General features: G+C 39.4%; 5 protein-coding genes and 2 long non-coding RNA genes across 17 annotated transcripts in view; 4 read left to right on the top strand and 3 right to left on the bottom strand.

Moving 5' to 3' along the window:
- The first annotated feature begins 7349 nt into the window (after positions 1 to 7349).
- On the top strand, positions 7350 to 8423 carry LOC111568208 (odorant receptor 131-2-like). Its single transcript, XM_055012427.1, has one exon. It carries the CDS (start codon positions 7521 to 7523, stop codon positions 8421 to 8423), a length of 903 nt encoding a protein of 300 aa, XP_054868402.1. The 5' UTR covers positions 7350 to 7520.
- A 6159-nt stretch (positions 8424 to 14582) lies between these two features.
- Positions 14583 to 15527, top strand: LOC111567828 (odorant receptor 131-2-like). The gene has a single exon (XM_055012304.1). The coding sequence runs from the start codon at positions 14583 to 14585 to the stop codon at positions 15525 to 15527; it is 945 nt and encodes a 314-aa protein (XP_054868279.1).
- A 2196-nt stretch (positions 15528 to 17723) lies between these two features.
- Positions 17724 to 18187, top strand: LOC129349246 (uncharacterized). The gene is made up of 2 exons (XR_008602169.1): positions 17724 to 17853; positions 17968 to 18187. It is a non-coding gene; the product is annotated as an uncharacterized LOC129349246 (long non-coding RNA).
- Positions 18188 to 24310: 6123 nt separating this feature from the next.
- On the bottom strand, positions 24311 to 26704 carry LOC111568103 (diablo IAP-binding mitochondrial protein-like). 2 transcript variants are annotated; one of them, XM_023269588.3, is made up of 6 exons: positions 26393 to 26704; positions 26177 to 26288; positions 25898 to 26023; positions 25530 to 25640; positions 25304 to 25400; positions 24311 to 24890 (listed from the first exon to the last, which is right to left on the bottom strand). In XM_023269588.3, exons 1-6 carry the CDS (start codon positions 26527 to 26529, stop codon positions 24685 to 24687), a joined length of 789 nt encoding a protein of 262 aa, XP_023125356.1. In that variant the 5' UTR covers positions 26530 to 26704; the 3' UTR covers positions 24311 to 24684. The 2 variants fall into 2 exon arrangements, with proteins under 2 accessions (XP_023125356.1, XP_023125362.1); XM_023269594.3 differs by having other exon boundaries at positions 26177 to 26285.
- Positions 26705 to 34813: 8109 nt separating this feature from the next.
- Positions 34814 to 36272, top strand: or95a1 (odorant receptor, family 95, subfamily A, member 1). The gene has a single exon (XM_023269174.3). The coding sequence runs from the start codon at positions 35018 to 35020 to the stop codon at positions 35981 to 35983; it is 966 nt and encodes a 321-aa protein (XP_023124942.2). The 5' UTR covers positions 34814 to 35017; the 3' UTR covers positions 35984 to 36272.
- Positions 36273 to 39424: 3152 nt separating this feature from the next.
- LOC129349334 (uncharacterized) lies at positions 39425 to 48371 on the bottom strand. Its single transcript, XR_008602317.1, has 3 exons — positions 43313 to 48371; positions 42491 to 42645; positions 39425 to 41948 (listed from the first exon to the last, which is right to left on the bottom strand). It is a non-coding gene; the product is annotated as an uncharacterized LOC129349334 (long non-coding RNA).
- A 7359-nt stretch (positions 48372 to 55730) lies between these two features.
- Positions 55731 to 60948, bottom strand: part of fat3a (FAT atypical cadherin 3a) — a 251252-nt gene continuing 246034 nt past the window's right edge. For all 10 annotated transcript variants that reach the window (XM_055012369.1, XM_035947739.2, XM_035947744.2 and 7 more), the window contains one exon: positions 55731 to 59560. In XM_055012369.1, coding sequence (XP_054868344.1) covers positions 58929 to 59560 — 632 coding nt within the window. In that variant the 3' untranslated portion in view covers positions 55731 to 58928. The remainder of the gene's footprint in view (positions 59561 to 60948) is intronic.

The raw sequence follows: 60948 nt of genomic DNA, 5'->3' as shown, positions 1-60948 counted from the left end.
GAACAAAAGCACAAACCACCAGGGCCACATTCCTTTTTGTCAGATTTACGATACCGGTGGTGCTGTTCTCTGCATTTTCCAACATTCACACACAATTGTACATAAGATTCTTTAACACCGTTTAACAAGTTGGTTCCTTCAGGCTACATTCACAACAACAACAGCGCTGCTTTCTCAGTCGTCAAGTGAGGCCTCTGCACTGGGGTCTTAATGCAAAGGACTCTGGGAAAACAACACATAGTCATCTAGTGCAGAGCAAAGTGAAAACACTCATTAAAATTTGTTTTTGAAAACACGTGCAACTGAAATCTAATATTCTTAATACTAAAAAAAACCAACACTTTAATAGGTGGCACACACACACACACACACACACACACACACACACATATATATATATGTAGGTTTTATTATATGTTATTACTGACACCAAGTATCTTATCATTTTGCATATTTCATATATTAACTGTGAGCTGATGGTTTGTTGCAGTTTGACAAAACCATCTGGAAGGCAAGGGTCCCTGATGCATATGTATAATTTATTGCAATAAATAACTAAGGCGGAAACTCGCTCATAGTGAATTTACTTGATGTAGAATTTCCACAACAATGCCACCAGTTAAATTATACATCTTGTTGCACATTTCTCAAATGTCAGAGATGATTTTGGCGGAGTTGAAAGTAGAAACATCTGCACACACAAATAGCTCCTTTTAAAGAGCTTTATTTGCTGTAATGGTTCTAGCACAAGGTTCTTCCTCAGACTTCTGCCAAACACAAAGAGAAGCCATCTTAAACATTAAAAATCTGTAGTACAAACATGTGACATATCCCACCTGTTGTATAAAAAAATGACTTGATTTTAGCGCTATATTGATATTAATGATTATTCAGTGCTTTACATGCCAAAGCAGCAGGTTTAACAATGGTTTGGGGAGTGATTTCTCTTTGCCTACACATTGCCAAGCCTTTTGTAAATCTACTGTGGCCTTTTTTCCTTTTCTTTGAAATACAGACACAAAATCCCCCCCAAACAGCATTAGGACAAGTATTTCTCAGTGCTTTCTAGCACAATTTTTTGTCCAGCTGGGACGCCTTGGCTGTATCACTTGTTGTCTGTCATCTTTGCTTCAGTCAGTAAAATTAGAGATTCTTGCTTTTTGAACCTGTTTTGTTGTTTTACAGTATTTGACCCAGTTAGGGGGCTTTATGTCAAGATTTCTAAGAGGTAGTTTGCTTTTCATAGAAAGTTCAGAGCGAGGAAACATGGAGGAAAACAACGGTTGTAGTTACATGGTATGTGACCAATAGAACATCAGAAATCCACAAGTTTAGGTGTTTTAACAGATGTCAAACCTGCTGCTGTTTGCTGCCACAAACACAGAAATATCACATAAATACACTGTGTTATTCTATCTAATGCGATAGATGAGCAACTACACTCATTAGGTTATAGGAAAGAACAATATGTTACATGATGGTTTGTTCTGATGGCGTTATTCCATCAAAAACAAGTAGAAGAGTATAAAATGATTACATTTCATTGTACATGTGTTTGCCATAGTTTTGATTCTCGAAGAGAAATCAATAGTTTTCCAACTGAAAGTTTTGTTTTGACCTGTTGCATCACTCACCGGCAATCAGAGCAGAAATCAACAGGAGACAGTATAAATAATTAATGAACCAATTAACCATCTCTTTAATGAGTTTCATAGGAGTTTATCAGCCATAAGAGAATAGTGATGATCGGCTCGTTAGCATCACTGTCCTGTTTGGAGTCTAAAAGAACACAGAGAAAAACAAACCACGATAACAGAATGACACCATCAGTGCAATGATCCCTCTTGAGATCTTTGTGTTAACTTGTGCTGCATAAACCAGACAACAAACTAAAGTTTAACTGCACAACAAACTACCTAAGAGATACATAAGTTTCATCAATATAAGATAATATAGCTAAACTGGGAGCTTGAGTGCTTTTTGAAGGGAGATTTTGGACTGACATGTTAGAAAGCATCTCCATCACCATCCTCAAAACAGCACACAAGGAAATATCAGTTGGAAGAATGTTGCTCATCCTTCCAGTGGATTCAAGCCATAATTCAAAGTAAAACAACATATCTGTCCCATTAGAAACTATTAGACATCAATTAACACCAGCAGCGGGCTGCACAGTGGCGTAGTGGTTAGCACTTTCGCCTGGCAGCGAGAAGATCCCTGGTTCGCGTCCCGGCTTTCCCGGGATCTTTCTGCATGGAGTTTGCATGTTCTCCCTGTGCATGCGTGGGTTTTCTCCGGGTTCTCCGGCTTCCTCCCACAGTCCAAAAATATGCTGAGGTTAATTGATCATTCTAAATTGCCCGTAGGTGTGAATGTGAGAGTGATTGTTTGTCTTTGTATGTAGCCCTGTGACAGACTGGCGATCTGTCTAGGGTGTCCCCTGCCTTCGCCCGAGTCAGCTGGGATAGACTCCAGCCCCCCCATGACCCTAGTGAGGATTAAGCGGTGTATAGATAATGGATGGATGGATAATAACACCAGCAGCAGGTACTGTTTGGTTGTTTGTCTGATCAAACTGTGAGGTCCCAGTATATAAATTTCTTGCTTGACCAAAATGCATGACACTTGCAACCAAATTTGGAAACGTCGTTACCATGGCCAAGAGAAAAGGTGGAAGAGCTACTCTTTCAGAGTCTGAGATTCAAGCACAGGCCATTCCTCTCTGAAATGCAGGAAAATGTCATGGCCCCCTCCTCAGTCCCTGCCTCAGCTCCCACCTGATCCCCTCCTCCTCACCTCGTCTACCCTGCCAGATGGTTGCTTCAGCTCTAAGCAGTTAGTTTGGCCTCAGCACAATATTGCTCGTGTTCACCTGCAAACCGTGTTCTAAGCTTTGTCTCCTGTGCCTGCAGTCTCCGCTGGCCGTGCTGCCCGGGTTCCCAGTAACTCCTGTCAACCAGAAAACCAGAACCTACTCTCTCCTCTGGAGGAGGAGGCGTCTCTGTCCCTGCCTGCCTCTGCATGTCCCCGCTGCCCAGCCTCTGGATCTCCTGGACCGCCACAACCACTCTCCATCGCTCGCCGATGCCAGCGGACAACAAGCCTGGACCGCTGGTCTCCGGTAGCCTGCCCGTCCCCTCCCAGCCCGTAGTGAGTTCCTTAGTTAGATTATTCCTGGCTTCGGTTACACTTTGATTTCGCTCTTAGTTTCATTCACTCACTCCCCTTTAGTTCTTCCAGTTGCACATAATTTGTATTAAAAAGAACTCAGTTTTTTCCACCTGATCCAGCCGTGAGTCTGTGTGTTCTCTGCCTGGGTTCACCATTACGTTCTGACAAAAAAACTCATCAGCAGGTCGTTCAAGCTCTTGGCAGAAATATCTGCTGGGTGCAGAAATTGGTGTAAAGGTAAACAAAGACTCAGGAGGTCCATTTGGCCAAACTGCAGGAGCCAAGGATCTGATGATAAAGGCCAAGGGTAGAAGACACCAGTCATGCTGGCGACTCAGTCAGAGGCTGAAAAATCTTGGAGAAGATGTTTCTAAGAGCACTGTGCATCGTTATTTAACAGAAACATTGGGTCTGAAAGCTTGCTAGAGGCAATGTACCTCGTGACTCACCAAATTGCAAAAACAGAAGAGACTGGATTTCGCAAAGAAGTACCAAACTCTGACTCCAAAAGGCTAGGGGAACTGGATTTTCTCTGATGAATGCCCTCTCTACTTGTTTCTGACATCCCACAGTCAAAACAACAGTTTCTATACAGATGATAATGAAAAAGTACCATCTTCTAAGCAACTGAAATTCAGTACCCATAGTATGGGTAACACTGATGAACACATTTGCACATACACTTTTTGCACGTTTTTGTATATCTTACATTTGTCCACCTCAGTGTGGTTGCGAGTGATGAGTGGCTTCTGAAAACAGTGGCGAGAGACACACTTTTTTAAGAATCTAAGAGCACTGGTACCTTGTTTACTGGAGCATATGATGATAAAGCCTTTGAATCCTTTGAATACAGTACATAAATAACATTATTCACACAGACTCATTGCAAATTGTTTGATGGTGTGTGATTTTTCCTGTTCGACTGCATCACCGTGACTGAATGCAAAAAATAAACTCACCAATAAGGCTGCTAGTTTCCTTGGAGCCTTCAAATTTGTCTTCCAAATGTCCTTGCATTTTTACTTGAAAAATATTACTATTTTCAATTATTTACCCCATTTGGATTATTTGTGTTATATCTGACAGAGAAGGCAGGCATTTAGTGATCATTTGTCACTGGTCATGAGATCTGACTGAATCTGCTTCAGTTCCTATTTGCACAGTTAATGCAAGGCCAGAGTCTATGGGAAAAAGCAGGAACTGCACCCAAATTTTTAATATTTTGCACCCTCAATTGACTTTTAAATGATAAATATGATGTCATTTAATCACAGGTGGTGTTTGTTAACTCTTGCTACAATATGCTATCGTATGGTTGCTTTAATCATCTTGCAAAACCGTGTAAAACAATGGTCAAAACTGAAGAGGTTTGCTGCATCGTGTTAGTCTGTCCAAAGCTGGCCAACTTCAGTGTACTAGCATTTGCTTATTGCTTACATAGATCTTTAAAAATTGTGGTTGAGTCCAGAACATAACAACACAGCCTCTACAGTTGCATATGATAAAGCAGATCCAGAAGATAACAGTAATATTAAAGCTGCAAGCAGCGTTGAACGGGTTGTTGCATCCTTGCGGGTTGGCGAATCCAAGCATGTCCACCAGGTGGTGCTGCACCCGATAGTGTATTTTGGCCAATGGATGCGATGAGTGTTGGACTTTGATCACATATGTAAAGTTTCAGGCAGATTGCAGCATGTACCAACTAGTTATGTAGCACATCCTGTCCATCCACCAGGTGGTGCTATGACTGTGACTGTATATTGTTCTATGGATGTTATCAGGACCAGACTCTGATCACACATGTAAAGTTTCAGGCAGATTGGAGCATGCAGAGGATAGTTACACAGCAGTTGATGTTTAATGGCAAAGCATCAAAATTCAGAAGGCTGCCATGGCCACGCCCTCATAACTTTTGATCACAAATACCTGTTGTACATACTGGTAACATCTGAGGTCTCTTGGAGTTACCCCCTAGGAGGAGTTCAAGATGGCGGACTTCCTGTTGGGTTTAGGGCATGGCTCCAAGAGGCTTTTTTGTGCGTCCTGCTGTGCTCTATATGCCTGCCAAATTTTGTTGATGTAGATGAAGCGTGTTGCGGGGGCTATTCATTAAAAATGCTGCAGGGGGCGCTATATCACATCCAGTGCTGAGATACATATAGTGTTCTTCCTTGGGTCGATGGCGATGTATGTGGTAATTTTGGTGAGCTGTCGAGCATTCGTAACCTGTCAAAAAGTACTTTGTCATGTCAACAACTTGTTGCCATGGCAACAGGATTGTATCAAAAGTCAAAATCTTTACACTATGTCACTGTCATAGGGTGAAGCCTCCGCTGACCAATTTTCAGAATGATATGACAAAGCTTAGGGCAATGGGACGGGGAAATGTAATGCCTAAATGTCCTGTTGTCAATAGGTGGCGCTATGATTATTTCCACATTTCTGAGTGTGGATGTCTTCAGACTCGTCCTGGTGTCCAGCACATGAAGTTTGGGGCAGGTAGGATCTTTTGCAGCTGAGATATGAATGCTTAAATTTTCACGGTGAAACATCAAAATTCGCCACGCCGCCACAGACATGCCTTTTGATGACAAGTCACCATTTTCACTGTGAATCATCATCAACATCTTTAGGCTTATGTCACCACATTTGAGGTAAATCTGACAAATGGGCTGACAACAGTCCATCACAGTGTAAAAAATTTCAAATTTTCTGATACCATAAGGTGGCGCTATGACTGTGAATGAATAACACCATATGGATGTCATCAGGACAGGTCTCTGATCATACTTATGCAGTTTCAGGCAGATTGGAGCATGTACATACGAATCAGACAGCATTTCCTGTTTCATGGCGAAGGATCAAAGTTTCGGGGGCCGCCATGGCCATGTCTTTCAGCTTTTCAGGAACCTTTTTATAGCTTTTGATCAGGAAGGCCTACTGTATGTACTGACCAAATTTCAGGTCTGTTGAACTTACCCCCTAGGAGGAGTTTGTCACCAAAATATCACAGTAATTTATAGTTAACGCAAGATGAGGCACTTTGTGTTGGGTTTAGAGCATGGTTGTCATTGATTTTTTTGTTTTTCCTGATGTGCTGCATATGCCTTCCAAAGTTTGTAGCTGTAGATGAAATGTCCTCCCAGTTGGGCTAATGCCACATTTTAAAATTTTGTAGGGGGTGCTATGGAGTCATTTTGCCACACACCTCCACAAGTCCTACAAAATATAAAATTTTTCACCAGTTGTGGTCCATCTGGAAATTTTCACGCGAATTGGAGCATGTTTAGGCCCTCAAAAACACGATTCATTTGGCGGTAAAATAATAATATCTTGCATTCCAATAGGGTCTTCACACCATTCGGTGCTCGGACCCTAATAATAATAAGAAAATCTAGCATTCCAATAGGGTCTTCACACCATTCGGTGCTCGAACCCTAATAAACCCTAGGGTTTCAATAGAGTCCTCCGCACCATCAGTGCTCGGACCTTAATAGTAATTCCTTGCATTACAATAGGGTCTTCGCACCATTCGGTGCTCGGACCCTAATTACCAGCAGCAAAGTGTCACATGACTGCAGTAAAGTAAAACTTGTGTAGGTGTTTCACAATAATATACCGAGCTCCTCTACACACTGGAAAAAGGTGTTTTGTAGCTCATGATTTAAGAATATGTCTGCAAAAGCGATATGTTTTTGTATGTTGTAACACTTTCGAGTGCAATGGCGATGCAGATGTTGCAATTTACAAAGACTTACCTTTGCTATTATCACAGACAGACATACAGTTGAAACAACAGTTTACATACACTTGTAAAGACCATGTATATCATGTATGGCAGCCTTGACTTCCCATGCATTTTGGTTCTTTCGTAAATCTTTCGTAAGTCATCTGAAAATTCAAGTGTATTTACCAGTGAACTTTTGTATGACTGTATATTTGTGTGTGTTTGCACACTGTGGCAGTTTGATCCAGATAAAAGCAGATGTAGACATATATGAAAGTTATTTTTGCTATCTAATTGCATTTCTGTTGCAAACTTTACTGAAAAGACACGTGGTGTATCCCCAGTGTGTAACAGTTGCCCCAATAAAGTATTGACACTCAACTCTCTTTCCGATTGCTGCACAGAAGTAGCAGAAGGCGTTCATGTTTGTGTCACAGTTGTGTTGCTACATGGATGTTTCGGTAAACTCAGTCTCTTGTGTCCTTTCACTTGTTAATGTGTTGCAGATTAATGTCATATGCTGCTAGAGTCTTGTCGCTGTGCTTGTAGTTCTAGATGGATTGTTGAATTGTGGATCTGTGTATGAATTGTCTAAAACACTTGAACATTTGCAGAGAAACAGATGGCGTCCAACAGCTCGCTGTCCGTGAGGAGGATCAACTCTCAGGTCATTTTTGTTCAAGTTTTGGTCTCATGTTTTCTTTTCATCAACATCTTTCTGATCACAACTTTTTTAATGAAGGAATACTTCTACACGACTATGCGCTACATCTTATTTGCTACTACACTGCTGTCTGATTGTCTGTTTTTATTACTGACCAACATCCTGCTCATATGCAGCTACTTTGGAATTTTCATGCAGATGTGGTTGTGTATAATTTTGTATTTAGCTTTTTCTTTGTGCACATTTGTCACCCCTTTAACTCTGACAGCAATGACTCTGGAGAGATATGTTGCCATTTGTATGCCTCTGAGACATGCAGAGTTGTGCTCCACACACAAGACTCTGCACTGGATCTACGTCATCCACGGCCTTGGCTTTGTACCTGGCTTTGTTATTCTCTCCATTTTCTTTGCATTAGCGTCCCACAGCCACTTCACCCAGAGAGGGCTCTGCATTGTGCAGGCATTCATTTTGCAAACATGGCAGGGTCATCTGAGATCGGCTATAAGTCAGTTCTATTTCTTGGTCATGTGCATCCTCATTGTTTTCTCTTACACTGAAATAATGAAAGTGGCCAAAGCTGCATCAGGAGAGAACAAAAAGTCAACAAATAAAGGCCTCAGAACTGTGATTCTTCATGCTTGCCAGCTGCTTCTCTGCCTCATCCAGTTTTGGTGCCCATTTATAGAGGCTGCTGTCCTTCAGATTAATATTTTGTTATTTATTAACATCAGGTACTTTAATTATGTGACTTTCTATCTTTCGCCACGATGTCTGAGTCCTGTCATTTATGGCCTCAGGGATGAGATGTTCTTTCGGGCTCTGAAGTATAATGCTCTCTGTGGGCTGCACAAGAGATGAGGTTGCTGCAAAAATAACACTGTACATACGTCTCTGCCTTACACTATATTATACTCTTATTTTAATGCAACTAAAATGAGTCATTTGATCCTTTCACATTAGCAAAAATAATTGTACAGAATCTTTAATGTTTATACAGACATTTGCTGTTCATGAGCATGTGTGTGATTATGTGATGATTATGCTGCTCAGTTCTCTGTGCATTTCCTTTTCATCCCAGCATTGTTTTTAATTAACAGTCCTTGCTGCTCTCATTGCTGTGTGATTGTACAAATATTTAAAACTAATTTCAACAAATATTACTTGTTACAATGAGAAATGAGAATAAAAGCCTCTATACTGTATGTACTGGATGTGTATTATTTATTAATCCATCTTCTTGAACAATGTGTCCTCTCGTGTGAGATTTAAGACAACACTGTTCGTTACTGTGTGCACAGGGGTCACCCTTTGTGACCCAGAATTCCTCGCTGCTGTGCGGCAAATTGCAAAGGTCTTCCTCTTGTGCTCCCCCAGAAATGACTGTGCAGTAAACTGGCTTTTAAACAGCACTTTACTTACAATTATTATACCTTTACCATGCAGTCAAATATATATAATGAAAGCATTTTCTGATACAATATACAGGCAGGAGAGTTAAATCTGTAGAGTTTTGAACTGAAGTTCATTTGTGAAGCACATTTAAAGAGATAGTATTTGTCTGTAAAAGGCTAAACAATAGACATGATATGCAGAAATACGCTAAGAACAGAAAACATAAATAAGATACAACTTCAACAAAGGCAAAGCTAAGCAAGTTGGTATTGAACTGCTGTTTAGATACATCTTAAATCTAATATGAGAGAATTGAAAAATACTTTCTCTCTTTTTCTTTATCTTGGAGTGAGGAACAGTCAGTGAGTCATGCTGGTTGATGTAACTTTGTCATGCAAGTGTGAAAATGCAGAGCTCTATAAGAGACCTGAAAAACTTTAAACAGGATTCTGAATTTGATGTGATGAAATGAAATCACAGCTGCAGTCACAATACACAGTTTCAGTCACACTGAGGGCCTTGAATTCACCATGAGGTTACCTTCTGGGTTTTTAGCGAAATACTTTGACCAGAGGTAGATGGGCAACAACAAGCAGCACAGGTTGTTGAACCGACACAATATGTTTGCATGAGGCTGTTTGCTTTTTTTAAAAGCACACTCAATCTGTTCATTTGTAATGTACTAAAACCTAAAATGCGAAACGATGAAACACATTTTTAGCCTTTTACAGTTGAAGTTGACAATTTTATGAAACACTGTAGAAAAATTTAACGTAAACGTCTCAATGTTTGACAGTTGAACCTTGCAAATGGTTAAACCTGCAGAAGGACTCTGGCACTGAAAGCCAAAGGTTAACATAATATTCTGTTCTTTAGTGAGTTCATTTAGAACTCACTAAATGAACATCACATCAGGACTGGCGAAAAATTTGATATTTTGTGGAACTTGTGCATGTGTGTGCCAAAATGGCTCCATAGCGCCCCCTACAGGGTTGAAAAATTGGTCATTAGACCAACTGGTAGGACGATTAAATCTACAGCTACAAAATTTTGTAAGCATATGCAGCACATCAGGACGCACAAAAAAAGTCAGTGACAGCCATGCTCCATACCCCACAGGAAGTCTGATATCTTGCGTTAACTGTGAAAATTTTGTGATGAACTCCTCCTAGGGGGTAAGTCTTAGAGACCTGAAATTTGGTTGGTACGTACAACAGACATTCCTGATAAAAAATTATGAAAATCTTCCTCCAAAGCTAAAAGGTGTGGCCATGGCGATCCTCTTAACTTTGATCCTTCGCCATGAAACAGGAAATATGTTCTAACTCTCCTGTACATGCTCCTATCTGCCTCAAACCTTACATGTTTGATCAGACACCTGCCCTGATGACATGCATAGAGTAATATTCATTCACAGTCATAACTTTGTGGTATCAGGACATTTGACATTTTTAACACTTTGATAGACTGTTGTCAGCCCGTTTGCCAGATTCCCCTCAAACCTGGTGACATAAGCCTGAACACACTGATGATGAATCACAGAAAAAATGGTGAGTTGTCATCAAAGGCCGTGTCTGTGGCGGAGCGGTGAATTTTGATGTTTTGCCATGAAAATTCAAGTGCTAATATCTCAGCTGTACAAGATCCTATCGGCCCCAAACTTCATGTGCTGAACACCAGGTCCAGTCTGAAGACATCCAAACTCAAAAATTTTGAAGCAGTAATAGCGCCACCAACTGGTAACAGGATGTTTGGGCATTACATTTGCCCATCCCATTGCCCTAAATTTTGTCATATCATTCTGAAAATTGGTCAACTGAGTCTTCACACCATGACCATGCCACAGTGTGAAAATTTTGACCTTTCATAAAACGCTGTTGCCGTGGCAACACAAAGTTGATATGACAAACAATGTGCGTTTGACAGCTTAAGAATGATCAAAACTTCACCAAAATTACCACACACATCACCATTGGTTAAAGGAAAAACACTGTATGCATCTCAGCACTGCATGTGCTATAGCGTCCCCTGCAGTATTTTTAACAAATAGCCCTGCAGCACATTTCACCTACATCCACAAAATTTGGGAGGCATATAGAGCACATCAGGACACACAAAAAAGTCTCTTGGAGCCATTCCCTAAACACAACAGGAAGTCCGCCATTTTGAATTAATTGGACAAATTCTGCAGATTTTTTTCATTTTCGAGAGCAAACTCCTCCCAGGGGTTAACTACTAGACACCTCAAATTTGGCCAATATATACAACGCGGTGTCATGATCAAAAGTTATCAAAAGGTTCCTCAAAAGCCGAAGGGTGTGGCCATGGCGGCCCCTGGAAATTTGATCCTTCGCCATAAAACAGTTACTACTTTTTGACACATTCGGAATGGTCAGAAATTCACCAAAACTGCCACACATATCACAGTTGGCAAAAGGAAGGACACTGTATGCACATAGCGCCCCCTGCAGTATTTTTAACAAAGAGCGCGTTTCACTTACATCCACAATATTTGGTGGATGCGTGTGTAGTATGTCAGGGCGGGAAAAAAAGTCTGAGGTGCCCAAAAGCTAAACCCAACAGGAAGTCCACAATCTTGGATCAATTGTACCATTTTTGGTGATTTTGTTCATATTCAGTGGTTAACTACTTATAGAGGACAACTCCCAAGAGACATCAAATTTGGACAGTATATAAAACAGGTCGTAATGAAGATAAATAATCAAAATCATCTGCATCAGTCAAAGGGTGTGGCCATGGCGACCCCTGGAAATTTGACCCTTCACCATAAAAGAGTAAATAAATCATTTTGACACATGAATCTACATCCACGATATTTGGCATGCATATGTAGCACGTCAGGATGATCAAAAAAGTCTATAGAACCAAAGACCGAAACCCAACAGGAAGTGATTAATTGCGAGATTTTTGATCATTTTGGCCATTTTCAGTGGTTAACTACTCATAGGGGACAACTCCAAGAGACATCGAATTTGGACAGTCTATAGAACCAGTTGTAATGATGATAAATTATCAAAATCATCTGCATCAGTCAAAGGGCGTGGCCATGGCGACCCCCTGAACTTTGATGCTTTGTAACTATCCTCTGCATTCTTCAATCTGCCACAAACTTCACACGTTTAACCACAGTCCTGTCCTGATCACATCCATATGCCAATATCCACTCACAGTGATAGTGCCACCTGCTGGAGAGGAAACATGTTTTACACTTTGATGTGCTATTGCTAGCCGATTGTCCATATTCATGTTCATTATTTTTTCATTCTCTTTACACTGGCTCCCACTTATTTCTGTCCCTTCATATTGGCTCCTAGTGTGTTTCAAAGTTGACAAACTGCTTCCTGTTATGTTTTATCCTCTTTCTATTGGCTAGCAGTATGTTTCAGCCAATTTCAACTGACTCCCAGTATGTTTTAGTCTTCTTATATTGTCTCCCAGTATGTCTCAGTCTCTTTACACTGGCTTCAATATATTTTGTCCTCTTTTTAAGACACCAATTTCAGTGTTAGTATTTTTCTTAGACTTGTCTCTGCCATTTTGCCTCCTTATCAAGCACATTGTGACTCTGAGAAATGCTCTATTTTTGCACATAACACTACTAGAAACTTTGTGCTATTATCCTGAAATTGGTCAGCTACGTCTCGAAACTTTAACTTTTATGTCACACTCCGACATTTGCCAACCTCGACGTGCGCCAAGTCCCAAAGTGCGTGAATGTGTGAGGACCCGTTCAATGCTGCTTGCAGCTTTAATTAAAAATTGGACCTCTGCTGGAAACTATTGTCTAAATTTCATAGCAGTGGAAGTTATATTCAATCAATTCATGCTTCATTTAAAAAATACAGAAAGCACTGATGATATGGAGAATTTTTTACATACACTGAAGCAGCTTTAAAGTTTTAAGGTTTTATCCTCCATGTAGGAATTGAAGCACACTCTATGAGGCCAAACAATTTGGGGTAAAGATCCAAAGTACAGTTTCAGTTTAGAGTTCACTAGAATTCACATCTAATGGAGTGTTGTCACATAAGCTAACATTAAAAGCGCGGCTGACACCATTGAAACAACAATTTAAAATCTAGATCAGACATGCTGCAAAATATATAAAGTGTGGCTCTACAATAAGAAGACTGAGCTTATTTCAGTCAAACCACAGTGTGCTTCCTTTAACTTCACTCTAAACACTTGTCAATGGGCATAAACAACGCCTGACAGTTTCCACCTGTTCTGATAATATAAAACTGAGAATGCAGGATTCATCTTATTAATTAACAGTCAGTCCTTCAGATTGCAGCCCTTGTGATTTACTCATTGGACTGTTTCAAAATGCAACTTTGATTCGAAATCGATTCATTGTGTATTCCACTCTCAGTTCAAACACATTTGACAAAGTGAAATAAACTTAAATGCAATAATCATTCAATATTTGCAGTTCTGTTTTCCTTACCATGGTTTATGACTTGTAGCAGCAGATTCTTCATATCCGCCTTGTTGATGCTCCTCAAGGCCTCTACTGCAGCTGTCTTCACTTATTTATCGAATTCGAGCATTTTTGACCTCAGTCTGACCTGGTCTCGGCTTGTCAACAACTGTGGGCCACTTAGACATAAACAAGACTACAAGTCTATATTTGCACCCTGAGCTCTGCACATTGTCATGATGATTCCTTTGGCACTCCTCAAAACCAAAAACGTAAATCTGAGAAAAAGTGAGGGGAGTCGAAAGATTCATCTACTGAGCACCATGTCAGCTGAGATTCTGAAGCAACCTGATGAAACCAACTGACCAACTAATGTCATCCTTCAAGCCCTGCTGCTACATCATGAGGAACTCTTTTTTTGTTGTTTGGGATAGTTGTTCTGTTAATTCTAATTAGTTGTGCTTTTATTTATGGACTGTTTTTTTTTTCAACCTCCTGCACAAACACAAGAAAATGAAGGAACCTTCTTGACACCATTTTCAAGTTAGAAGATCTGCAGTATCTAAATAAAACACATTCAAAGCTTGCAAGTTCACAAAGACTGATTGTTAGAAGAGAACATCTGCATACACACTTTTCAGAGATAAAGCAAACAACCAGAACATTTTTATTTGAACCAGAGTTCATGCTGATATTTTGGTTTTACTCTGAGCTGTTGTTTCATTGTATGAACTATTCAGTGACAGAAAGCAACTGTGAGTCTGCAAATTCATTAATTCATGAAATATCATCTGATTGGATGGTAATGTTGTACCTTTTACAATAATGGAAAACACCAGGTCTTTGGTAAAAATTGCCCTGTCTCTTCTTAATGGAAAAGTACAGATAAGGAACTCAAAACTAATTAAGATGAGAAAAACTTCTGAATTTCTTCACAGCCTCACTCACAGCTCTAATAATAGATGTCCAATGAGTAGGACGGGCAGAAAGTAACAATGACGATGTCGAGTGAAGCTTCATTTGTTGTTTTTCAAGTCTTTAAAGTCTCAGAGGCTACACAGAGCTCAGTAGAAGTCGTCTGACTTCAGGGCAAGATGGAGGTTTTGGTAAGCTGCTGTACTCTCATCATTTGATCTGGCTTTTGTCAACCTCTCGAAACATTGTGTGTTTCTGTCAAAGTATTTATGGCTAACAACAGTTCAGTGCTTCATGATGACTTCTTTGTGCTGCAGTTTGATGATTATGTCATTATTCTGCAGATTCTAGTGGCAGTTTTCTTTTCCATCAACATGTTACTTTTTGCAACCTTTTTTAAGAAGGAGTGTTTCTACACATCGATGCGTTACATCCTGTTTGCTGTGACGCTGCTCTGTGACAGCGTGCAGCTCGTACTGGGCTACCTTATGCTCATCTTGGTCTTTTATAAGATCCAAATGCAAGTTGGGATTTGTTTCGTATTGTGTTTCACGCTGTCTCTGTATACTACAGTCACACCAGTCACACTGACAGCGATGACGCTGGAGCGTTATGTGGCTATTTGCATTCCCCTGCATCATGCACAGCTGTGCTCCACACACAGCACCGTGCACGTCATCCTCATCATTCATGCCATCGGCTTAATACGCTGCATTGTTTTTTTCTCTGTTTTCTTTGCATCAGTCTCCCTTAGTTTCTACACACAAGGCAAATTATGCTCTATTGAAATGTTCACCATTAATGAATGGCACGATCATATTCGGTCAGCTGTGAGTCAGTTCTACTTCTTGGTCATGTGCATCATTGTTGTTTTCTGCTATGTGAAAATACTGAAAGTGGCCAAAGCTGCATCTGGAGACAACAAAAAGTCAAAACAGAAAGCCCTCGAGACTGTGATTCTTCATGCTTTCCAGCTGTTCCTCTGTCTCATCCAGCTGTGTTGTCCATTGATAGAAAATGTTGTTTATCAAATTGATTTGAGGTTATTTGTGATCATCAGGTTATTTAACTACGTAATGTTTAGTATTGCTCCGAGATGTCTGAGTCCTCTCATTTATGGCCTCAGGGATGAAGCATTTTTTCTCGCACTCAAAAGCTACGCTTTCTTTGGTTTGCTTGAAAGAACTGTGATTAGTAACAGAAATGCACACTGAATGTATTTACTGATGGAATTCATTTCATTAACACATACTGGTAATAACAGTATACACAATGCAGAATCCATGTGATTATACTGTCAAATGTCAGGCAAACTTTGAGGGAACATATAAGATGAACGATGATTTTGTATATTTGCATCATTTCTCAGTTGAAGTGGCTACATTTGTCTGCTCTTTGCTGTCCTGCAGGTCATGTTTTATGTTTTACTGTCTGTGTAGCATTTAAACCCAACAGCAGCTGCTTGCTTACATATTATACATTTATGTCTCATATTTGTTCTCTCTGACATTGTTACTATGATGTTGTTTTGTTAACTTGGAACACAATAAAATATATGAACCTAAAATATGCCTGTTTAGTTGTTTCATTAATGCATTAATTATGTATGTAGTTATGTATTGAATACTGGCAAAAAAGTGTCATTTACTGAGAAGTTTAAACACATTTAAACATTATTTATGTTATTTGATACACTTTATATGTGTCATTTGTGCAAGAACATGTACAATATTAAAATTAAAGGCTGCATTTTTGTAAAGTATGTTTGAGGTTTCCATTGATCAAGTCACATAATGACAGACTGGAATCTGAGTTAACATTCAACAGCATAATGTTAAATAGATATATATTGATGAAATATGATATTATATGACTTTACTAACAAACTTCAAATATGGACAAATAACTGGTAGTATAGATCCTGATACTTCTCTGAGCACACACTTTTTATTGGAAATATTTAGATTTGAAATCCTCATTAACTGGTATTAAATGTGAGTGTACTTGTTTGTCTATATATGTAGCCCTGTGAAAGTCTGGTGACCTGTCCAAGGTGTTCCCTGTCATTGCCCCAAGTCAGCTGGGATAGACTCCAGCACCCCCGCAACCATAATGAGGATTAAGATAGATAAGATAGATAATGAATGGATGGATTAACTGTCATTATCTCCCAGTTCACCGTTACAATGTCCAATCATTTCATTGCTCGAAGGTTGGGGGTCACTTAGAAATGTCCTTATTTTTTTGAAAAAAAAAAGCATTTTTTTCAATGAAGACAGCAGAAAATTAATCAGAAATACAGTCTAGACATTGTTAATGTGGTGAATAACTATTCTAGCTGGAAATGGCTGATTTTTAATGGAATATCTACATTGGGGTACAGAGGAACATTTCCAGCAACCATCACTCCTGTGTTCTAATGCTACATTATGTTAGCTAATGGTGTTGAAAGGCTCACTGATGATTAGAAAACCCTTGTGCAGTTATGTTAGCACATGAATAAAAGTGTGAGTTTTCATGCAAAACATGAAATTGCCTGAGTGACCCCAAGCTTATTTATTTTTATTTATTCCTCTTTATATTTACACAATTATTTCCTTATTTTTTAACAGATTTATTTTTTATTCATCTTGTATTTATTCCTCTTTATATTCACACATTTATTTCTTGATTTTTTAAAAGATTTATATATTAGGGTCCGAGCACCAACAGTGCGTAGGACCCTAATATATAATATATATAGGAATTATTATTATTATTATTTTTATTTTTATTATTATTATTATTATTATTATTATTATTATTATTATTATTATTATTATTATTATTATTATTATTATTATTTGTCTGCCTAAACTGCTGCATTTTTGAGGGCCTAAACATCTTCAAAAAGTCATGAAAATTGGCACACATCAGAACTGGCGAAAAATTTGATATACTATGGGGCTTGTTCATGTATGTGAAAAAAATGGCTTCATAGCTCCCCCTACAAAATTTAAAAATGTGGTATTAGCCCAACTGGGAGGATATTTCATCTACAGCTACAAAATTTGGGAGGCATATGCAGCACAACAGGACGCACAAAAAAGTCAATCACAGCCATACTGTAAACCCAATAGGAAGTCTGTCATCATGCATTAACTGTAAAAAATCTGTGTTGAACTCCTCGGGGGTAAGTCTAAAGTCACATTTCGATAAGCACCTACTCGGCTCACCACGGCTCGTCTCAGTTTAGTTGTTTTTCCATTACATTGAGTACCACCTCATCGTGGGTGGAGTCGTCATCGCACGGCGGACCGAAGGTCCTTTACCGTCATTTGTGTGCGACACAAACGCAACACAACAATGGACATGGAGGCGATGGTTCACCTGCTGCTCGGTCTGTGGCTTTCTGTCAGATTCAGAGTAATAGAGTCAAAGAGTCGGAGAAAGCTGAGAGCGGCGAGTCGAAACACTCAGGAGACACACAGGAGAGTTTAGGAGGCGATACAGCAGCATCAAGCTGAAGACAAGAGGATATGAACTAGACGACATATGAGGGTAAGCTAATGCTAGTTCACTAGCTATCGTATATCAGTCATGTGAACGACCCTGTAATGGCTGCAGTTTATCGCTGTTAGGTATTAAAATATGTATGCTGTGTATGTGTTTCAGATGCTCTCTGATGAGACTTCATGGGATTTACCTGAAGCAGCAGCACATGAGCCTGCAGTGGCACAAGGTGTAGAGGAGGAGGGCAGAGATGTACAGGATGCACTGATGCAGTACGTGTCATGCAAAGTTATTCTTCTTGTTATACTTCTGTTTTTCTGTCCCCGGACCGCTATTGTTTTCTTTAATGCAATTCTGACAATAAACTTTTGTACCTTTTGCAGATGTGTCTATGTTATTGTTTTATTTGTGAAGGTTAGCAAGATTGATTACATGACAAACATTAAAACAGCTGTTTTAAGAATATTCCAGTTTGATAAATCAGTATTGCTTTGGTGTAATTTGGTCAATGGAATTAAGAATCATAAAGTAGTTTGTGTTAAAACATGTTATATCCCATTAAACACAAATACATTATTAGGAAATGCAGAATTGTTTGGTTCAGACTGTTGACTCTTTTCCTACCAGTGTCTTAACAGACAAAATGAAAAGTTATGATGCAAACACATAAGTCATAAAATAGTTTATTAGTCAGCAGCAAAATCTAAACTATTTACAATGTGCAAAGTACAAACGGTGGTGGGCCTGTCCTACAGTGGAGGGCTAAAATTAAAACTATATACAACTAAATCTCAAGTCTCTGGGAGGTGGACTTGCTGGCTGCCCACTGCCTGCACAAGCTGCCCCAGCACTGCCTGCCCCAGCTGCCCCAGCACACCCAGCACTGCCTGCCCCCAGCTGCCCCAGCACACCCAGCACTGCCTGCCCCAGCTGCCCCAGCACACCCAGCACTGCCTGCCCCAGCTGCCCCAGCACACCCAGGAACGACTGGTTGAAGGCAGCATTCTGGGCCATCTCCTCCCGCTGCAAGGCTGCTTCATTCTCTCTTGCCTCACTGAGGAGCAACTGGATGTTCTCATCATGCTGGGCATGACTCCACTCCTCCTCAGCCTGCATCTGCACAAGTACGCTAGGAAGGTCCAATTTTCTGTGGCCCCTTTTCCTCTTGCCTAGACCAAAGACAGAAAAGTGATCAGAATCAGCTTTAATGGCCAAGTAAGTACACAACATACAAGGAATTTGGTTTCGGCTGTTGGTGTCACCCTAGTAATATGAAAGAGAATAATAAAAAATAAAGAAACTATAGAAAGAGGAACAGGGACGAAAAAGAAATAGTTAAATATAACACAATATATACAGAAATTTACAGCTAGAAAGGAATATATGGACACATTAGCAAAATGATAATTGCTATAAACACAGTAGTGCAAAAAGCAGAGAATGCTGTTCATGGTGAAAAAAAAATACTGTACATGTCCATTGGAATACTGACTATTGTACAGGTGTGTAGGAATGGCTCAGCTGTTTATTAGAGTGATGGCAGTGGGGAAGAAACTGTTTTTGTCTGGTGATTTTTGTGTACAGGGATCTGTAGCGCCTGCCAGAGGGGAGTGGGGAAACAGTTTATGTCCAGGATGAGTGGGGTCTCTGATAATGTTTTCTGCAGTCCATACTACAAGCTGTAGTCTGTTTCTGTCCTGCTGTGTGGCTGATCCAGAGATGCACAGGACAGATAGGATGACTGCAGTGTAGAACTGGATCAACAGGTCCTGTGGCAGGCCGTGTCTCCTCAGCTGTTGTAGGAAATACATCCTCTGCTGAGCCTTTTTCAGGATGGAGTGGATGTTTGTCTCCCACTGCAGGTCCTGAGAGATTGTAGTCCCCAGGAGCTTGAAGGACTCCACAGCTATGATGTGATGTGTTTAGCCACCCGTCCATCCATTTTCAATCATGATCATGTCTTTGATACTTTAATAAACTTCTGGAACTCTTCCCTTTAACCAAAGCACAAACAGTACCTCCTCCACCACAACTAAAAACAACGTGGTGTGAACTTCATTTAATCCTGTGCACATTTTGGAGTTGCTAAGAACAGCTGTGTTTTCTTATTTCTATGTATATTTTCATTCAGTTTCACAGCTACCTAGTGACTATAAGAAGAATGGTTGCAATACTACACTGCACCAGAACGTAAATTAATTAGAGTGACTTACTTGTTAAGTCAATGGGAAAAAAAATGCAGCTGCATGTGTTCTGTTCATGTGTCACTGTAGCTACATGTAGCTTTCATCAGGCGTTCCTGAGCTGGCATGCTGCACAGTTTGCATTTACACCTGCCTTAATTCTTGGTCATTGGTCTCGCTGTTCTGATCATGCTTGCAGGCATTTACACCTGCAATAATAATAATAATGTGAAAATCAACCATGCTCTCTGCTTACTGTGTCTCACCAGTAATAAGACGTTGCTGTGACGTGCTGGAGGTGGATGTTGACTGTGTCGGTGTCCGAGCTGGTACTGGTGTCGAAGCTGGTGCTGAAGAGGAGCCGCTGCTGGTGCTGGAGAGGAGGCAGGGGAGCTGGGAGCTCCATGACGGAGGTGGAGTAGGCTTCACATGTGGAAAGGGATTCTGGAACAGAAATAAACACTCACCCTAAGTACATGAAAAACATTGTAACTTGTGAAAAAAATAAACCAGTTAGACCACTAGCTTAGTTCGTCAGATGATGTTGACATGCTGACTAAAGTATTCGCTTCTGAGAGCAAAACGTATGAAACAGCAGCACGAAAAACAAGCAGAGCACGGAGCTAGCGCTGATGGCTAACTAGCTAACACTGATGGCTAACTAGCTAATGCTGATGGCTAACTAGAGAGCGCTGATGGCTAACTAGCTAGCGCTGATGGCTAACTAGCTAGCTCGTCTGCTACAGGAGACAACGACGTTACTTTCTAAATATGTTGGTTTGCTTAAAAGAAGCTTGCCACCAATGGGATAAATGACGTAAAAGTTTCTTGAAGTCACAAAACACTCACCGTTGTCGAACGTCTCCAACAATGGAGCGGCGGAGTCTCCCTCCCGTTGCTCGCCGGTGCGGTGCCAGTAAATAGCGTCCATTAAACCTCTTCCAAAGCCTCCTGGTTGACCCACGCTGGCTGTTGTGGTCGTTGGTGGACCGAAAGTCACTTTTGAGCTTTTTCATCTTCTGCCTACACTGCTTCATTGTCCTGCTGTATCTGTTGGCGGCTATCTGCTCAGAGACCTCCTGTTAAACTTTCTCCGTCCAGCTCCCTCTGTATTCTTTGGTCTGCCACCAAAGACAGAAAAGTCTCGACCTCTTCATTCACCCACGGTCCAGGTCTGGCTGTCATATTATAATTTTGAAGAGCAGAGAGTTCTGTGAAGAGTAATGCACACCGTCGCTGTTTACAGTTTTGTTTTTTTTAATGCCAGGTTTTCTTTTCATGCTGGAGTCGCTCTCGTGTGTCATCACTCCCTGTCCAATCAGTGGCCTGCACTCTGCAGACGTCACATTATTGGCTCATCTCAGCTCGCTTGGAACCTCAGCCGAGAAGGTGCTGAAAATAGTACCTGGTACGAGGTACTAGTCCTCATGGAAAAACAAAGACGAGCCGAGCCGTGCTGCTCTGAGGAGGTCCTAAAGGAAATGCGGCTTAAGAGACCTGAAATTTTGCCAGTACATGCAGCAGGCTTTACTGAGCAAAAGTTATTAAAGTGTTCCTGGATAGTCAAAGGGTGTGGCCGTGGCAGCCTATAGAAGTTTGATCCTTCACCATGAAACAGGAAATGCTGTCTAACTCTCCTGAACATGCTCCAATCTGCCTGAAACTTTACATGTATGATCAGAGTCCTGCCATGATGACATCCATATGATGAAATACATTCACAGTCATATCACCACCTTGTGGTATCAGGAATTTAACATTTTTTACACTTTCATGTACTATAGTCAGCCCGCTGAGCAGATTCATCTCAAATGTGGTGACATAAGCCTGAACACATCGATGATGATTCACAGTGAAAATGGTGACTCGCCATCAAAAGGTGTCTGTGGCGGCGCGGCCAATTTTGATGTTTCACCATGAAAATTTAACGATTTATATCTCAGCTGTACAAGATCATATCTGGCCCAAACTTCACATGCTGGACACCAGGCCCAGTCTGAAGACATCCACACTCATAAATTTAGAAATAGTCATAGCGCCACCTGTTGGTAACAGTAAGTTTAAGGCATTTTATTTTCTGGTGCTATGTCCCCAAATTTTGTGATATAATGCTTAGAATTGGTCAGCCAAGTCTTCACCTCTTGACAATCCCACACTGTGAAGGCTTTGACATTTCATGCAACGCTGTTGCCATAGCAACCAAATATCACCGTGAAAAACAAAGTACTTTTTGACAGGTTAGGAATGCTCAGCAGCTCACCAAAATTACCGCACACATCACAGTCAACCCAAGGAAGGACACTGTATGCATCTCAGCACTGCATGTACTATAGCGCCCCCTGCAGTATTTTTAACAAATAGCCCTGCAGCACATTTCACCTACGTCCACAAAATTTGGGAGGCATATAGAGCACATCAGGATGCACAAAAAAAGCCTCTTGGAGCCATGCCCTAAACCCAACAGGAAGTCCGCTATTTTGGATTAATTGGACAAATCTTGACGATTTTTTCATTTTTGAGAACAAACTCCTCCAAGGGGGTAACACCTAGAGACTTCAAATTTGGCCCGTATATACAACATAACATAATGACCAAAAGTTACCAAAAGGTTCCTCGCAAGCCAATGGTCATGGCCGTGGCGGCCTCCACAATTTTGATCCTTCACCATGAAACATCAACTGCTGTGTAACTATCCTCTGCATGCTCCAATCTGCCTGAAACGTTACATGTGTGATCAGAGTCCAGCTTTGAAGACATCCATAGACCAATATACATTCAGAGTGATAGTGCCACCTGTTGGATGGACAGGAAATGCTGTATAACTAGCCTGTACATGCTCCAATCTCCCTGAAACTTTACAAATATGATCAGAGTCCAGCCCTCATCACAACCATATGCTGAAATACAGTCACAATCATAGCGCCACCTGGTGGATGGACAGGACGTGCTCTATAACTAGCCTGTACATGCTCCAATCTGCCTGAAACTTTACATGTGTGATCAGAGTCCAACCCTCATCACCTCCATTGCCCGAAATACACTCACAGTCGCAGTGCCACCTGGTGGACATGCTTGGATTCGCCTACCAGCAAGGATGCAAGGAGCTGTTCAACGCTGCTTGCAGCTTTAATTTTTTATTTATTCCTCTTTATATTTACACACTTATTTTCTTATGTTTATAACAGATTGAGCTTTAATTATGGCACTCCTGTGATTCCATACCGCATTGTCAATCACAGATGCAGAGAGAGAGTCTTCTTCCTGAAGGGGGTGTGGACAGTAGCTCAGTTGTATTTAAAGCTTAAGACAAAGAAACAGCCTGTTTTTAGCAGGACTAAAGACAGAGGGATATACAGCCATTATGAAATGAACCATGAAGTGAAAGACTCTGGTAAATGCCAGACTTTAATTAATGTACTGAAAAGGGGGGCAGTGTGGGAACAAAGCTGTTGCAGGCAACGTATTTTTCAACTGTGCTTCTAGCTTAGCTTATCTAGCTTATAGTCCCCTGCTTTGCACCCACCAAGGAACAGATGGTTGTGATGGTTGTGTTTAGCAAACAAACATGAAAAGTACAACAGTAACTTCTATCTACTAACTTCTATTTACATATGTGCCTGTTCTTTAACCACCAAGTACTAATGCATCTATTTGTAAAAACTAGCCATCATCAAAAAATATTGCACTCAACCCAAGAAATAGAAACAGAAATATGTTAAACAGTAAAGTAATAATAGTAAAGTAAAACTAATAGTAAAGAGCTGATGACTTACAGATGAAGTCAGTTTGTGGACTGTAAGGCACAGGATTAAGAGGATTGATGCTCTGTGTTTCTCACACATTCCAGTACTTCCTGTTTCTGTTAGCTCACTTTTTTAGTGCTGCTAAACTGCTGCTACTAACAGGTGGTGCTAAAGAACATACTAAGGCATACAATAAACTGATTCCAATGCAATATTCTTCAATCCATAAGAGGCACTTAAAATAAAAATATATTCAAAGTCTTGGTTGCTGGTATATAATATGTTGAAGACATTATATCCTTTGGGTTTGCCACTGGTAAAAGTGAGTATGCAGTCTATTGTCTGTGTATTAAAACACACCTGGCTCTAAATTTGACTCCGTTTCACTCAAATATTTTTTAACCAAACTGTAGATTTTTTTATTATTATTTATTAGATTATTTTGTGATTATTACACATCGTATCAAGCACATTCTTCCATAATCACAATCCTAAAAATTATATCTAGTTGTAATTCAGAAGTCAAATATCCCAGTAACTAATGTGAGAAGGCAACAAACATTGAACCACAACACAAACTGTATATTAAGACAAATAGATTTATTAATTTTTTTGATATTAACACTGAAAACTATTGATACACAGAATAGTTTAATAAAAAATAATGTCTTTGTTACAACAAAACATACACTGTGATCCACGGTGGTGACGTTACACTGTCACACACTGGAAATTCCATAATTTTGCTGACATTGACTAATCAAATAAATAGTCTTAAATAATGACCAATGCAATAGTAAATAATTACAAATTGCTATTTGGTAAATTTTCTTTTTAAAGTAAATTTACTAGTTGTAAACGTAAATATATGAATATCATACAGCCATCAAACATTGCAGAAAGATCAAAGTTGTTGAAGATGAACATGCACTTTTCCAACATCTCTCCTTGTCTTAGTCCTCCCGTAGATAAGCCTCCTGCACCTCGTGCTCGTCGCTGCTCTCCAGGAATGCCGTATATTCAGCCATCCTCTGGATCTCTTCTACTTTCGTCTCGGCCAGTTTCTTATCTGCATCCGAGGAAAGTTTCCGGGCCTTGTCCACCTGCAACTGGGCCACTTGAATGTTCGTCCTCACCGAGATGGATGCCTGCTGGGCTCCTGGAGACACACAGATGTAAACACACATTCTGTCAGATTTTTAAGGCAGTTCAGAGGCTGTAATAAAACAAACTTTAAGTCCCTCTCCGATGATTGATTAAATCCCTAAAAACTCCTGTCTGTTTATTAAAATTATAGATTTACATATTCATTATCCATGAAAACAACCCTTTCCTGCATGAAAATGACTCAAATGTAACTCTACGTCATTGTTTCCTCTAGAGGCCTATAGATGTATGGACTTGGTGCAACTCAAGCATGACTCTGTTCAAACACTGTAAACCTCTTGTATACAACTGTATGAGATCTTCCATAATATGAACAGGGACAGCACATGAATAAGATTTTCATTTCTTGACTCTCCCAACAATCATAAATACAGCAGTATGAAAACAAATTAACATTTCACTGACCAGAAGTGTATGCTGCCTCCGCTGCCATTTCACACAGGCTGACAGCGTTGTTCCAGGTGGACTCGTAACGTTTGCATTCTTCTAGTCTCTCAATAGCCTGTCAGGACAAAAACATAAACTCAATGTAATAAATGCCGCTTTTTGTTGGTTTTCCAAACAGTAAGAGGTAATTTGATGAGTGCATTTAGGTTTTGTTTTCTGTCCAAAGACGAAAACAGACGCTAACCTCAGCTCTCCAGCCGCTGATCACCTGCTGGAGTGAGTCCTGCTCTGCTGGATTCAGTTTTCCCAGCGAGACTAAATATCGTCTTTGGAAAATAATGCGTGAATGCACAGCCTGTTAGCAAACAGAAGGAGGACAGGCAGTTAAAGACAGAACAAGGCAACAATTTTCTAAATATCTGACAGACTGTTCATGAAAAGTGTGACCATTCTTCAGAACGTTTAGAACAGATCTACTTTCAACTCAAACCCAGAGACTTGTACATTGAAAAACCTTTGCCTTTTCATCATCATAGTGGTAAATTTAGTGTAATACTTCAGCTTATAATCTCAAAACATGCATACAGTACTTAACATCAGGTGAAAACGTACCTTTGAATAGTCTGTCAGGGCATTGATCAGAGCCAAGGTGGCCTGGGAGAGGAACGTACTTGAACTGTCTGTAACCACTGAGGCAGCTCTTCTGATCAGAGAGTTGTGTGAGAGGTTTTCCACTTGCTGCAAACGAGGGGAAAAATTAGATTACTTATTTCTTGCTTTTTATTTCTACAAGTACAAAATATGTAGAACAAGAAGAGATGTTTTTCTAAGGATTGAGCTGTGTTGGTGCACGTGCTGTGTTATATTATGTCTGGTAAGAGACTCACAAACCTGTGCAAAAGGAACATCACAAAGCCCACTGTCAGCATTTAAAGACGCGATGCTCATGTGTGAAGTCAATCCGCCCAACGTCTGGACTCCAGGCTTCCTGCCCTCAGAGCTGCTGTAGAGAATCAGGACAGCATATAAGCATGTTTGAATTTTACAAATCTTCAGGTAAATTTCAAAAAGCAGCGTGAAGCTTCATGCTTATTATTCAGAACCTACCTGAGGAAGCGGACGCATGCAGCTCCTCTCCTCAACACACTCCTGCTGGTCTGCAGCAGTGAAACATCGGTTTGGTTTCTGATGAGTCCTCCAGCAGCATGTCTGGCACACACTGAGCACTGACGAACGGCTTGCATTTTGCAGATTATTTAGATGCTGGGGTAACAACAGAACCTATTTGATATGATTTGTAGAATAAATCTTTGACTGCAGATGTTCTGTGAGCTGTCCACTCACTGCTGACTTCTTTTTGTAATATCTAAGCAATAATCCCTGTTAGAAAGCTTTGAGTCTGTTCAACAACTAGATACCAACTGTCCCATCCACTGGGTATTTATAAGGCCTCAGCACAGCTTCATTACGTAAGAGGCATTGATCTGTTGACTCTGCCTGCAAATGTGCGTATTTGGCTTTATCTGCCGAGCGCCACAGATACGTGCAGGTTACAGAACTGATGTGTTGTTTGCAAAACCAGCAATGTTCCATTGTCTGTGTATGTGCATGTAAGTTCATAACATAAACCCATTAAAGAAATTTAGAGAACAAAATGTATTTTCATCTGTACTTTATTTTTAAAAAATCTTTTTTTGTTGGACAGATGTTTTAGGACCCACTTAGGGTGTTTTAAAATTTCCACTTTCATACATAAGAAAATTAAAATATTAGCAAATTATATGCAATCATAGAAACATCAGAATATAATATAATAATGACTGCCTTTTCTGTCATTTGCTATGGCAATAAAGCCAATTTGTGGGACAAAAAGAGAAATTTTGCACAAAATGAAACACATGCAGCTCCATTTAGTTTTTAGTTAAAATTTAGAAAGTCCTGATGATCCATCCATCCATCCATCTTCTACCGCTGATCCGGGTCGGGTCGCGGGGGCAGCAGCTTTAGGAGGGAAGCCCAGACCTCCCTCTCCCCGGCCACATCATCTAGCTCCTCCCGGGGGACCCCAAGGCGTTCCCAGGCCAGCTGGGAGACATAGTCTCTCCAGCGTGTCCTGGGTCTTCCCCGGGGCCTCTTCCCAGTGGGACGTGCCCTAAACACCTCACCAGGGAGGCGTCCAGGAGGCATCCTAATTAGATGCCCGAGCCACCTCATCTGGCTCCTCTCTACGCGGAGGAGCAGCGGCTCTACTCTGAGATCCTCCCGGATGGCCGAGCTTCTCACCCTATCTCTAAGGGAGAGCCCAGCCACCCTGCGGAGGAAACTCATTTCAGCCGCTGAAGTCCTGATGATGTTGTGGAGAATTTTATATCATCAAATACAGAGAACTAACTTTCAGTTTTGAAGGATTTGACTTGTTGCATTGCAAATATTCTAAACCTTAGCAAATCAATATATAGTCATTATGTAATATACAGCATTTGGTTGCAGATCTGTTTTCATCTTTGACTGCATGAAACATCAACTATTGGGGTATGTCTGCTTATACACCAGGTCTTCGGTTCACGACGTTCTTGACCTACGGCATTTTGTGGTTACTTTGCCATCTCTCCTACATTTATTAAGAAAGTCTTGTTCCATCATTTCGATGCATGGCGTTTACGATGTTAAAACAAATTTTGAGTGGGAACTAGTTGGCGAGTGGAGCGGACGAATACTTCGTCATGTGGCATTGTAAGAGGAAGACGGCTTTGTTTACATTCACCGGTTGCACGCCACATACACAGTATGTGAGTTCCGTCGCACCGTAGGAAAGGAATTCCGATGTAAGTTGAGGACCCCCTGTATATTTATGTACGGTTGGGGGTGCAGCTGCAATATGGGAAATGTAGGTGCAGGGTTTTGCTGAAGAACTCTAAACAAACAGATGAGAGTCATTGAGTCTCATTGCTTATTTTGGGGCTGTCTTAAAATAGAGGCATATTCACGTTTTGCATCTACTTAGTATCTTAAAGCTGGACTGTGAGACTTTTACATGTAAAATTAACATCTATTTACAGTCCACACATTGCTGATTAAGCCTACTGATGACAGGTAAACATCTCTGTAGTTTACAGTATACCAGAGTTTTAAATCTGATTTCTGTGGCGATGTTCCTGCAGTGGTGCACCACAGCCATGTTTAGGCCAACCAGCCTTGACTGTTTTCTAAGAGATGAAAAGCAACGGCATCGAGTCGTGAGAGCAGCAACTAGAACCAAAAACCCAGAAAGTGTGAACAGTGTGCAATTACTTTCAGTGCCAGACGGGGGAGAATAAAGTTACACATAGTAAGTTTGAGCATAAATTAACTAAATATATGTTCTATCATGAGGACTTCTCTTTGGATGAATCGCAGTTGTAGGTCGGTCATAGTGGGTCTATGCAGGGCTTCTAAGCCTTGTTCAAACACAACAGCAATAAAAAAATCTAAATCCCAAACTTTACAAAGATACCAAATGTGCACCGTTGAAGGTTTCAAAAATGTTTACGAAATTATGCAAAATACATCTCAAATATTTAACTAAAATAGAATATCAAGTCTGAATCCAAAACAGGACTCCGTGTGGGTTCCTGTTTGAGAAAGTGGCCCTCAAGTGTGAAAACATGAATGAGTTGTTGAAGGTATTAAAGGTTACGTCCCATGAGAACTTGTGTTTTAATATTTTTCACATTGTAAACATGCAGATGAGGCAGAGTTGTAGAAAGTGGATTATGTCAGGCTAATTTTACAATCTTTTTATGGGGTATCTTAAGGAAACTTTTACAATATGACGAATGTTTGTGTTTATTCTTAAAATGTCTCAGAATCAGATGTTGGACAAACAAACATTTGAGCCAATACTGTACCCTTATTAAACCCACCCTCTTTACTTTAATTCTTAATTTTACAGAAAAATAACATGTATTTATCTATCTTTTCTCTGTGTCATTTAATATTTCACTAAATCTTTTGGTGCCAATTGTTTGGTAACAACATTTACTCTGTCTGAAATCCTCCAAATAACTTGTTTGCTGAGGTGGTGTCCACTGCAGTTCAGAGGCAAAAAGTTTGTTTTGGACTCAGATTTTGGTCCAGCCCCCTGATTACTGACGCAGGACTTATGTAAAGAGCTGATGAGCCCCCAAGCTGCTCTCAACTGAGTCAACTTGTTTGTCAAACAAATGAAAGCTTCAGGTTTCACAATTGGACTCAGGAGCTTTGTGTTAATAATCAGCTCGCCTGGTAATTGCCAAGCAGGGGACACAGGAGATGCTCATTGAAACTTCAGAAACATCTCTAGCGGATTTCATCATCTTCTTGAAAAACAAGACCAATGTTACATCTGAAACTTGCAGCTGTGATTACAGACGTCAGTAACTGTGTTGAAACGTTATCAAAAAAACCCACAAAAAAACAACACAGTACATGAAAAACAGTACCAGCTTTGTGTCTGATCAATATTTTTCAAGCTGTTTGTTTGCATTTTGCCCTGCAGTCCAACATTCAAGCAGCTTCATGCACAAACCTGAAATTCTCAACTGTAGTGTTTACTATAAGACGGATTCAGATGGATTTAGAGGGATTCAGGTGAATCTTGGCAAAGCTGTGAGATGCAAAATTTTAAAGGGCAGAAACACAAACCAGTAAATATTTGTTTAGTTTGAATTGTATGATATAAAAAAGTACAATAAAACATTACAAATATAACATTTCTGTTGTGTTTTGCACATTTTCTCCTCCCTGTTAGTGAGAGCAATTTACACATATCATCAGTAAAATAGACATAATTCAAAGTACACATATACTGTCCTGAAAGGCGCTGTTCTAATCCCTCAGTCGATTGTTTACCACCTCTCTGTCTCTCTGATAGCACATGTTCAACAAATCAGAACTCAGCAGCCATTGAAGTACAACGTCCTTTGACCCTGACTTTAACCTTTGGCCTGTCATGTCTGCAGGCCTGAACTTTATCATTACCTTCAGCAACAGTCCATAATAGTCATGTAAATATCAACAGTCTGGTGAAAGTATTTTTGAGCTAACAATCTTTCTGGTGCCAGTTATGATGAACTTTGACAGTGGCTGAGTTAAAACTAAGAGACATACGTCTAGAGGTCTTGATTCCAAATGTAGTAAATACCAGTAGTAAACTAGGACTTTCTTGAGCTGCAGCATCAACTACTTGGATAAGAAATATTTTGCTTTGTAAAAGAGGAATTGTAAACATGCAAACTAGATTAGTCTTTTAAAATGAACAGAATAGAATACTTTACATTTTTATTGCTTAAATTTCATACTTCCATACAGTTCAGAAAAGGCATCAGCTCTCTGGGCAACATCAGGGAGCAGAATGACCACCGACTAAAATATCCTTCATGGTTCATTTTAGGACCTCTGTCAAAATCACGACACGAAAATTGATATTTGGGGCAAAATATCTGACGCTAGCAGTTTGCTAGTTAGACGGCGAGTTGGTTGGAGTGAATGATGTTCAGAGTGTTGGAAAAATGTGCCTTGTATTCATATAACTGCTGTTAATTAAATCAGCTTCAGTTGGTCTGAGAGGTGGCTAAGCACCACAACGCTGAATAATATCACATCTAATGCAGTTTCACTTCTCGAGCTTAGCTGTTGAAAGTGTTTTAAAAAAACTACAGTTCCTTAAATTACCACTTGGGGCTGTCTCCAAAAGTGAGCCAGTCTCCATAGACCCTCGTGTTAAAATGTCCAACTTTACAGCAGAAATAAACATGTTTTCAGTCTGATACAAAATATGCTTTTGGTCTCTACAGCTAGACTGCCTGTTCATCACAGCTGTATATATTTATTTATATAAAAAGTTAAAGTTATCTTGTGTCTGGTCTGCACTGAGGACTGAATGCTTTCTGCTACAATGCTGAAACAATGACATGCTGTTGTAGTTGACTAGTGAGTTTTTACAATACTCATGCTATACACAGTTTTTGTACCTTTTTAGAATGAAAGAACCCCCCAAATTGTACAATCTGTGTGGATTTCTCTTTTCTTCACTTTCTTGATTTTGCAACTTGTGTCGACAGGGAAGCTGTATATAGTTATATGAGTGTTGATGCAAAGAATATGCATAGCTGATTTTCAGTAATCAAGTTACTGAACCTCATGGAATTGTTTCAGCCTGACTAAACAACACAATTGGCTCAGTAGCCACATCAACTAACCAAGGCCTTCAACTCCAAAAGGAAACATTTGGCCTTTGGAAAATTTCAACAGTTCTAAAGATGCTTACTCCTGGTTAAGGATATTTTCTGTCAAACCAAAATGACTGTGCTTCAGTGTTCCACCATTCACTGACTGTTAACATGTAAAAAATGCTCTTTGTTTCTACTTGAGCTTGATGAAGGTCAGGTAGCAAAGATCTTTATACTCACATCACACTAATCTCAGATTTTAAAAAAAAAAAGTCAAATGTACCAGTCAAAAACATCTTTGTAAAACTCTCTTTAATGCAACACTTACCTACATGAGCCAGAACTTGGCCTGGGCAATAAAGCAGAAGACATCTTATCGACAGCAGTAAGAAAAATCTTTGATATAATGATCGATAGGTTCACTTGAATTTGATGAAAACCTCCACAGAAGCACATAAAATTACAAAATTCAGGTATAAGCTATGATCTCCCTTAATAATGGAGCCATGTTGCTATTCGTTGCTCCCACTGTGACTTTTGTGCAGGTCTTCTGAGGTGCATTAGCCTCCTGCCACCTGAACTTTGCAAGATGAGCTTCAAGATTTGAAAACACCAACTTCACCCAAACAATGCAGTCCTGGCTCTCTGCTGCATTGACATCAAGGTGCCAAATTATGTCTGGTAATATTTGGTGCTCAAAAACTCAACACCTTAACTTTAATGTGGTGCAGCAGCTTCGTCCATCTCACTCTGTTTATTGCCCCGGGTACTCCAGGATTTCCATGCTTGCTTTATTTGATGTGTATCAGGGTGAGATGATTCTTTTGTCCTTATTTATCTTATTTATGAATGGAAATGTAATCATTTTTGTACTTTTCATTGTTGTGTTAACAATTTAATTATTATTGTGTAACTTGATAAATAGGCTAAAGCGGTTAAATAAAAAATCATGTTTTTTTCTCCTTGTCTTAATTAAAAACAAGTCATGAAAAATGATCAGTAATTATAAATATCAGCTGAAATTAAACATGTTATTGTGACACATTTATCAGTTGTATAACCTAGCCCCCCTACCCAGGACCTCCTTTTCTAACCCTGCGGTGATGTAACTCTGCAGACATTTGCACTTAAGTCACACTAAATGATTCGACAATAAGGTAAAATTGGCTGAGTGACGTCAAATCATGTTGTGCAACAGCTCACAAACTGCTTCATACGAGATACAACTGGAGTAACTGACCCAGCTCGTCTGCAACCGTCAACTCAGCAGAATCAGCGCTGTGCCAACAATCGATATGAGAGCTTCACTTCCAGCTGGAAGAGGCTCAGCAGAATCACTTCATCAGCAAAACGCAAATCTACAGGAACCTCTGTGGTCGTCTGGTCGGCGCTGGAGGCATTTCTGATGTCCTGAAACTCTAACCGCTGCAGTGGCCTTCAGTAACTAGTTCAGTGTTTCCACGTGTGTTTTTGCATTAATACATGTGAGGCTTTAACATGCAGCCACACTGAGCAAGTTTCCACCAAACTGGGCCACTTTTGATCAAGTGGGATCTGAACAGAAAATGAATGAATGCACTGGTTTAGGCTCATTTAAAATGACAATAACATCACATCTAATGCTGTTTCTCTTCTCAAGCTTAGCTGTTGGAAATGTGAAAAGTGAAAGGTAGCAAGGATTGGTGTAATGTGGTTGCTTCTCCTAGTAGTACATGATAAAAATCTTAAAAAGAAGCAAGAAACTAATGACACATGTAGAATATAGCAGCATAAAATTAAAACACTGGTACAGGTTGCTGGATTACGATCAGGGTTCATCTGTGGCACACGAAATTCCCTACCGATGAGGCTCCTTCCTTGAAGGCTCAATTCACATCTTTGAGCTTAAACCGACGTTGACTGGAGTTCATGATTGTACTAACCCTGGCCATTGATCTATGGATTCTTCTGCCCAGCGTTGCGATTATACAACCATATATTTACTTCAAACTGAATCTGCTTGTACAATCATCCATCCACCTGCAAGTCATGGTTTCACGTAATCCTGGTCAGGAGGCTAAACAGGTGCTACATCTTGCCCAACGGTGACCTGTAGGCCATCGGACAGAAGGAGTGCCTTACATCTCCTTCTGCTGTATTAGTGCAGAGCACTTATACAGCACCGACACCAATACTGTGAATCTTGGAACGTAAATAATAAAATGTCAAACAAAATCAGTGCAGCAGAGATGTGGTTTTACAGACACATGCTGCATATATCTTACATGGACAGAATAACTAATGGAGATGTTTTAAAAACACTAAACACAAATTATACACTACTGAACAAAATTAGGAAACGGCAAGCAACATTTTTTGGACACATCTTAAGGAAGGAGACCCTGGAATATATTGTCACAACTGGAAAAATTAACAGGAAGAGAGGACGAGGCAGACAGAGGATGAAAATGATAGATGGACTTACATCATGGCTACACATGGAACGGGCAACAGTCACAATTCAGAGGGCAAAAGATTGGAGGAGCTGGAGAGAAATGATTGCCTACGCTGAATGGCATGGCACTTGATTGAATGTACAGGTACCGCTTCATTGTGGCCTATAGTACTTGAGTAAATGTCCTAATTTACCTTAATTAACCTTCTTTCTCTTGAAAAATAATATAGAGTATATAGTGCTGTCACATTTTGTCTATTGTAATGAAATTCACTGTTAAAGTTAACAGCAGGCAGCATGTTGTAGATTTTACATTTTTTAGTTTGCTGCATGATTAAACAGTTGGATAGCTGCAATCTCTCAACGTGAATATGTGTCATTTGTTAAGACTCGGAGATAAAAATGCTGCATTTTTATGTTTTTATTAGCAATACCTGTCGGTTTGAAGCCTGTAAACTGGGGGATTATTAAATGTCAACAATAAGGGTCAAAAATTAGTGTTGCCTGAGTTTATTCTGTCGATTTAAGAGGAACTTCAACTATTTTCAAATGCTGGTTTGACATGTGTAGCAGTCACTTTGATCAGAACAGGTTGTTTTTAAGTCATACATTGCAGTCATACTTTTCTGCTTAACCACTTTACATGAATTCAGAAATGTTAGACCTACTAGTCATCGCTGCACTGAAATCTGCTGTTGGTGAGAAACATAATCCTTAATTATGATAGCGTGAGATGAATGTATCTCTGGAGGAATCAGGCCTCAGTCAGACATACTGGAATGATGTCAAGCCCATGAGATAAGGGGAGGAACATCCACTGAAGATATGTTTTATGATAAGAAGAAGAGATGTCAGAGTTCCTCTGACAGATGAAGGCTCTCCTAGGTGAGTAATGAGCTGCTCTTTTATTGTCAATATGGAAATTTTTTTCCATTTGCAGTGCAGAAAGTGTGAATTTGTTTTCAAGTTGCTGAGAGGCAACTCAGCAAAGTTTTATTGTGATCTTCAGTCTTGGAATATGATGTGATTTCTTTTATTTTCTTTGTGTGTACATGCAGCCTAAAGCGATGCTTTTTCTTAAACATTTGTGCTTCAGTCCTCAGTTCTAAAATGCAGAATCTGACTGAACTCCCAGTGAATGCAACTTCGCAAAAAAGCCTGTCTGTGATCATCAAGGTGTGCATAGTCATCCCCTTCTTCTGCATCTTCCTCTGCTGCATCGGCATCATGCTGCACATCTTTGCATCTCACAGGCAGTTCCTGGACACTTCGCGTTACATCCTGTTTGCCTCCATGCTGATCAACGACACGCTGCAGATCCTGTCCTCTGTGCTGCTCTTCCTCTTCGTCATGGGTCAGGTGAAGCTGGTTCTGGTCTACTGTGTCCCTCTGCTGCTCATATCCACTGCCACTTTCCAGAACACTCTCCTAATTCTGGCCACGATGTCAATGGAGCGTTACGTTGCCATCTTCTATCCCCTGCAGCGTCCGGCCGTCTGGCGTTCGGACCGCATCTGGATCATCATTCTGTCCCTGTGGCTCCTCAGCTGCACTTACCCCAGCATAGACTTTGCCATCGGGGAGCTAGACTCCGCTGTAGATGCCTTCTCCACCCCTGTGTTCTGCAAACCGTCTGTTGTAAACTCATCTGCAGTCCACACATTGTTCAAAGCTGCATTTTATGTGCTCATGTTCACAATAGTGGCTGTTGTCATCCTCTTTACATATGTGAGAATCCTGATAGAAACCAGGAAGATGAGGCAGAACAGAGCATCAGGAAGCAAAGCCATGCACACTGTGCTGCTGCACGGCTTCCAGCTGCTGCTCTGCCTGTTGGCTTTCACTCACCCCATCACCGAGACTCTCATAGTGGTGCATGTTAACTGGTTACCAGAAGATATTGCCTTTTTCAATTACTTCTGCTTCATCCTGATCCCTCGCTTCCTCAGCCCGCTCATCTACGGCTTCAGAGATCAGAGTCTCAGAGACTACATCAGAAAAACCTTCCTCTGCTGCTCAAACAAAATCAAACCTGGTGTCAGAGGCAAACTGCAGCACAGTCTGTCTGCTTCATGATTCAAGCATTGTGCAAAACTGTCAAAAGATGTGCTTGTGATGTTTAATCGGGGTGGCTGCAGGTCTTAAAAAGAGGCCAGTGAGATCAGATACACATATGAACTCTGAACAGGTTTTCTATGCTGTTTTGTTATTAATATTAGTCATACTGGCATTTAACAGGTCTGCTCCTTGTGTGCTTTCACTGCAAATGATCTGTGCAAAATCTTCATATGAGTCTAATGAGTGAACAACTTCCAGAGTTGCACTAGTAAATTAGTAAAAACTTCCCGCTTTGTGCTCCGTTTGAGCTGCAGTGGAGGGACAGTAACACAAGAATGTATTTATTTATTCTATGTTATTGTTAAAACAGTTATTTCTGGAAGATATTTTCTTAATTTGTTAACCCAGACAGTTGAAGCCTCATATTAGCTTCATATGAAGTTTTTTTTTGTTTTTCTTTCACCGATCAAGTTCCGTGGCTCGTTTTCAGTGAAGATACGAGGGGAAGCTTGAAGAAAAATCGGATAAAAAAAATTTTTTTGTGTTACTGTCCCTCCACTGCAGCTCAACAAGAAAAACAAAGAACTCTTTCCTGAAAATGAAAACTCATGCAGCTGATTTGTCTCAGTCTGCTAAAGCCTCGTGTTAGGTCTGATAAACTTAATAGGTATTTTTGCACAGAACAAAGGACTGTAGATTTTGTCAAAGAACTGAAATAGGGATCTTTTCTGGCCATAGGAACAATTACAGTAAGTACTAGCAACTATTGTGTTATAGTAAAACCATAAAATGTTGCTTTTGATCACGTGATATACCAAAAATAACATATAGATTTTTCACTGGTTGTACAATGAATACATCTGAATAGGAAACAATACAATTTTACATATGCATTTCTGAAGTAAGTGCATCTGGGTAAAAGAATGTTGAACATCTTTGTTTGATAAATAGTTAAAAATAATTGATTAACTGTCCTTATTTTTCAGCCCTGGAGGTTGTTGCTTCGTTAAATAGACGCCTGACTGTTGATTTTGTTAACTGTAAAAATACCACATGAAATTTCTTTTTAAAAGGGGCATTACAAGGTATTTAAGTCAGTCATAGGAAATGTCTTAGACATTTTTTATGAGTCTGCTGTAGATAATTATTTTAATTATTAAATGTTTTGTATCAGATTTCACCTTAAACTTGAAGTGTGACTGTTGTAGTGGTGTAGTTTCAGTCAGGTCAGAGTAGATCAGAAGCTCATTAATGGCTTATTATTTATCCATTTTAGATCATTTCACTGGAACTGGTGGCATTAATTAAATAGATTATGTTATTATAAATTCTTTATTCTGCTGAGAAATCATTTTAAAAAGATATAAAGTGATTAGTCATTTAAGCTCGTATCAAATCCACTCATACTCTATCATGATTTTATAGTTTAGTCATTGGTACGATCATGAAACACGTAATAAATTGCATCGTATGTGGTCTTTATAAGTCTCTAATTTACAAACCCTGCAGAAACCCTGGTAAAATATTTACTATCCTCTAAATGAGGCAAACAAAATAAGGTCACATCATTCTGTTCTCAAGATATATTGCAGATAAATCTAACCTCTGCATAGGAATTAATAATGAACTGATTAAACCTCTTGTCCTCTTTGAGAAAACAGTCCTGACCTCTTTGTTTTATGGACTCATGAGCACCGGTTTTTGAAATGAGTTCAGCAGTTTTATAGATCTGATGGTTAAATATAAACCAGGTGGAGGCTGCAGATCTGTGCCAGTAGCATCAATAAAAGTTGCTCAGCTGAGTGAATGAATCTAAAGTGACTTTAATGAAGCAGCTCTGGTTACAGAGAAGGCTTAGTCTCAAGAGAGCAGGCAGGACTTAGGATGAAGGATTTATGATTAAGTGTAACTGGTGAGAGGTAACTCTGAATGTCTTCGACCTGCTGTGACCTACTTTTATTAGACTCTGAAGCAGATGTTTACAAGCCTAAAATCTCTCTGGATGATTCTGTAAATGTTTTAAAAACTAGTCTTGCACTGGAAATGTAAATGGAAAAATCAGTAAAAACTGTCATTTGAATGCAGATATGTTTGAGACCTCACTAGTTTCATTGAGGATCATTATTATTTGATGGAAATAAAATATTTCTGTTGCTTTCTCATTGTTTTTTCAACATAAAATAATATATTTGTTACATGGACTTATTATAACAAGCTGATAACTTAATTTAAGAAGTTGATCCAGCAGAAAATATGGGATTTTTAGTTGAGCTTAAAATCAAGAGCTTTTTCAACATAAAATAATACGTTTCTGACATGGACTTATTGCAACATGTCGATAACTTATTTTAAGTAACTGGTCCAGCTGAAAATATAGACAATGGTTAACTTAAATATGTGTACATTTTCAACAAAAAAAATTCCCCACCACACCCAACATCAACGGTAATACAAGATGTTTTTCCTTTTCATGATCAAAAAGGGATGTACGGAATTTTAAAAATGCTTTGATTTTCATTTTATATTTAGAATAACAAAAAATAAAATCAGTAAGCGACAGAAACGAAAAAAGGTCAGTTTTTTCATTGTCTGAGACCTAATGGTTGATAATGATGGTTGATAATGACCTGCTGCACATAGCTGATATAGACAACTGATGAATTCAGATTTGTATTTTTAAAAGATGTACATATTACCTGTAGTTTCTGCACAGCTGAGTGTCAGAAAGGTTCAGATTTTGTGAGCAGAAATAAATGATTTAATATTTCACAGCCATGACTTAAAAAGATGTAACTGACATCACTGTTGCAACAAAAACAGTTCTAACTCTTAAAATGTTCGACTTAAACTTAGTTTTTCTAGTAAAGTTCATCAAAAAACTTGACAAATGTACAACTTTTATAGAACATTTTGCCGACATTAATTAAATACTGTGAAAATCTGTCAAATCAGATGTTAGTATAGCCAATATTTATCTGCTAGTATATGCCGATATCAATATGGACCGATATTGCTGGATAAGCCAATATCAGCCGATAATTTATCAGAACAGGTATTTATTGTGTATCCCTAATATAAACGTCCCCCTCCACTCAAAAATGTTCTTCCTCTTCTTCCAACAGTTGGATATTTGAGCTTCACTGTGCAGAATGATGTGTATATAGTTGGTCACCAGAAGGTTGTTTTCACATTAGTCTGCTGAAAGTGGAATGTTTCTCTGTGCTTATTGAAAATCCAAGTTTAAGGGGGGCCTAGGACCATAATTTGTGAAATCACAAGTAGTTTGGAAGCCAAGTCTGTTGTGCTTATACAAGTGTGATGTGGAAACCTGAAGCTGGAAGACGTCTTGTGTCCAACAGTTAAACCTGTGAGACAAAATATATTGGTACATTTATAGATTGTGGAATTTTTAATAAGGTAGAAGGAACAGATGTAATTTTAAGGATTGTAATAAAATATATTTGTCTCTTTCTGCGGAAAAACAATATCAGACACAAACTATTTTTCAAAGTACCATATTTTCCATGCATCTTAAAACACAACAAAATCATTGCCGCATTTCCGAGTTATTGTTGGTATACAACATCATTAGCCATTGCCAGAATTACGAATGCTCTGTGTGTGACAGCAATTATTTTTATATATTTTCACAGATCAGTATACCTCGCTGAGGTGGTTGGTGGAAGGTTGAGTCCCAGTAGAACGGTGGTGGTCCGGTTTTTGGAATGTGAGGCTACCCTGCAGGGGATCATCAGAAAAGTACAAGATGCCATTGGAAATCATGACCCCGTGGTGTTGTCTGATGCGCAAGGGAATACAATTTTGGAGTCAGAAGGAACAACAGGTGAGTACATTTAATTTTATTACATTTTTTAAGTCTTAACTTTAGTGACTGAAAATTAAATGACACATGATTCCTCATGTCTGAACCATCCACTTAAGTTGTAATGGTTTTCCCTGGTCTCCACCCCCATTCCAAAGGGTCACAGTACTGGAAACAAAATGCACAAAAGATTCTTGCTGTACAAGAATAGGACATCCAGGAGCTGCAGGACAAAAAAAGGAGGAGAACGAGGTAATATTAAGCAATCATAATACTCTTATTTGTCCAAACAACGAAATGCATTATGCAGGGTTCCCATGATCATGAAATTCTTGGAAAAGTTATGGAATGATTAAAAAAAGAGTTTTACAGACCTGGAAATTGTTTGAAATTAACAGGAAAAAATTTGAATATACATTGTTTCTGGCTATTGTTTCTCCTCCTCTTCACTTCCTCATCCTCTTCTCCTCCACTCAGAGCCTCATTATTGCACCCTTTCATCACTGTGAGCTACTTACTGAAAACTACCGTATTTAGATAAAGTCCTGTAAATGAAGTAAAATATTATGGAAAAGTTTTGAAAATTAGTTGGTAAAAATGTGTGGGAATGTGTGGAAAAAAGAAGAAGAAAACACTGTCATCCATTACATTAAAAACACATTAAGGACAACCCGCCCGGCCAGCAGCAGATGGGTCCCCCCACATTAGAGCCGGGTTCTGCTCGAGGTTTTTTTCCCTGTTAAAAGGGTGTTTTCCTTGCCACTGTCACCTTTTGGCTTGCTCTGGGGGTCAGGCATATGGGTTCTGTAAAGCGTCTCGAGACAATTTGACTGTAATTGGCGCTATATAAATAAAATTGAATTGAATTGAATTGAAATTGAATAGATGGTGACACAGAGAAGGACTAGTTTTTCTCTTTTTATTTTTCAGAGTTCATTGATGAGCCAGTCTTCACAGACTGTTGCCAAAGCATTATTGGCTGCAAAACGTGTGGAACAGTGGCAGTTGACCTCTGGGCATTGTGCAAAATGTAGAGGGAACACTGAAGGCAGCAACATATTTGAAGTTAATGGTCTGTCAGAGGCATTTTCTGTTCTGAGATCCCTTTTTGAAGAGGAGTAACATTTTGCACTTTCATACTCAAATACTGTAGGCCTGTTGTGTTGTTTTATTGTTTCAGATATTTGGGTCAGAGTTCTTGTACTACTAATGTGAATACATTCACACGTTTGGCCTGGATGACGTCATATTAGTGTTCACTGTTTTAGTGAGATTAACATTTATCTTTACATACATTGCCACCACTTAATTGTTCTAGTTACAAATTTACATTCTTTAAAGTTGTGGTTATGAGAGAGCAGTGCGTCTTTGTATGGAGCCATGTTGTTGTTCACTGCTCTATAGAATTCTGAAATGTCTGAATATTTCTCTGCAAACTGATTCTCAACTCTCAAGTTTGTCCTGTTCAGTTGAAAATAGATCAACTCCAAAAGTAGAATGTATTGTCAGTGAGGATCCCAGCTTTTGGCTGTAAAGGTCCACTAAGTTCAAATACAGCAAATGTCTTTTCACACATTGTGTTGAGTTGTTGTTATGAGAAAGAGCAATGCTTCTTTGAGTGCGGCAAAGTCCTCGTTCACTGCTCTTGACAACAAATCTGAAATGTCTGAATATTTCTCTGCAAACTGACTGTCAACTGTAAGTTTGTTTTGTTCATTGGAAAATGGATCATTTCCAAAAGTAGAATGTATTGTCAGTGAGGATCCCAACTGTTGGCTGTAAAGGTCTGCTGCTTCTACTGAATAAGGCTCCTGTGGGATTTTTTTTTGGGACAGCCACTGCCAACCAAGTCGTTTGGTACACTTTTACCTGTAAAATAAAGAAATTAGTGCAGTTCTTGAAACTTAAAAGTGCTTGCTGTAATTATTCTAATCTTTGCAACACTGATTTGTTTCACCTGGAATGCGGTGAGAATTCCATGACTCTACCAGTCTTGTAAGACCAATCTGGCACAACTGGACAGTCAGGTTGGACACAGTATCTCACAAGGCCATCGTTCATGTCTAGTTCCTCTTGATCCTCCAACTGCAGCATGGCTGTCTTCAGTGGATAGTTGATACGGTTGTTGACCTCAGGCCAGATTCGTTCAACTATATGATTCTGAATTTCCAAGAAAGATTAGATATCATTCAATTTGTTCTGGTGTGTTACTGAAAAAATGTTTTTCGGTCCATTCAGGAAAAATGGTCATTATGCAGAATTTCCATAAATTTGTAAATTTACTGACTCAGCAGTCAATATGCACATTTACCAGGAAATCTGCATCTGACTACCTATCTGGGTATTATGGACATTGACTGATGAGCTAGTAAATTTACCATTTTTAATTTTCCCAAAGTTTGATAAAAAACCAACAAAAAAAAAACAAACAATGCTCATCACATAACTAGGATATAGAATTTGAATAACTACAGTGTGGTTGCTTCTGCAGTTGTTTTAAGTAAAAAAAATAACCAGATTAAAAAAAAAACCCTTCTTGACAAATGGTAATATGTTTGATATCATGTTTACTCTAAAATTTGGAAAGCATAGTAATAATATAATGTATGCAAGAAAACTATGCTGCTGAAGTAGTCATCATAATAGTAATGATGATAAAGGCAGGCATACAAGTAGTGTACTATATAACTATAAAAATGTACCTTTGTGGATGAAGTCTGTAATTAAGGCCTCTCTCCTTCTCTCCTGATTGTGGCAATGAGTAGACAGCAGCGCCTGCATGAAGAGCGTCAAGTAAAACTCCTTGCCATGAGCGACTCGCACCTGGTCCCAGATACCATAGGCAAGTACTGCAGGCCTGTTGGGTGAAAAAGTCAATGTTAAAACTTCACCATCCCAAATCAGATTGTTTATAACAATGATGTTCAGCAGGTATCTTTTAGTCACAGTTTATATTGCATGTGGTAGTCATTTATATGCAATATGTCCAACTATTCCAATGGCTTAAAAGGGACAGTCTGATTTATTCAGTAACAATATGTTGTTTTTTGTTATTTGCAGTTTAGGGGTTTAAGAATATATAAGAGTGTCTGCAAGTGACCAGTACAAAAACACTAGTGGGACATAGGGATAGGCAACAGGGGGGGAAAAAAATAAATAAAAAAATCAAATATCACAGTATCTTTGACTGAATACCACAATGTTGATATTTTGACAACTGTTGCTTTTCTAAGATATTTACACATAAGATATTTTTAATAAAGACTCACTAGTAATGTGGATATGATGACCAAGCAGGTAGAGGCAGAGAATAGAACAGCTACCACAGTCAAATAAATTTCTAAAGATGCATCCTTTTACTGTAAAGCAACCTTTAAAACCAGAAAGAGACTACACTCATGTCTACACTGAAAAAATGACAGAAAATCCCTTTACTGTCCATAGCAATACATAGACTATTACCTGAAAACATCTTCATAGATGGTAAGGTTGTTTTTTATCGCCATAGTAGAATGAGCAACTACCTTTTTGCTGAAGCCATCAACAGATAAAACATGGGTGACTCCAAACATGGCCAGTTTTTCATTTTGATCCATATGAATCTTGTGTCCCATGTATTCAGCGTGATATGGTACGGGTTGAGATTGCGGGCACCCTAAAGAGAGAAAAATGTAACTACTTCACAGTATACAAAAATCCTATTAATCATATACTGCATCAGTTAAAAGTTTTATAACTGTAACTATGTCTATTTGTATCATCTCTGTCAAAATGAAAATTAAAAATAAATTAGGGCACTTGATCTGGTTATACTATAAAACCATAATTTTTTAAAAATCTTGTGCTACATAACTGCAGCTAAACAAGCACCAAAACACACACAAGCTCATAGTTAGACATAAATTACACAAGTTTGATGATGTAAAACAGGCATGTCAAACATACGGCCCGCGGGCCGGACCCGGCCCGTTGGATGATTTAATCCGGCCCGGCATAAATTTCTGAGTATGTCAAAAAAAGAAGCGAGTCTCTAGCTCATTTCTATCAAAAGTTGTGATTTTTTAAAATAAATACAAACCAAATGCTCCCTCCGGCCGCTAAAGGGCAGTAAATGTGTAAAAGCGCTCACGTCCAGCATGCGGCACTGACACGAGTTAGTCACAGGAAATAAACATTCGCAACGTGATGTGTCCAAGTAAAAATAAACCGGCAATCTTGCTTCATCGGTCAACACACCCTTCCCAAAATGGCACTGTCAAAAAAAAGAAAAGTGGACACGGAGTGCAGAGTTTTCCAGGAAAAATGGACTGAGAAGTATTTATTCACAGAAGTGAATGCAAAACCAGTGTTCTTGGTATGTAATCAGCAAGTTGCAGTGTTCAAAGAGTTTAATATTCGGCACCACTATGAGACTCATCATAAAGACAAGTATGACCACTTGAAAGGACAAATAAGGAAAGACGAGTTAAACAAATTGGTCGCTGGTCTGAAGAAACAGCAGTCTACTTTTACGCGCAGCCGCGATATTGCTGATGGGGCTGTAAGAGTTAGCTACATTATTGCCAACGAGCTGGTGCAGGCATCCAAGCCATTTTCTGATGGGGAGTTTGTAAAAACATGCATGCTGAAGGCTGCAGAAGTCGTGTGCCCTGAAAAGCGACCTGCCTTTGCCAATATTAGTCTAACGAGGAACACTGTCGCAGATCGGGTGACAGAACTCTCAATTGAAAGATAAAATCCAGTCATTTATCGCATTTTCAATTGCAATAGATGAGAGCACCGATGTCACAGATATTGCTCAGCTGGCCATATTCATTAGAGGTGTTGATGAAACTTTGACCATCACCAAGGAGCTGCTTAAATTGGTGCCCATGAATGACACCACAACAGCAGATGACATTTTCAGCGCTCTCGTTGGAGCGCTGGACAAGGTGGGAGTGGACTGGTCCCGTGCCGTGAGCCTGGCTACCAACTGTGCGCCATCAATGGTCGGGAGAAAGGCAGGCGTTGCCACAAAATTCCGTGACAAAGTACAGACCGCAAATGGAGGACAATAGTTTTGGGCATTTCACTGTATTTTGCACCAGGAGGCGTTATGTTGCAAAACACTGCAAATGGACCATGTTATGAGTGTGGTTGTGAAAACTGTCAATTTCATCAGAGCGCGGGGTCTAAATCACCGTCAGTTTGACACATTTCTCAGTGATAATGACATTCATGCTGGCCTTCCATACCACACTGACGTGCGGTGGTTAAGCAGAGGTGCAGTACTTACGCGCTTCTTTGAGCTACGAGGGGAAATTGGACAGTTCATGGAGAAGAAGGGACGCCCAGTAAAGGAACTTAAATGCAAGGAATGGGTGCAGGATCTTGCGTTTATGGTCGATATTACACAACACTTGAATACACTTAACACTGCATTGCAGGGCCGTAACAGAGTTGTCACTCAATATTACGACAGCATAAGTGCGTTCAAGATGAAACTGTCACTGTGGGAGTCGCAGCTATTCAACGGTGACACCGCGCATTTCTCTTGTCTCACAGCTGTGCGTTTGAAGGCACCGGACCGTCCCGATAATGATTTGGATAAATATAAAGACAACATAACAGATTTGCTGCGAGAGTTTGAGCAGAGGTTTCAGGTATTCAGTGAACTTGAGAACAAATTTGGCTTTTTTCGCTCGCCATTTACAATGAAGCCTTCTGATATGCCAGCTGACATTCAACTCGAGCTTATTGACTTGCAGTGCGATTCCGCTATGAAGGATAAATTTGGGTCCGTGGGATTGGATACGTTTTATCAATATCTCATGCCAGGTTACCCCAAATTAACAGCCATGGCTGCAAAGGTTCTATCCATGTTTGGGACTACTTATCTTTGTGAACAGGTGTTCTCCGTAATGAACAATAATAAAACAAAGCAGCGCTCAAGGTTAACAAATAAACACTTGAATGACATTGTTAAATGAAATGAAAAAAAAGATGCCAAGTTTCAGGAGCCAGCAGCAGCAAGTAGACTGCAGGAGTGCAGTGAGAGAGAGAAAAAAAGTGTGATGACACGAAATTTGTTTGCACTCATGAATACAGATCATTAAAGATAAGATTAATCTGGTTTCATATTAAAGACAATTAATATTCTGCAGTATATTCTCAGCTTCAGTAGGCCCAGCCTAGTAGTTTGATCTGATGTAGTCTAATCTTATTGCCCATGCACTGCTATAACTTTTAATTTTATTTATTTATTTATTTTATTTTATTTTATTTTATATTTATTTTTTTTATTTATTTCAAAGCAGTATGACAATTAAGGCAAAAATATTTTTTTCATAGCTCCCACTTGAGTTTGTTTAGTGTGGTGAGTTGGTTAAAACTGCATTCACTCAACTGTTAAAATAAACCAGTTGTTAACACATTCACCGCCAAACATGAAAATCATTTTTTTCCATTGTTTGTGAATAAATGTGTTGTGCTTAGAAAAGATCCCTTGTCATCCGTGATTATAATATGTAGGGTAGGCTACAAATGTAGGCTGAATGATAAAGCACAGTACTGAAAAACAAAGCTAAATATTTGGAGTTGACATTCTTTTACTGATCCGGCCCACCTGAGAACAGAAAGTCTGGATCCGGCCCCAGAGCCAAACTGAGTTTGACATGCCTGATGTAAAATATGAAGGCGAAGACAGTAACATGCCTGACGCCTTGCTTCATGGTAAGGCTGATGCATAGTTCTGAGCACTGATCCAATTCGTGTCTCTGCAGCATGCACTCCTTTCATGGCGTGGTACCCCTTCATCATTCTTCTCTCATATGTAGGTCCTGTCTTGAAGACAACAAATTAACATGATTTCCACATTCCAACATCACACCTGCTGATATATGTTAATCATGACAGGGCAGTTTGTGTGTATGGTTTTACTTAAAAAATACAAAATACAGCTGTTTTATTTTGTTGCAACACCGGAAGTCATGGAGGAAGAGCAGTTTAGAGATGGTCTGGACCGTGAACATATCTAGAATAGTTGTACTCGAGCCCTTTTCCAATTTCATTCTCTTTAGCTGCATTTCCTTTAGGACCTGCTCGCCGCGGTACGGCTCGGCTCGTCTTTGTGAGCTTTTTTCATCAGGACTAGTACCTGGTACCAGGCACTATTTTCAGTACCTTCTCGGCTGAGGTTCCAAGCGAGCTGAGATGAGCCGATAATGTGATGTCTACAGAGTGCAGGCCACTGATTGGACAGGGAGTGATGACACACGAGAGCGACTCCAGCACGAAAACAAAACCCGACATTAAAAAAAACTGTAAACAGCGACGGTGTGCATTGCTCTTCACGGAACTCTGTTCTTCAAAATTTTAATATGACAGCCAGACCTGTACCGTGGGTGAATGAAGAGGTTGAGACTTTTCTGTCTTTGGTGGTGGACCAAAGAATACAGAGAGAGCTGGACGGAGAAAGTTTATCGGGAGGTCTCAGAGCGGATGGCCGCCCACGTATACAGTAGACTGTATATAAAGAGGACAATGAAGCAGTGTAGGGAGAAGCTGAAAAAGCTCAAAAGTGACTATCGGTCCACCCAGGACCACAACGGCCGGCGTGGGTCAACCAGGAGGTGTTGGAAGAGGTTTAATGAACGCTATTTACTGGCACCGCCAGCAACAGGAGGGAGACTCAGCCACCGCATTGTTGGAGACGTTCGAGGACGGTGAGTGTTTTGCGACTTCAAGAAACTTATACATCATTTATTCCATTGGTGGCAAGCTCCCTTTAAGCAAACAAGTATATTTAGAAAGTAACGTCATTGTCTCTTGTAGCAGACAATAAACTAGCTAGTTAGCCATCAGCGCTAGCCAGTTAGCCATCAGCACTAACTCCATGTTCTGCTTGTATTTCATGCTGCTGTTTCTTACGTTTTGGTCTCAGAAGCGAATACTTAAGTCAGCATGACGAACTAAGCTGGTGGTCTTACAGGTTTATTTTTTTCACAAGTTACAATGTTGTGTTTCTCGTGTACTTAGGGTGAGTGTTTATTTCTGTTCAAGAATCCCTTTCCACATGTGAAGCCTACTCCACCTCCGTCATGGAGCCCCCAGCTCCCCTGTCTCCACTCCAGCACCAGCTTCGACACCAGTACCAGCTCGGACACCGACACGTACACCACCTTCAGCACGTCACAGCAACGTCTTATCACTGGTAAGACACGGTAAACAGAGACTATGGTTGATTTTTGCATTATTGTTATTGTAGGTGAAAATGCCTGCAAGCATGATCAGAACAGCAAAACCAATGACCAAGAATTCAGGCAGGTGTAAATGCAAACTGTGCAGCATGCCAGCTCAGGAACGCCTGATGAAAGCTACATGTAGTTACAGTGACACATAAAGTCCCTCACTGGTCTTCCAGTGAGGGACTTCTTGCCAAACTGGTCAGCCTTACGAATGGAGTCACAGGTAACGACTGTACTGTTCTTAGTCTGCCTGTCCTCAAACATTTGTTACAATATGCTACACATATTAATTTGGATTTTTTCAATGTGTTTTTTTGTGTCATTTTCCCAGGTCTTTGCTGAGTTCCACCGAATTACCAATGTCAGCTTACGCAGTCAGTTCTATTCATAGCTTGACAGACACACACAATGACTGATCGCCTTGTACAGGCAGAGGGCCTCATGGACAGGCAAGACAGCAGAGGCACGGCGGGAGATCCTTGGCATTCACGATCTAAAGGTATGTTAAGGATTAACTTTGCTATCAGCAAATTTTGTACACATTTTTGCTGCACAAAACCAGAGCAGTAAGCTAAATGAAAAAACAGTATCTTTTTTTAAAGGGCAGTTAAGAAATTATACATTGACTCAACTATAATAATATATGATCCCCTTGAATCATCACTTCTGACCCATTGGCAGTGTGTGTAGGTGTATTTACAGTTGAAGACAAAATTATTAGCCCCTCAATTAAATGTTAGTTTTTTTTTTTTTTTCAAAAAATTCCTGAGTGCTGCTAGACGGATCAAGGAATTTTTTTTTAGTTTGGTTTCATCTGACCAAAGGACATACTTCCAGTATTCATAATCTTTCTCCAGCTTGTCCTTAGCAGCCTTCAGTCGGGCTTGAAGGTGTCTCTTCTGTAGAAGTGGAGGGTTCAGTCCATTTCTGTGCAGGGATCTAGTGACTGTCTTCTTGACAATACAATTCCTGACTTGGCTAAGTCATTAACTAGTGTTTTGGTGGTTCTTCCAGCATCTTTAGACACATCTCTCACAAGTTTTCTTTCCAGAGTCTTTAAAATCTTTGGCTTCCTCCCTCTGCCAGACTTGTTCTGTACTGTGTGGCTCTGTTTGAATTTCTCGATAAGACTTCTCACTCCACTTCTTGACACATGGAAACGCTGTGATACCTCTGTATATCCTTCTCCTGCTTTGATTCTTTTTCTCAAGTCTAAACTGATTTCTTTTGTTTTTGGCATGATGCTTTCTCAAGTGACAGTTCAAATCCTTAATGAAGTTTTTACACTGTATGTGCAAAGCGTAGGACAACCCCCAGTTTTAACTCAATTAACTGATTGATTACAAGCTGTGAGCATTACAAGGTTAAAGCACATGATTACACAACAGTGGTTTGTGTTATGATCTTGTTCTAGCCACGGCCCTTCTTTCTCCTTCCTCCTCTTTTCTTCCTTCTCCCTTCTTCTTCCTGTCTTTGTCATCTGTCTCTTTTGTATTTCTCTCCTTCATTCTCCCTCTTGGTCTCCTTACTCCTGTTCTCTCTGTATCTGTCTGTTTTGATCTGTCTTCCTTTTTCTCCCTCTGTTTGTCATCTCTCTCCCTCTTGTTTCTCTCATCCCATGTTTCTGCTCTCTCATTGTCTGGTATCTCTGGCTTCCTCTGTCTGCACTTGTTGATCTCCATCTTTTTGCCTGTCTCACTCACCTGCCTGCTCTTCTGATTAGTTATGTGAATCACCTGCACTGATCAGTCCATGGACCTCACCTGTCTGCAATTACACCTCCACTATTTAAACCCTGTTCATTCACTCACTCCCTGCTGGACCATCGACCCACATGGACTCTGTTTTCCCCTCCTCTGAATTACCCCACATGGACTCTGATATTCTCCCAGATTCTCCCCAGTTTTACTTTGGTCTCCAGCCTGTTGTCCTGTCTTATCTCTGTCTGCCCCTGGATTCCCTCAGCCTGTTTTCCCCCCTCTATGTTCAGTTTTTCCCCATCTTGTGAGTACCCCTCCTGAGCTTAGTTTTCTTGATTCAGTTTAGTTTTGTAGACTTCTGTTTTTGTATTCATAGTGTTGGTTTGTTGAGTTTAGAGTTGTTTGGTTTTGTTCCCCTAGTTCTATGCTCCGTTTATGTATTGGTTTAGTTTCTAGTTAAATAAAAGATTTTCCTATCATCAACTGTCTGCCAGTTCCCTGAGTTTGCGCCTGGGTTCTCCTGCTACTCCCGTAACAGGTTTGTGGTTTGGCTCAATAAAGAAGGTCAGTTCTTAAGAGGGTTAATAACGTTGACCCTGGTAGTTTTTGTTTTTTTTAAATTATTATTATTATTATTTTGTTAAATTATTATAATGCTTTAGTAAAGTTGGTGGAACATAGTTTCTTTAAGCATTATTGAATAAAAAAAGTGTAGTACTCAAAAAAATTAAAACAGGAGCTAAAATTTTCTTAGGTAATCAGTTACAACAAAAGTTTTGAGTTCTCTGAACTTGTTCGGTTTTACAGTGCACAATGACAGCCAGATATGCATTGATTACCTGTAAGAAAAAGTAAACCACATAAGATAATGCCTTTTTTTAACCATAAAAATACATTGACTGTTCTAAAGCTGACTTGTAAAGCTGTAAATTCTATCTATATAGCAAAAAATAAGTTAAATAATATTGTACCTTGCTTCCTAACTTCATGTCAGGACCAACTCTGTTAATGTCCCAGCAATATAATTTGCATGCCCCATTTCTGGAGAGGAGGACATAGACTTCTTTTCCTGCCCAAGCATCCTTAACATCTATCAACATTTTAAGAAAATTAAATGAGGGGAAAGAAGCAAGATATGTATATTTTTCCGCACACACATACACGTTCCTATCCCTTGTCAGCATCATGAGTATGTTCAATAAAACAAATTAAACACCAAATTATCTGAGAACTAAGTAAAATGAACCAAAATAACGACAGTTATGACAAAACAAGAGCTTCCCTCCAATAAGTTGTTCCTACTGATTATGTGTGATACTATTGTTTCAGACAGACGCGGTTGTATTTATAGAGATAAATGAGTTTGACCAGATGGTTTAGTGTCTTTGACATGACTGTCTACAGGTACTGCTTCAGTTTTCAAATTTTTCGGTGTTGAATAGGAAAAATGTTAAGTGTTTGACATTGCAACATTCACAGATGTTTCAGTGTAAGAAGTTGAATGGGGAAGGACATGGAAAGGGTGTAACTCAGGTCTCTACCACACACTCACAATAATAGACCCAGGGGGAAATTAGCAACATAGATAAATTAGACCGTTTTACTATTCTATTTTTTTAACTGAACTCATTTTACAGCATTCAGAGATTTTAGATTTCTCATGCAAAAATGGGGCTGACATTATAGTGTTGCAGAAAACGCATCTTAAACCAAATGACATTTTCAGCTTTCGAAACTACTTAATGATCCCATTGGGGCATCAGTTGATGGTACATAAATGACATAATTGGAAAGGTTAGCTTTTACAGTGAAAGACATGAGCTTTCTGCTGTCTGTTCAGTGCAAAAAAGTTGTGTTCATTAGCCTATATGCCCCAACTGTATTCAAGGCTTGATTCTTTCTCTCAATTACTTCACAACTGTTGAAGCTGAGTGATTACCAGCTATGTGGCGGATTAAATGTGGATTATTTTGTAAATAACAACCTTAATAATTTTTTCTGTTACCAGTGCCAGAGTGTCTGTGTCCAATAGATGTAGTCTTTAATCCATCTGTTGAGGACAGTATAATTTTTCCACATCAAACACTTGAATAGATGACATTCTTCTATCCTGTAGATTGTTTACTTTGGTAAACTTAGAATGATTTTGTCCATATTTATGTGATCACAACACAGCTAGTTATGGAAATATCAAAAATAAGGCCACCAGATTGAGGTTTAACTCCACCCTCAAAAAATGATCACACAATTGAGATGAAAACTGAAGGAATTTATAAATTTATGCAAAAAAAAAAAAAAGTCTCAGATATGACAGCAGGAAATCGAGGACTTCCTACAAGAAAAATAAAGCCTAAGAGCTAATGTTTCTCATTAGATTTATCCCCGGTAGTATTTAATCTGTTTCACATTTCTGTACTTGTCCATATCCTCTCAATATGTATTTTCCTAAAACGTGTGTCGTCTATAGATACAAATATGAAAGAAACAATGAAATTCCTATTGATGATTACTGAGTTGTATTGCTTACAATATTATTGTAAGAATTCCTGAATTGAAATGAAACATGATGCAACTGAAGCAGTCATCACAAGAGAACATAAACATACATAAATAAAAGATGCAGTCTGGCTGGGGTCTGGCTGTGGTTAGGGTTATATATATATATATATATATATATATATATATATATATATATATATATATATATATATATATATATATATATATATATATATATATATATATATATATAAACACCACAAACCTGGTTGTAATCAAATAAGTTTTGGTGTATGTGATGACAACTAGGTGGTGACAACTACCTAAAGAGACTGAAAAATCCAACTTGCAAATAAAAAATATGACAAGTTATATACCCTTGGGGTCCACATGGACCCCAGGTGTACTGATGAGGGTTAACGGAGAAATAAATGAGCCATTTAAGAATTAGCTGCAACTGGCAATATTTCTGAAAATGGTTTCATCGTTTTCATGGATTGTACTTCCAAAAGCCGTCAGTAGAGGTCAGCAAAACTTTAGACTCTCCTGTTACACTGGATTAGCTGCAGAAAGCAGTCAAAGATACAACCAGGAGCTGTATGCCAGCTATAGCTTGCATACCTGTGGAACTCCACCTATCACTACTCTAACAGTTTGTCTAGAAAGACTGTGCTTTGCTACTGAATATGGCAGTTTCAAGAGAGCTCTAATCCCTGCTTACAGTAATACCCAAGGTTAATTAGCACCCCTTGGAAAGTGCCAGTCACTGTCCATTCACATTGATATATTCCAACCTCAAGATACTTTTAAAACAGAGGCTGGAAATGTATTTACTCCAGATAAATCAGACTTTGTCATAGGGTGGCTTGTCTCCAATAATATTTCCCATCTCTTAACATATAGTGGGTGCAGCACACAAAATCCTGCTCCCCTATGGAGTGCTATTTTTGGATGTTGAACAGGTGTTCAATGACCTTGAATGATGGATTCTAAAAGAATTTAAGTTTGAAGATAAATTTATCAGCATGAGTAAAACACTGTATGCTAATCCTTAAGCCCTGGTCCGTGTATGTGGTGGCATCTCAGGTTTATCAGACATACAATAGTCTCCTTGAGTATTATAACCACCACAAAACTATTTTAAAAGGCTCTCTTGATGTCAGTTGATGTCAGCTCATTCTGTCAATTTGATTTATATATCCCTCATGATCATGCTGTAAAGCGATCAACCAATTTGTGATGCCAAAGCAAAAAAAAAAAAAGAGTTACAGTGGGAATCACTTCACACTATGAATCTCCTGCAGTTTACCCTTAAGCAAAGCACATTCCCATACATTATAAAGCCCCTTCTGAATGTAGCTTTACATTTACCAATGAGAGGGACAAAAAACATGTATCTTTAGAGAACAGATGTGGGTAAATGATACTGCTTCAAGCAGTTCAGTTTATGTTTGATGTTAAACACTACTCAGTACAAAGTATTAACATGACAACCAGTAAACAGCTGTAATTTTCCGTCAGGCTGGACTATCTCAGAACTTAAGACAGGTGACATGGTGAGCAACAAATGCTTTATTTTTCTGAACTGAATTTTAAAATGAAAGTTTAAAAAAAAAAGAAAAAACACTCACTTTGTACACCTAAAATTCTGCATACTGGGGACAGTTGTTTAACACTGTCTCATGTCTTTGAAAAAAAAACAGAGCTGAAAACAACATTAGAAATCCATCAAAACCTTTGAGATAAAGAAAACATACAAAATGTACTCCATTTCCATGAACATATGTTAACAAAACAAATTAAACATCTGCTAGGATTTAATGTCTGAATTTAATACTGTGCAAAATCTGTCTATAATGTTGAAATGGCATTCATGTAGAATTAAAAAGCACTGCTAAACAGTAAAAAATAACTTTGAGCAAAAAATCAGTGGCCAAGCCCAACAAAAAAACAAAAGGCAGTGTAGAATTGCAATTCCATATCTACAAAATCTGCATCATAACAACCTAGCTATGTACACTGTACAGATATTTAAACATAAACATACATTTTCACAAAGAAAAAAGAAACTGCTTGTCTAGGGCTAGATGAACACTAAGCCATTAGTAACAGAAAACATTGGAATGCGGTGCCTCTAAAAGTATGTATGCTCCATATCATTTTTGGGGTTTTTTTTAGTAAATGATGTGACAATATTAAACAGATCATACAAGTGGAGGGAAACCAGCTAAATGATGGGCATCAACTTAGGCTCACAGTATAATGTAACTGGCATTTGACAATTATATTTGCCAAAAGCTTTCAACTCTGCAGTGACACTGTGTCTTTTACATTGTCCCTTATTTCATTTCATCAAATATATCATAATATACCAATAGCAAGTGCAAGATAACAAGGTTACTAGTGGAACATAAAAACAATTCCACAAAATAAAATGACTCATGCTAAAAGTGGCTGTGGTAATCTGTGGATGTTCTCAGTCATCCAGGTCATGATAAGTCTCAAGCAAGCATAAGTTATGGCAACTGGACTAACCTCGTGTGAGTCGAAAACGTTTCACCTCTCATCCAAGAGGCTTCTTCAGTTCTGAAAGCCTGGTGGGGAGTACCAGATATTTATCCACCAGGAGGGTGGTGGCAAAAACAAGTGGACAAAGACCCGAAACCAATAGACTCGTTAGGTGTTAATGTGAGTCGTTAGCCTTTGATGGGCGGTCGTTACCCCTCCCAGCCCTCTAGGAGGGTGGTTGGGGGTCACCTGACTGCAAGTGGGACAGATGGCTGCACCTCCTTGGGAGGGCTCTAAGAACGGCGTTGTAAGTGGGAGACAAGTGGTGTCTGAGGCCCCCTCCTCTGTTCAAAGATGGCCGTTCTAGTTTGACATGAATGGCTTTTTGACATTAATACCTAACGAGTCTGTTGGTTTCGGGTCTTTGTCCACTTGTTTTTACCACCACCCTCCTGGTGGATAAATATCTGGTACTCCCCACCAGGCTTTCAGAACTGAAGAAGCCTCTTGGATGAGAGGTGAAACGTTTTCGACTCACACGAGGTTAGTCCAGTTGCCATAACTTATGCTTGCTTGAGACTCACCACAAAACTATTTTAAAAGGCTCTCTTGATGTCAGTTGATGTCAGCTCATTCTGTCAATTTGATTTATATATCCCTCATGATCATGCTGTAAAGCGATCAACCAATTTGTGATGCCAAAGCAAAAAAAAAAAAAGAGTTACAGTGGGAATCACTTCACACTATGAATCTCCTGCAGTTTACCCTTAAGCAAAGCACATTCCCATACATTATAAAGCCCCTTCTGAATGTAGCTTTACATTTACCAATGAGAGGGACAAAAAACATGTATCTTTAGAGAACAGATGTGGGTAAATGATACTGCTTCAAGCAGTTCAGTTTATGTTTGATGTTAAACACTACTCAGTACAAAGTATTAACATGACAACCAGTAAACAGCTGTAATTTTCCGTCAGGCTGGACTATCTCAGAACTTAAGACAGGTGACATGGTGAGCAACAAATGCTTTATTTTTCTGAACTGAATTTTAAAATGAAAGTTTAAAAAAAAAGAAAAAACACTCACTTTGTACACCTAAAATTCTGCATACTGGGGACAGTTGTTTAACACTGTCTCATGTCTTTGAAAAAAAAACAGAGCTGAAAACAACATTAGAAATCCATCAAAACCTTTGAGATAAAGAAAACATACAAAATGTACTCCATTTCCATGAACATATGTTAACAAAACAAATTAAACATCTGCTAGGATTTAATGTCTGAATTTAATACTGTGCAAAATCTGTCTATAATGTTGAAATGGCATTCATGTAGAATTAAAAAGCACTGCTAAACAGTAAAAAATAACTTTGAGCAAAAAATCAGTGGCCAAGCCCAACAAAAAAACAAAAGGCAGTGTAGAATTGCAATTCCATATCTACAAAATCTGCATCATAACAACCTAGCTATGTACACTGTACAGATATTTAAACATAAACATACATTTTCACAAAGAAAAAAGAAACTGCTTGTCTAGGGCTAGATGAACACTAAGCCATTAGTAACAGAAAACATTGGAATGCGGTGCCTCTAAAAGTATGTATGCTCCATATCATTTTTGGGGTTTTTTTTAGTAAATGATGTGACAACATTAAACAGATCATACAAGTGGAGGGAAACCAGCTAAATGATGGGCATCAACTTAGGCTCACAGTATAATGTAACTGGCATTTGACAATTATATTTGCCAAAAGCTTTCAACTCTGCAGTGACACTGTGTCTTTTACATTGTCCCTTATTTCATTTCATCAAATATATCATAATATACCAATAGCAAGTGCAAGATAACAAGGTTACTAGTGGAACATAAAAACAATTCCACAAAATAAAATGACTCATGCTAAAAGTGGCTGTGGTTGCCAATATACATTTTTATGATTTCTATCATAACATTATCGGAACCTCACTGCCTTGTTCATTGTAGGTAAACTAGTTTCTCTTAACCAAGATAACAACCAATGTTTTTGTGATGCTTAAACTTCTGTACAAGATGGTATAAAATAATCTACCAGTCACTGATAATTTATGAAATATCAAATATGCGTAGAAAAGTTGAGAAAAATGGAACATGTCTTCAACTGAGACAGCTACTTCATTCAGTATTCAGTGTCATACAGCCATTATAACCGATTGGTTATAATGGCTGTATATTTTAGCAAAATATTGCTAATAGTCTAATGCCACTGCTGGAGCTTTTTATTAGATTTGGTATTGACTTGCTTACTTTGTTTTTTTTATAATCTTAGGAGAACACACCCCCTTAATAAACACTTTTGTACCAAAATATACTGACAACTAATGAGCAGGAGTCCATGTTGGATGTTCTTGGGCCCCCAAGGAAGAAAACTGCTGTAGCAAAAACAACAAAATGTTCACATCAAATGTGTTTGTGGTTCACCCAGAAAAATCTTTAGATTTTTTTTTTTTTGTCTGAAGTTTTCTTTTTTTCCTGCATTATTTTGAAGCATTGCCTGAATTCACATTCTTTAAAGACTGATTTCTGGATTTCTCTACTGCCATGCCCTCAGGTTCATCCTCAAATCCTCCCATCAGTCACTCTCCTTCCTTGTGGTCTGCATGCCTTATTGCAGGAGTGAGACAATTCCACTGCAGTATGAGCAGAGCTTTATTAGCTGCAGTACATCAGGATTGTCAAACTTGCTTTCAATTCTTAGCCATGCCATCACCACTCTGCTGGAACACAGGCTCTGCTAATGTAGTCAGTCAAGCTTCCAGCCATATCCTGGACATTCACTGTTCAGTCAGCAGTTTGGTTTTGACAAACCCCTGTTTCCCTGTAGTTCCATGGATGTTTCAGCCTCTGCTGTTTTCTGTGCTTTTTTTTTTGGCTCCCAGCTCCATGGGCTCTGCCTGGCCCCCCCTCTGCACCCCATTTATCTATTTAGAACATAGTCCCCATCTTCCCAATACATTAAAATAAACTGTCTGTTTATTTTAACCCTTGTTTATTTGCCCCCTTGTTACCAAATCCAAAAAACTATCAAACTGTACTGATACCTGGTCACAGTTCATGCTGCCTATGGTGGCACAACTAGTGCCACCATAAATAGAAAAATATATACAATCAGTGAAGAGTATTCACACTAAAAGACATTAAAGTTAGAGGTATAAAGTATAAAAAGGACTTCTAGGTAGTGCTCCAATAGCAGAAGAAATGCTGGGAGTGTTGTTTCATCACAGTGGTAGACCACTGTACAGGAGATGATGACCAAATTTCAATGAGGTATGCTTTTTGCTTTATTAAGTACATTAGCAACCACAGCAGCTCTTGACTTTCACACATAACAAATTTAAAAAACAAACGATTGCTGGGTGGGTAGGGTGGGGTGTGGGAGTTTCAGTGGTGGTGGCTGGGGAGGTGGAGGGTGCTTGGAGGGGAGGACTGGGGGTGTAGGTTGGGTAAATGACGAAGCACATTCACAACTGAATGAGGAAGCACATTCCGCAATAAAACACATGAATGGCTTTTTGAAATGTGATCATAACATTGTTTCATACATGTTACCAGTGGGGTCATAGTATTTTACAAAGCCTGTACAAGCTTGGGGCACTATAAAGTATACAAATCAGGCAACAATAAGAAAAAAAAAGGGATTGTGTCTTTTTTCAGTAAGAGGTGCTCGATGCGCTTCTGTGAAAGAACAGGGAACCAACAACCCTTTTATGTACTTGATTGTCCCATCTGCTTTTCTCTAATTCTCCCAATTGTATCTGTAAATTCCAGTCTTTTCTAGATTAGTCTTTCTCATTCCCCTTCTCTATCCATTCTTTTCACATTCCAAGTATATTCCTATTAGAACAGTAAGGACACTTCTGACTGTTCTGCACAGTGGGAGCAGCACTCAAAAAACAATAAGTTTGTTATTCAGGGTACTGTAAAACTTTCTCCCCACACATTTCCATTTCTGGACATAGTTGCTTGGGAGGATGGTAAGTGTAAAATATGATTTTAAAATTTGTGGATGTAAAGTCATTGTTATAGTATATGATTGCAGCAGTATGTTGCATTGCTGACAAAGCATTTCCTACCCTGTGATAACATCCAGTCATGCAACTTCACCCTGCATCACTGCTATGCTCCTACTGGCCCGCTACACACTCCAAAGCACCTCTGCACTGGACAGTCAATCACACCTCAGTCTGTTGCTGAGAGTCGGTGATGATGGTCACTCCAAGGCGAAGCTCATCCATACTGTCAAAATCACTACCATGTTCTGAGTCATCCAGCCCACAGGGTGCCGACATGTCTGAGGCTGACGATGCAGCAACAGATAGTCCCATATTTAGCAACACCGAGTCATCACTGTCCTCATTTCCTGGCGATACCACACACATTGTATTGCTGAAGTCCCCCTGAGGTGCTTCCCCAAATGGTATCTGGTGGGGGGGCAAGTATTGGCTGGGGTGGAAGTGTTGTCTTGTATGCTGATGCCCGGTGCTGCCAGAGCTCAGTGTGCTTTCTTTGGAGGCTGGCGGATTAGCAGGTGGAGGTGTGTAGGGCTCAGGATAGTCCTCACCTGTTGGCAGCGGAGGTGGCAGCTGGTCTTGGCTCAAAAACTCCTCTTCGTGGGGAGGAGGGTAGTCGCTGTCGATGTCATAGCCCCCCAGGTAGTAATCTGACTCCAGTTCACGAGTGCTTCCTACAAGGTGAGGGGATGAGCGTGCTACCTCATTGCCAGGACCTACCTCAAAGCCTGGCACTTCTTCAATGTCCGATAGCCTTGTGCTCGGCATCCAGTCTGATGTGTCCCAGTGGTATGCTGGACAGTAAAAGGAGAGATTGTTAGTGACAATCTGAACTGTAAAAACCGTAAAAGTCCAGTTGCACATTTGCCTGAGTCAACAAACCGGTCTCAACATGTTGAATTGTGCAGTAGATATGTCTTTAGTAAGCACCAGGGATGTTAGACTCAATGTCATCAACAACACAGAGAGATGTTGAAGGTCATGTTCATGACAAGGTACAACCTGTACAGAAAACATGTTAGATCTCTGGAGGGTATGTGACATGCAAAATAGGAAGCTCTGAGGGTTGACATTACAGGAGTCACAGCATGCTGAGCTTCATAAAGAATTACCAGCAGTTAAGCCATGTTGTAGTGTTAAAAAAATGATACAGTTGATTCAGTTCAGGTAGAAGAATATATCATACAGTGCTGTAAAAAGTATCCCCCCCTCAAACACATTTGAATATAACACAAAGCTAATCCAAGAAAATACAAAATGCAGTTTTTAAATGATGATTTCATTTACTGAAGAAAAAATGCTACCAAAATCCATGTATGGTTCGCTCATTTGTTTTTCCGTTTCAAAATAAAATCTAAAAAAAACAATAAACCATGTTGTTTCTTTGTTTTTCCATTTTTAAAACCTAAATGTAGAAATGCATTTTTTAATTAACAAAAAAAACACAGTGTTGGATTTTTTGCTCTAGCTTTTTAAACCCGAAATACAAAATACGGCTGTTGTTTTAATTTGTTGCAACACCGGAAGTTGCCGAGGAAGAACAGTTTAGAGCGGGTCTGAACCGTGAACACATCAAGACTGGCTGTACTCAAGGCTTTTCCAATTTCATTCTCTTTGACAGTGGCAAAACCCACGCAGAAATCATGGAGCTCGACATTGCTCTATAATGAGTATCAGGAGGTTCTGCATGGAGAACAGTTTAAGAAGACGCAACCATGTGTCCGATACTGATTTGGAGAGAGCTGTAATCTGTTCTGTTAACCACGTTAGTTTCAGTGCCATACTTTAGTAACTACAGAATGTTACGTTTGACATTTGTGTGTTTTACAGACAGGTCCGACATGTGGACGAAAGTTTCTGACAGGATACTGGTCATCTATTGGTGCCGCTGTTCCAGTTTAACTGGTGATCAGGTTAACTGGTGATAGTTTCTGTCTCCAGATGTTTCGTCGCAGATTCGTTCAGACCAGAGCTGGCTGTGTGTGAAATAAAGATACTAGATAAAGAAAACCTCGCCGACAGACATCGCGATCACTACTTAATAAAGTCTATATCCATGTAAATATGATCTACAGACAGTAAAAAGAAATGTGCTGGCCGAAATAAAAAACACGTATTTTTATGAACGCTGAGAGGATTGGAAATGATGGAATCCAGAGATAAGATTAGAGATCACAGTCTG

The sequence above is a fragment of the Amphiprion ocellaris genome, chromosome 7, assembly GCF_022539595.1.
Source record: "Amphiprion ocellaris isolate individual 3 ecotype Okinawa chromosome 7, ASM2253959v1, whole genome shotgun sequence".
Lineage (NCBI taxonomy): Eukaryota > Metazoa > Chordata > Actinopteri > Pomacentridae > Amphiprion > Amphiprion ocellaris.
Note: the sequence above shows the minus strand (reverse complement) of the source record. Positions and strands in the feature narration are given on the sequence as shown.

Excerpts from the sequence above, each read along its gene's own strand:
- LOC111568208 (XM_055012427.1), top strand. The coding sequence starts at position 7,521 with ATGGCGTCCAACAGCTCGCTGTCCGTGAGGAGGATCAACTCTCAGGTC.
- LOC111567828 (XM_055012304.1), top strand. The coding sequence starts at position 14,583 with ATGGCTAACAACAGTTCAGTGCTTCATGATGACTTCTTTGTGCTGCAG.
- LOC111568103 (XM_023269588.3), bottom strand. The coding sequence starts at position 26,529 with ATGCAAGCCGTTCGTCAGTGCTCAGTGTGTGCCAGACATGCTGCTGGA. Across the intron at positions 26,289-26,392 it reads GCATGCGTCCGCTTCCTCAG|CAGCTCTGAGGGCAGGAAGC; the intron begins GTAGGTTCTGAA and ends GATTCTCTACAG. Across the intron at positions 26,024-26,176 it reads GTGATGTTCCTTTTGCACAG|CAAGTGGAAAACCTCTCACA; the intron begins GTTTGTGAGTCT and ends CCTCGTTTGCAG.
- or95a1 (XM_023269174.3), top strand. The coding sequence starts at position 35,018 with ATGCAGAATCTGACTGAACTCCCAGTGAATGCAACTTCGCAAAAAAGC.